Here is a 72,089-nt window from a genome sequence, read left to right as displayed (position 1 = left end):
TGGTGCTTTGCGTTTGGGATGTCCGCGTAGTTGGTGGGGGTTCTCCCCCCTAGTCTGTTTGCAAACTCTGTACTTGGATGGAGGTTTTCTCTTTTCTTTTCTCTTAATAAAAGTTTAGTTTTTCTTTGGTTAAAAAAAAAAAAAAAGATAGATGATGATGTGATTGAAAAAATGACAAAATGCTAAAGACACAGACTAAATAGAGGATAAATTGTTAAAGTTTTAAAGATTCTTTGATTATAAGGCTTAGGCGTAGGGATGTAAATGAATAGCCGAAATCCGTTTTCGTATCCGTGTCTGTATCTGTTTAGCATTATCCGAATCCGTCTGGAAGTTAAACGGATACGGATACGGATAGGCTATAGCTATCCGAAAAGCTATATTTACATGTAAACGGATAAAATATACGATTCGTATCTGTGTCTGTATCCGTTTAGCACTATCCGAATCCGTTCGAAAGCTAATCGGATGCGGATGCGGATATAACACTATCTGAGTCGAATCCGATCTATTTACATCCCTACTTAGGCGCATGTAACTCTTTTCCCTCGTATGGGGCAATACTTTTTCTTTTGACCTTTTCAACTCTCTTTTTATGGTTGAGATTAAAGATTCCAATCTATTAGTTGAGTAAGGGAGCTAGCATACCTGATACCTAACCTGCTAGCATACCCACCATTTTCCCTGTCTAATAATAGTATTAAGGAATTTAAGGGAGAATCCGCCAAGACACATGGGGGTGGGCGAAATGACCACCCTGCCCCGCTAAATGGAGGCCCCATGTGTCTGGGTGCAGGCTGCACTGCGGCACAGAGAACATCAGCCCTAATATTAATATGGGAACAAGAACTCATGAGTTTATCTCTCTCCTCCCTATTTGAAAAGACAGTTCTGCCCCCTTGTTTGAAGGAGGAGAGAGATAGACACATGGGAGTGCTGGCGTAGGCCACACTCTCGGACAGAAATCTACTTCCCTATTAATATAATGAAAAAAGGTTAGGTATGCTAGCACCTTATGTGTCTATCTCTCTCTTCCTCCCTTCTAAGGGTAAGGGAATTATTTCAAAGTGGGGGAAGAGAGAGAGATTGACACATAGGGTGCTAACTGCAGCAATAGTAGCAGCTTTCGATTCAATACTCCATAACGGTGGTAATCCCTTCTGGAGAGAGAGGGAAAGACCGATGGATTCGATTCCCAGCATTTCCATGACTAATTCAGCGGCTGAAGTACTAGAATGATATTCCTTGAATGCTGCAACGCCATTAATGGCGCAATTGATCAGATTAGAGCCCGAGCCCTCGCTGGTACAAAGGATTTCATATAGGAGAATATTGGTTCCGGCTCAATTTTAAAGGCTATCAATGGCCGATCATAATAAGAATTGCATCTGAATGTCGTCGATAGCAGAGAAGACTGATTACATTTGAAACTAATAAGGGAAGGAGTAGTTTTTGGGTAGATAGTAGTGATGATGGGCTTTTGTGTTGTTGTTGTTGTTGTTGGAGAAGAGGTAGGAGGGATCTCGATGATGGACTTCAAACTGATGAACGCCATTAATTCCCCCCGACTTTCTTCAAATGGAGGTACCGTCGTGTTGCAGAGTCGACGGTGATTTGGTGTTTAGGGATTTTTGGCGGGAGGGGGAGGGAGGGAGGGAGGTTTGCATTAAGGAATGCAATTAGATTTAAGACTTTAATTCCCTTAACTAATTATTGAATGAGTATCACTTACTTAGAACCAAAACAATGAGATATCGAAGTAGGTTGATAGGTCCCTAACACTTAATTGATCATGTCATGAACATGTCCATGGCATGAATCCAGACTTCCCTTAACAAAATTACTTGGACCAATGGATACCTAATAAGGCAAAAAAAGAAAGGGTTTTCTTTTCCCAAGTGAACAAAGTTCTATTCCCTGCGCAGCTGGCTTGGAGGGGACATGAGATTCCGCCTCAGAAAGCGAGGTCTCGTGATCAAAACTTCGTTGCTGCATAAGTTCTTGGGGCCACCTGCCCGTGGCTGACTAGGGCTCAGAAGCTCCCGGTTCGTGCATGGCGCGGGGGCCATGTACGACAATTATAAAAAAAAATAATAATAAAAAAAAAAAAGAAGTTCTATTCCCTAGGCTCCGTTTGTTTCGGCTTGAAAAATTTTACTTCAAAAAATTTGGATTGATCGAATACTCTGACCAATAGATAATCGACCGTTTACAATGCTACTACCCGATTAAGCCCATTCAGCCCAATTATAGATAACTTAAGGACTGCTTGTAGTCTAATTAGCCTGATTAAAGCTTGATTATAATCCGATTAGCTAAATTACCCTGAGTCCGATTATAAATTAGTAACCAATTGACCGAATAGAAATGTATCTATTCCCTGGCTTGATTATGGATTAGAAACCAACCGACCGAATAGAAATGTATCTATGCCCTGGCCTATGAGGCTCGCGATTTCCTAAATAGATAAAAATTGTACAAACCTTAAATTGGTGATGACCAATTAGCACTATTGAAATCGTTTGGATCCGACCAGTTGACACTTGACACCCTTATATATGTGCCATATGTGCCCTATTTTCCCCACCCCCTCTGTAACCCCAAATACCCTCTGATGTGGGTGGACCAAAAAAGACAACCTGTTCCATCACCCAAAAAAAAAAAAAAAAAAAAAAAAAAAAAAAATTTTGTGAGTGAAAATTTTGGCTGCATTTGGTGTGCATTCTTGGAATGCTTTCCAGTGCGATTTTGTATTAAAAAACAACTATTTTTATCATCCAAGAATGCAAAATTGACCTGGAATGTATACCAAACATAGATCATGTACTTAATTTAACAAACTCGTTTGGATCCGACCAGTTGACACTTGACACCCTTATATATGTGCCATATGTGCCCTATTTTCCCCACCCCTCTGTAACCCCAAATACCCTCTGATGTGGGTGGACCAAAAAAGACAACCTGTTCCATCACCCAAAAAAAAAAAAAAAAAAAAAAAATTTTGTGAGTGAAAATTTTGGCTGCATTTGTGCATTCTTGGAATGCTTTCCAGTGCGATTTTGTATTAAAAACAACTATTTTTATCATCCAAGAATCAAAATGACCGGAATGTATACCAAACATAGATCATGACTTAATTTAACAAATGTTTACACCTTATTTTTGGTCTATTTCGGTCAATAGAGAAATAGACCGAAATATATTTCGTCAAGACACATGTTAATTAGTGACCGAAAAATGATCAATGATTGAAAATGGTTAGAAAACGGTCAGTAATCGAAAATGGTCAGAAAATGATCAGTGACCGAAAACGGTCAGAAAACGATTAGTGACCAAAAACGGTCAATGACCGATAAAAAGAAAATTTCAAAACAAAGGAAGGGACCCACAAATAAATCAAACAAGTCTTATCTTTTATATGTTATTGTCTTTTATCTTAAAAGTAGTGTAATGTAGATTTCATCCATCAACATGTCTTTTGGCTTGTTTCAAAAGACATCCATTATCATCAAGTTGTAAGCTTCATCAGTTTCGGATTTAGGAAAGTTGTAATGACTTCGACAAATATGTTCTGTGAAATAAGTAATTTGATTTCTTCTTCTTCTTCTTGGCATTACAATCCTTGTATTTTTAAAGAAAAGTCCTTAGATTACCAAGGCACTGGTGGAACCCACTCTTTGATTCAATTCATTTCGTTGCATCTTCAATTCACGTCGTCGATGCTGAATTTAGTGGAAACACAAACAAAAATTCAATTTATGTATTTAATTGAATCAACAATTCCCAGATGAGGATTGGAATAGTTTTAATTCTACTTAGTTTCTGTGTCTGTTGATTGGCTTTTTCTTTTCACAACAAACCATAATGGGCAAGAGAACGTTGCTTGGTTGTGTAGCCTTCATCAGCTTGAGGCTAATAAGAGGGCACAGGGCCATCAATATATATGAGATTCTTTATTTTATGAGCATGGAATGGTACTTTTGCACCTTCTTGTGTCTAACCGAAGCCTTCATGCAGCTTGGCAACATTTTTCTGGTCAATAATAAAATAGAATGTTGTTTTGTTTTGTTATTTCAAGATTAGTATGAGCATGGTTCATAATCTCGGATTGGATAAGTCAATTTTGGCCGGATTTGATCAGTATCGATCAAGATCGATCCGATCCACCTATACGATAAAGATAAAACGATAAAAAATTAGATTTTTTTTTAACAAAAAAAAAACAGGGGTAAAAGTATCATATTTGCCTACATGCTTAGGCAATCATATTGTTGAAACCAAATATCAAAAGTGGTGCATTCATTCTGATATGAAGCCTAGGTGAAGGTTGAAATAAAGTACGAAGAAGATTAAATCCCAAAAAAGAATGTGTGGACCACATTCAAACCGTGTTAATATATTCTACTGATAGAAAATGAGCAGAGGAAGGCCACGTGCATATGCAACTGTTCAGAATTCCTTCTTTATCTCTTAACTTCTAAAAACAAGCTCACCCTGTTGAATGAACCTAACCTCTATTAATGGGAGATGATATATTTGTGGATCTTTTTGAATTCTGGAATATGGAGTTTTGCTGTGTGGGGTTGGGGTTCGGAATTCATAGACCACAAATACAATTATTTAATTTTGAGGTCTCTCTCTCTCTCTCTCTCTCTCAATATGGAAAATCTCTGACTTCACCACGTTACTTTGATGAACCTCTTCCCCCTAAAATTTTGAATCTATTTATTTAGGTTCTCATCTAAATCATGTAAGAGTAAATTACTCCCCCCTCCCCTCGATTATGCTCTAATGACAAACCCCTCCCCTAGCTATTGAGTAATAATTCGTCCCTCCCCTACATTAACAAGAATCTATCAATCGTATTTATTCCATTAAAAATGGCTATTAAGTGATGACTTCATCTTAAATACATTTATTTAAACCCCAAACTATCCTTATATTTGTATTATTACAATAATACCCTTGAGCGAGAGGACAGGCTCACAGCACCATCATCTTTTTCCCCATTTCTCGATTCTTCTTCTATTGTCTTCGTTTAGTTTTCTTCCAAAAAACACAGAAAGAGGGAGGGAGAGAAAGAAACAGAGATGAATACAAAGGGGTTTGAGATCAGTTTTTCTGGTTTTCAAAAGCAAGAAAGGTTTTCAGACTTTGCCCAAAAACAAAAAGGGTTTTCAGACAGCAGGTTTCTTCTTCGTTTGAAGAAGAGAACGAAACAGTGAGAGCATAAGAGATTCCAAACTCAGAGGCTTTGGGATTTGTGATTCAGGATTTCTCCCATATCCTCATTGAATCCTTCTCAAAACCACAATCACTGCTCATTCCTCCGTTTTATTGGTAATTTCTTTCCTTCTTAGGGTTTCAAACCCAATTCGGTGAAGAGGAATTTGGATTCAGTAACCTCTTGCATGTTTTGACTTGAGATTCCTATGTTGATAGAGGTTAAAGCCATGATTCCCTCCTTTTGAATCTCAAAAAATTGTAAATTTTTTTGTCATTTTTCAACAGCCAGTCTGGGTCAGTACTCTGTTTATGAATGTGGTTTCATTTTTTGATTAATGTCTTTGCTTCCCTTACAAGAGTTTTTCCTTTACATTTTGGACACTTTGCCTCTATCTGATGAAAACCTTCTTGGGTTTTCAACTATTGTGGACGATTTCAACAATGGGGTTTGATTCGTTTGAAGCGGCTTATGGTGCGCAAATGCTTGAAGTTGAGTGGGATGATTCTTCTTTGAATCCATCAAAGAACATGGAAATAGCCTCACGACACAAGTTCTCTAAGAGGTAGTTGATTCCATCAGAATTTTTTCACTTTATCTCTTCTTTTTGTATTTAATTTTGGAAGTATTTCGTTTTGGGTTTGCAGGTTTTGGGGAAACGATTTGGGGAAGGTGAGGTCTAGCTCTGTTGGTTGCTTCGGTTGTGATCTTGATTGGGGTTGGTGGGTGTATGATATTTAAGATTTGGAGGAGGAAGGAGGAAGGGCATGGGATATTCAAGAAGAAGGAATAGGGGCTGTTTCAGCTCCTCATCTTCACTCTCTCTTGTCTGAAGGTTGGAGACGATAGAGCAAGGAGAGAGAAGTTAGAATGTTTTAAGACAAACTGTGAAAGGGTAATATAGTCTTTTTCCATCACTTAACCGCCATTTTTAACGAAATGGGTACAGTTGATAGAATCTGGTTAATGCAGGGGAGGGGAGAGTTATTACTCAATACCCAGGGGAGGGGTTTGTCATTAGAGCATAATCGAGGGGAGGGGGGAGTAATTTACTCATCATATAAGCTCCATTTATTTTATATGGGAAATTCAAATATTTTCTTGAAAAGTGAAAATATATTTGGGAAAAGTTTTCATACACGGTCGTGTAAACCGTATATATGAGAGGGTGGGAGTTTCAAGGTATTAATTAATGGGTGGGGATTTATGACTTTTCCAACTCTTTGTGAGAGGCCCTCTCACATACACGGCTTACACAGCCGTGTCAGCCGTGTATGAAAACTTTCCCCTTCATATAATGTTGAGTTTTTGTGTTTTTTACCATAAGCTTTATAACTCCATAAGTAGACGGATGCCCACGGTAACCTATTTCATTTTGGAAAACATAAAAAAAAAAAAACTAAAGCGAAAAAGAACTCTACAGGAGAGTGTGGCTCATGCCCCAAATACGGAAGGGAAACGAAATGATTTGGTGCAAATGCCTCTCCTAGTGATGCTTCCTCACACACTCTGTTTGGCCTAGGAGTACTCATGCTCTAGATCTTTATCCCTTTCAGTTCCCCAATGCCTCTAATAAGGGGGCGCAATGACCACCCTACTTCTGCCCGAACACTCTGCTGGATAGTGTCCACCTTCCTTATTTGAGGTATTGGGAACTGGGCCGAGCAAGGAACAGGAGGAGATAATTTTTCGTCTTGCTCTTCCACAGAGAACTCTTCCCCTTAGAAAAAATTCAACGGCAAGGGCTTAACCACATGACACATCAGCCAAAAACCCCAACCATGTCATTGATTGTACCTCAAAATAAGAAAAAGAAAAATACAGGTCTCTTTTTTTTTTCGGGTAAGTAGGTCTCGTGAAGTCTTGCTAATTGAAGAGCGTGTGAGTGTGTGACACGCCTGAAACTATAGCTGAAATAGCAAGACACAAAAGAGAGGAAAAAAGTAAGGAGAGAGAGAGGATCACGAAGGGTACAACGAGGTTTCTTCTCTTTGTTATTCTTCTATATAAACCAGCTTCAACAGGCCTTAAGTTTCCACCAAATCATCAAAGCAATAAAGATGCAGATCAAGAAGAAGGTGGTTGTTGTTTTTGCTCAATCGCTTCCATTGGAGTGCCAAAGCTAGGTGCCATTAACCCTCTCAAGAACCAAGGCAAGTGTGGTAAGAATTTGATTCTAAAGATACCCAATAGGTTAAATTGAGATTACAATTACTGGTTCTTGTGGGTTTGATTTAAGTTGCTAGATTATTGATGGATCGATGTTGAGATCTCTTATTTCATGTTATGTTACAGGTAATTGCTGGGATTTTTCAAGTATTGCTGGAGTTGAGGGCATAAACCAAATCAAGACCAACAAGCTCCTCTCCCTATTTGAGCAGATTCAGGTTGTAATGGAGGCATGTCTCACCATAGCAGAGAACTATGGCTGGGTCTTCTGATGCATCAAAGGTAGATTAATCTCTACAATCTTGACTCTACTCTTGGGATTCCAGATTAATAAGTTGGTTCACTTGGCTGGTTTGGCTCAAATCTTCGTGGTTTTGCAGGGGATTAATGCTCCTATGGTGGATCAGGATCGTCTCAAGGGAGCCCAGCGCCCAGGGTGCTGCCAGGGGGCATCCAGCGGCTGAGCTGTGCCGCACACATTTTGGTGCATGCCTAGGGATGTGTGCCGCACAGCTCAACGGCTGGCAGCAACCTGGGCGTGCTGGGCTCCCTGGAGACGAGCTAAATTCTAATTGGATGGACTTCAAGACAGTGTCTGCCAACAACGAGGTTGCGCTTGGGAGAAATTAATATTGTACGAGTGGGTGCATATCACTGTGCGAGAGCATGGACAGTGTGAGAAACTGGTCTTGGTCTAGAATTGTTAGTTGCTAGAGCTCGACGCATTGGGAACCAGACATATGAAGAAGTACGGATCTTTTATCCCCTCCAGTTCCCTGCCCGGTACAATTCTTGCAATTCCTCACATAGGGGGCTGAAAATGACCACCTTTCCCCCTGCCTTGGTGAGGTCTACCCTCCTCTTATTAGAAGCACTTGAAAACTGTACCAAACAGAGAATATAGGAGATACTTGATGATTATACAGAAAATCTTATTCTTGGGTCCAAATAACTATTGTCCTTATTCAATCAATGGCCCCAGCTATGGCTACCGGTGTTACTGCAAGGATGGTTTTGAAGGCAACCATCTTTCTAGTAACACCGATAATCATAGCTGGGACCATTGAATCAGAACAATAGCTATTTGGACCTCAAGTATAAGATTTTTTTTATAATCATCAAGTATTTCTTTACATTTCTGTTTCCCAATTGGTTGAGTTCTAGCAACAACCAATTCCAGAGCAAGACCACCCGTCCAAAAATTGAATCAAAATGTAGGCCATGGTGTTGTATCCAATGGCTATGAAACTAATGACAAAAGGCTAAGCAATATCAGAAGATTCAGATCCATGGCTAGATTTAGATTAGATGTATAATTTTATATTTTAATCTGTAACCTGAATCCGGGTATGTCCCTCCCTCTTTGTGTTCCTTATTTGGTTTGATTCATATTAAGAAAATCGAACGGGTCGGCCCGAGTTCCAGATAATATCTGAGTTTTTAAAAAAAAAAATAAATCTGTAACCTGAATTTATAAAAAAAATAATATGATTTTACCATACATGTGATTGAACTGTGACATCACAACTTTATGTTAAAATGACATTTTTATTTTGTTTTCTCTGTAATTAAAATGACATTAGCAATACCTACAATAATGGCTATTTGCAAACTAATGTTTTTGGTACAGCGAGTGCCATTTCCTGCCCTAACTTTTTTTTTTGGTAGAAATTTCCTTCCCTAACCGTGGTTAAACATATTTCACCCAAAAAAAGGGCCCCGAAAAATAGAATAATTATATTTCACGGCTATTTGTAAAACCACCGGCCGTTACATAAATTATTTACATAATAAAAAAATAAGTTTTTTATTAATTAAAAATAAAACTATACCATTTAGGAGTAGTTTATAGAGAATTCCCTTATGTATTAAATTATGGTAATTTTAAACCGTCGAAAAAGATATACCCAATGGCTGTGGTTTTAAAACGGATAAATTACATGTCACCCCCTGGTTTTCAATCGAAACTCAAATCAATTCCTTATTTCTTAAAAAACTCAAATCACCCTTCTAGTCTACTGTTAGTTATTGGTGTAAAAGGACTATTTTATTCTTGTACTAAAACACTAGAATTAAATTTATAATACTACTCTTCCTTCATCTTCAATCTATACCCCTTTCCTGCAACTCAGCTTGCAGCACCGCCACCGCCGCCCCCGTCGACGCACTTCATGGGGAAAGGTGAAGATTCAATGAACCAGCTTAAAGGGAAAAACCTCTACAGCCAAATCTCTTTATTTTTTAATCTCGTTTCTTCCCTTCTTCTAGGAGGATGGAGTTGAGCTATATGAACCAGCTTGTCTCGGGCGGTATAACCGTGGACGACAACGACTATACCCAAGATGTCATTGGTTGAGAGAGGGATCCAGGATTGGGTGAAGAGCTTCATGCCTCTGGCGTTGGCTTAGAGGAGTGAGAGACGAAGTTTGATATGGAAGAAAGAGGGATAAAAATCAGTTTAATTAAACCCCACGCAAACAATGATCTCTCTCTCTGTCTCTCTTGCTTCTATGGTATTGCGTCATACAATGGAATAAAGAATCAAGTCCATATTGTTGACGCCTACAACCTTCGCACCGCAACTACTCAACAGAGCAGAGATGTTGGAGGCCGCATCACTGGCGGTGGCGCCACCGCTCTTAGGGAGGAGGTTGTGGTTGCCGTTAGGGTTGGAAGGAGGGTGGTAGTACATCTTTGCCGTCTGAGGACAGTGAGAGTGGAAGCAAGCAACGATCCTCACCCCTGCATCCAGTATCTCTACATACTTCCCCATCTCTACTCTCCCTTTTCTCTGTCTCTGATGCTTCAATTTCTCCTCTCTGCTGAAAAATTAAAATATGTGGAGAAGATTGAAGAAGGGAAGAGAAAGAAAAAGGAACAAAAATAAAAGAAAGATGTTAAAACTTAGAGCAGATCCCATATATCAGAGTCCATGAGAGTTCAGGTGGAGAAAGTAAACCTCTTAAGTATTTCCGGTGAACTTTGCTTGAGATTGAGTTGCAGGTCTGAGGAATTGGATGAATTTGGGGTTTTTTAGTTACAAGGGTAAAATAGTAAATCAACACTAGTCAAGGGTAGTTTATGGATTTAAATTTATTTAACTGGCTGACATCATCACTTAACAGCATAAAACTAATGTTAGGGACTAATTTATCATATTGGGGTCTAAACCTGGGGGTGATTAGAGTTTTTTCAAAAACTAGAGGGTGATTTAAGTTTCGATTGAAAATCAGGGGGTGATGTGTAATTTACCCTTTTAAAAAATCACCGTGAAAGATAAGATACACAATTGGATTTTTTTTTTCTTACGAAAAACTTAAAAATATTAACTAAACCAAAAGAAAATCACAAACATTGTCCTTAACACAAGTAAAGTTAAGGGTGTTAATCGGTTCGGTTCGGTTCAAACCATTTAATTAAATGGTCTCAACTTTGAAGCCATAACCGAACCATTTATTAAACGGTTCGATTTGGTTCGGTAAACGGTTTATATTTGCTTTTGCCACATTTATGTACATTTAAGAATGTTAAACGGTTCGGTTCAAACCGTTTAACTAAATGGTCTCAACTTTGAAACCATAACCGAACCATTTATTAAACGGTTTCAATTTTAAACGATTTGGTTCGGTAAACGGTTTCTATTTGCTTTTGCCACATTTATGTTCATTTAAGAGTGTTAAATGGTTCGATTCAGTTCAATTCAAACATGTTGCGTATGAAAACCTCCGTCACTCGATTCACCCATGAATGAGCCTGTAAAAATCGAGTTAGCACAAGAAAGCTGGTGTAACTCCGGCCAAGGACTTTCAGATGCTTAAGTTAGGTCTCCAAAGCAACAGCAATTCAACTTAGTGAAAAGTGAGCCGAGCGTTTGAGCTCTATACGTGAGTAATTATAGGATGAGAATAGGACGATAGAGAAGAGTCCTCGTATGACAAGAGTCTTATTTTTGGTAGGAGTCTGTCAAGCGGAGTCGTATTTGGATGTGGACTCTTTACTTGGTAAGAGTCCTTAACCGAGTGTGATACGATTCCATCTTTGGATGGCAATCCGGTTGGATGGGCATATCCCGCGAATGTCGGGGCGCCTGACGTGGCTCCGTGATCCACATTACCCGAGCTCGGCTCGGGGCTTCTACCCAATGGTCGACGCCCTAGTGGTCGGCCAGGCCGACGGTTCTAGCAACTTGGTTGAGCTGTCAACCATGGAGATCTCGATAGCCGAACCAAGGACGCATGTCTCGACTGGTGGGTCACAGATGGAGATATCAGCTTTATCGTCCGACCATGAGAGACTCGGCCACGTTGTCGACAATGAGGACTCAACCATATTACCGATCACGGGGGACTCGGTCACATTGCCGACCCTGGAGGGCTCGACCATATTATCGGCCACAGAGGACTCGGCCACGTTGCCGACCTCTTGAGGCTCGACCATGTTTATCGGCCATGGAGGACTCGGCCACGTTGCCGACCTCATAGGGCTCGACCATGTTATCGACCATGGAGGACTCGGCCACGTTGCCAGTTGGCTGGCTTTTGTTTCTCACCTGGCCAAATCGGTTCGGTTCGGCTCGGCCTCGGACAGACCACGCGTGTCACACTCCTATCCCGACAAGGGATAAAGTACAATATCAGGGTATGATTGGGGTGACACACGTCATCCCACCTCACCGCCAGGATCTCGATGCAGTGGTCAACTCACAGTCATAAACCAATATTAAAATACAATAATATCAGAGTGCGAAAGACAAAGGAATATTACATTCCAAGATAGGTCAAAGTTTGCGGAAGCGTAAATGAAATAATTATAAGATGTTCATTGGCTAATGATAATAAGTAACATAGTTACAACATTCCTATGACCATAAAGTAGCTACCAAAAAGGTAAAACATAAAATGTTATACAAAGCACAATGCTCTAAAAAAATAATAAAAAGGGAACGATCCCAAGTAATAGTACAGCCCGTAGGCACAATCATCATGGGCAACCATCGTCATGATCCTTAGTCACGGTCTCTGGCTCCACAGTAATCATCTGCATCCAAATCTAAAAAGAATGTGTACACGGGAGTTAGTTCCACCAAGCTAGTGAGAGAGAAAAGGGGATGCACAATCACACAATCACAAATAGTCCATGGTGTATACCATTATTAATTCATTTACCACCTAACACACAATGCTAAGTCAATGGGTATATGCTACTACAATAACTCGGGAAGACACTGTGGATCCTTCCATTCTCACCACAATGCAACCTCAATTATTACTATGGAGCCCCCGCCGATCGTAGTCATCACCACCCAGAGGCAGACCCCGATAACCATTACTACCCCTAGCCTAGCCTATCTAACTCTCCACAAGCGGCAGGTGCTCTGGCTACCCAACACCTAAACCCCTGTTGGTAAGGGTCGTAGCATAGGGAACTAAGCCTAACCACAGATATACTACATGAATCCTATCGTGTTGAGAGGTACATCCGGATGTGTCAACGTTCCATTCCATCTAACCCCCGGGTACCAGCACAACACGGCGCATACAGGCAAGAATGAGATGCAATATACAATTCCACGTAATCCAGGGGTTCCGGTGCCAGTACTTCCCGGCACCGTAACCCAACACAAATTCATATCATCCAAATCATCATCATCGAATAAGAATAATTGCAAATATGCAATCATGCTTGAATGATAATGTCACAATATAATTCATAAATGCATGAATAAGCAATAGTAAACAAGCTCAAACAGTCACCCAAACCCACTCACCAATTACTTCAAATAGAATTTGTATAAGAGCAACGATTCCCGCTCAAAATCACTCCATTGCACATATGTTGGCGCCTATGGAAGTGAATAAGAGTGTGAGAGAGAGTAGGGGAGGCCTCATAGAGAAACCCCACAGTTTACATAAGTTATAAGCCTTAAAAACTGCGTCGGAGGCAACGTCGGACTCAGCAGAGATCTGCCTCCGACCTTGAGTCCGACCTTCACTGCAAGCTCTGGCCACATCGGAGGCAATGTCGGACTCAGCAGGCTTGCCTCCGACCTTGAGTCCGACCTTCCTTGCAGGCTCAGGCCACATCGGAGGCAACATCGGACTCAGCAGGCTTGCCTCCGACCTTGAGTCTGACCTTCCCTACAGGCTCAGGCCACATCGGAGGCAACATCGGACTCACGTAGTCTTGCCTTCGACCTTGAGTCCGACCTTCCCTGCAGGCTTAGGACACATTGGAGGCAACATCGGACTCACGCAGACTCTGCCTCCGATGCAACCCAGGTGTGATTTCAAGGTCTTTAAAAGCCCAGAGTTGTCCCATTTGGTTCTCTAAGCCTTAAGGGACTAGGGAGGGGGTGTCTTGGAGTCTATTTGGGTCTTAGAAACACCCAACATCCAAAGATTTAAAGGGGTTTAAAGGATCAAAAGCTCAAAAATCCAGATTTGGGATTTTCTTTGGTGGTTGAAGCTTTAGAATCAAATAGATTCAGCAAGAGGTCAAATAGAGGTCTTTATAGGATTATAATACATTAATGGAGTCCCAAAAACATAGCTTAAAGTAAACCATTCGGTTTCAAGAGGAAACCCAAACTCAAGACTGAAAACAGGTGAGCCATCTAAGCTCAAAAAGAAGGACATGGGGGGCCTTCCAAGCTCAACCGAAAAGAGAAAAGAGAAGGGAGAGAGGCAAGAGGGTTCTTGGCCTACTTGATTTGACGTACACAGGAGGTCCTCCTTGTAGATCCAAGCTCAAGCAGCCGATCCCACCTTCTTCTCCTTCTTCTCCTCCTTCTTCTCCTTCTTCTCCTCCTTGCTGCCTCCTCTCTTCAAAGCTCTCCTCTCCTTTAACGATTAGGTTAGGAAAGAAAAAAAAGAGAAAGACTAAGGAATAGTCTTACCCATCTCTTTCATATAGAAAATCACCTTTATTGGCCTATTTGGATAAGGCCCCATAAGTGTAACCTAGGGTCTGTTTGGATAGGGTCAAACAACCATCCAACCCTACACAAGCTTTAAAAAATCCTCACTTGGGCCCCAAGGCCCACATAAGGTCAAGTTAATAAAAAGGGGTAAGGGTAGGGTCAAATATGGCAGGACACCAATAGCACCTTAGCCACAGGGTCTCACCCATAAGAGTCCTTGTCAGTAGCATTGGATGCAGGGTCGGAGGCAGCCAGTAACCTTGCATCCAATGCGAGTAGGAAGGTGGTTCCCACCATAAGAGGTCAGGGCCTTTGGACCATACTTCGACTGCTTTAAGAGGGCAGTAAGCACACAATAAAATTTGGTCAACTACTTACCCCTGACACGTCAAGGTGCAACCTCCGTGATCCTGACTAGTTTTCACAGGCAAACTCGTACTGTGGTCAATAATTTTGTAGCTGGGTTTGACCACCAGTGAGAACAACTCACCAGCATACGTGGCAGTGATAACTACACGTCACGGGAAAGAATTAATAATTAATTATACTCCCGGGGTGTGGGTATAACAACGCGTCACCCGCTGATTAGCCATCATTTTGGTGGCTCATCAAAACTGTTTAACTAATCGGCCTTAATTTTGAAACCATAATCGAACCATTTATTAAACAATTTCATGGTTTCGGTTTAAACGGTTCAGTACAGCTTCGGTAAACGTTTTCGATTTGATTTTGACACCATTTATCAAGCTTATCAGTTCTAGCTCTACCTGCTTAGTTCTGGGCTATTGAAATTCTATCCTGATTTTGTTTTTGGAGAACACTTACTCAAATCCCTTATATCTCACAAAATGGCAAATATCTCTCATGACCATTCCTCATTTCCTTCTGTCAACCAATCTAAAAGTTTTTTGCAATCAGTCTAGACATCGATGACTGAGGCACCTAGTTTTTTTGCTCTTTGCAATCCACTGAGGTTGACTCTTGCCTCAGACTCCTGTGCACACCCTACAAAACTAAAATTCATCATTGTAGTAATAATACAATTATCACGAACAAAGTTGAATATCCGGCTTAATTAGACGCTCGAACAAAACTTCCAACACAAATGATTGTAAACAATTTTGGTTTAAACAAAGAGGACTAATCACAAAGGTTCGGAGTATAAGGGTATTTATGTAATATCCCTTCATATGTTCTAATATAATCCTACTTGTATTAATACTCAAGCTGTGAGGGGCAATCTCATAATTAGTCCATCTGATCTAAACCCTAGTTTCCTATAAATACTAGCTGGAGGCAGCAATATGGGTATTCCAAACTAGATACTCAGGGTATAATGCTTTAAGCAACCTTGTGCTTAAACCCTAAACCCTAACAATCTTAAAGCATTAGGTATTTTCTCTCAATTGACTTTGGAGATCGAATTACATTGAGAGATCGGTTTTGCAATCTTAGTTTTATTGACGTTTATCATTCACGGCAAGGTGACCTCTGTGATCGATTTTGGATTTCTGGATCTACAATTCTGGTTTTGATCATTTTTTACGCGAGCATATCATTCACGAAGCATTCGTGTCAGGTGTTAACTGCGAAGTGGAAGCCACAGTTGATTCTTGAAATTGAAATTACGTTTGCGCCTTTCAAAGCTTTGGTTATCGTGCTTCTGTGTTTGTCAGAGAGAACATCCAAAGCTTCTTTATTCGGAAGTTTGCCCTTTTGTTTTCTGATTTCAGAGATAAGCTTTGTTCCTTTAATCTATCAAAAGAGGTTGAAGACAAAAAGTACTTTGATTTGATTGATTATTGAAAAAAAAAAAAAGGAAGTCAAAGCAATCAATGCTTTGAGTTGAAAAGCAATTGATTTTATTCTGATTTGCATTTAAAAAAAAAGAGGCATATCAGAGTACGTTGGAAAAGCAAAGCTTTGGCTGTTTTAAAAAAACAAAAACAAAAACAAAAGGCTTTAGCTTTTGATTCGTTTTTGAGATCGGTCACAACCTACGGGCTACGACCAGTGCCACCCGTCACTGAACAGCAGCCAGTGATCCGTGCCTGCCAGCACTAGGGTGCACACCATGACTGTCGACGCCGCTGCACTGCCACCATCCTTTCCTCCGTCATCTGAATCCAGGGTTCTCCATCTCAGGTGTGATTGTTCCTTGAAGTATTTATTTTTATTTGAATTTTTACTTGGGCATTTAAACAAATCACATACTGTTCCAATTGAGATGATCAAATTGGAAAGCCTTAGTGGCTCTGAGTTCAGTTCTTCGAAAAGGAGGACTCAGTTTCGACTGAAGTACCTCAATATTTTTTACACTGTAGTAAATAAAATTGTTTATTACATGGACCTAACTGAAGCCCAATGGATAAGTGATGAGGACTTTTGCAAAGACTACCTATTGAACTGCCTGTCAGATAGGCTGGCAGAGACCTATAGTAAATCTGAGACTGCAAAAGAGATTTGGGAAAACTTAGAAGTCCAATTCGAAAAGGAGGAGGACCTATCAAAAACTCACTTGGTTGACAAGTTTATGGATTTCAAGTTTCAAGAAGACAAGGAAATACTTCCTCAAGTAACAGACTTTGACAACTTGAGAACAAAACTGAACCAAGAAAATATCCCTGTTGTTGATGCATTCTTAGTGGGTGCAATTATTTTTAAGTTACCCTCTACCTGACAATCCTTTAAAACTGAGATGCATAGGAAGAAAACACAAGTGGGGTTGGATGATCTCAAACGGTTAATTAGAATCGAAGATGAGAACAGAACTAGGAATAACTTGGAGATGATGAAACAACAACAGGCATCTGCCAATTTATTTTCACAATCCAAGAAAAATTCTAGACAGTCTAAGCCACCTAAGAAAGAACCCTAACAGTTGGAGGCCAAAAAGACTAACTTTAAAAAGAAGGATAAGTGCCGCATCTGTGAAAAGTGGGGTCACTATGCATCTGAGTGTAGGGGTCCAAAGAAAGGGAACACTGACACGCCACAGAAAGAAGTTCACATGTTGGTGGACAAGACTAAGCCTACTAATTTTGTTGCCATGGTTGGCAAGGGTAAGGGGTTGACCAGTACATCTTCAGATTGGTGGTTAGACTCTAGAGCGACTTGTCATGTTTGTAATAGCAAGAACCTACTCACTGATGTTGTTCAAGTAGCAGAGACTGTCACTGTTGCAAATAGAGACGTCATGGAAATGATTCAACATGGGACAGTGAACCTGGTTCTATCATCAGGTAAAATATTAACTTTGAAAAATGTTAAAATCTTTCCTGATTTTGAAAAGAATTTAATTTCAATTGAAATTTTGCTTGATGTTGACATATCTATTACTTTTAGTAGTGGTAGAGTAACACTGTCTGTTAACTCTTTTTATTTTGGATGTGCTTATAATTTGAATGGTATGTTTAGGTTGAGTTTAGCTAATGAGACAATAAACCATGTTAACCATATTTCACTTGATCCCAAAATACTACACTGTAGATTAGGACATGTGAACTATAGAAAAATGCTCAAACTAGCTAAAACTCATAATTTATCATTAGACACTTCAATTAGATTTAACAGATGTGAAGTGTGTGCTCAAACCAAAATAACTAGAAAATCTTTCAGACCGATTTCTAGGAGCACTCAACTTCTTGAACTTATACATTCTGACATTTGTGACTTTAAAAGCTACACAACTAGAGGAGGTCGAAAGTATTTGATAACATTTATCGATGATTTTTCTACATATTGTCATTTATACCTGTTAAAATCTAAAGATGAAGCATTTGAAAATTTTAAAATTTTCAAGAATATGATAGAAAATCAGTTAAACTTGAAAATTAAAAGATTTAGAAGTAATAGGGGAGGAGAATACAAATTAACAGAGTTCAAGGAATTCTGTGTCTCTGCAGGCATAATCCTTGAAACTACTGCTCCTTACTCACCTCAATCAAATGGCATAGCTGAAAGAAAGAACAGGACGTTAACAGAGATGTTAAACTCCATGTTATTGATAGCTGGCGTGCCCTCTTGCTATTGGGGAGAAGCAGCGTTGACTGCAAATCACAGTCTAAATAGACTACCACATTCAAAACTGACTTCTACACCTTATGAACTATGACATAACCATCCATATAGATATGACACTCTTAAGGTTTGGGGATGTATAGCTTATGTTAGGATATAAGATCCTAGGAGACCAAAGGTGGAGACTAGAACAAACACTTGCGTGTATCTAGGTTGTGCAGAAGATAATGCTGCAGGCCAATTTTTGGATCTATCCACCAATGTGGTGATAGAATCTAGGGATGCTATATTCTTTGAAGATAAATTCCTCAGAGATAAAGGCTTGACCTTGCCTGGTCTGACAGAAATGGTTATAGAATCACCCATGGATACTGAACCAATTATTTTTGACACTCAACCCATAATGGTTACTGAATCAGAATCTAGAAAAGTATCTACTAGAGATAGAGTACCCAAGAATTTTGGTGAGGATTTTGTGACCTACCATTTGTTGGGTAACCTAGAGGGGGGTGAATAGGTTACCACTAGTGGATTTTGCCTCTTTTTCGATTGGTTGCACACTTATGTTAAATATAAAAAGCAAGAGTAAATGAGGCACAAGATTTATAGTGGTTCGGCTAACTTAGCCTACATCCACTCCTCTCAACCTTGAGAGAATTCCACTAGTATTTCTCTTTCAATACAATAGGTGGAAAAACGACACATTTATAACTCTTTTTAACAGGATAAGAGGATCCTTACAATCTTAGTTCCAGGACAAGAGTATCCTTTCAATCTCTTAAGGATGAGAGGGTCCTTGTACTAATCTAAGTACGGTCTAGATTAATACAACAATGCTTTATCAAGTCAAAAGCATAAACAAGTAAATACAATAGAAGTTTGGTATAAATACCTATCAAAGAGTAGTGACACTTTTACCCTTTGAGTGATGGTGCTCAATGATATAAATGAGAGTTATGCACCTTGAGTCTCCTAGATGATTCTCCTTGATGGCATGAGTTGGAGAGAGTGGAGAGTTAAGAGCTTGGTAAGATCTCTTTGAAGAACTTGAATTGAATAATTTAGCTCAATGACAAATTTTCACTTTTGTACTTTTGCAAATGTACTATGCACTTTTTCTATTAAAAGATGTGTTTTGTTTCTTGTTTGGATGTGTTTTATAAAGCCAAAAGTTGGAGTTTGTTTATTTTCCAACGGTTATAAAATAGTCATATTTTTAGACTGTCGTTCGACCTATAAAGGTTGTCGGTCGACCATAAAAAACTAACCGTTGAAAAACTAGCCGTTAAGGCCAAGTTTGGGGTTGTCGGTCGATTGTCGGTCGACCTATAAAGGTTGTCGGTCGACCATAAAAAACTAACCGTTGAAAAACTAGCCGTTAAGGCCAAGTTTGGGGTTGTCGGTCGATTGTCGGTCGACCTATAGTTCTGTCAGTTGCAACCGACAGGCTACTGGAAATAGGTGTGTGTTTTTTATATTTTGTAGGTCGATCGACAGAGTCTGTAGGTCGATCGACAGACAGTTGTCCTGTTTTTTATTATCTGTCAAGGGGATTTTTGGTCCAGCTTGCTTGGGACTTCATAGGTTTTTGTCCAACACTTTAATGGCCATGTTTCTTGAGTCTAGGGCATGGAAATGAGTTCCTCCTAGGGTCTCTTACATGTGAATGCAATGTGTGTGCAATGTGATATGCACATGTAAAAAAATGTGTTCTAATGCACTTGAATCTTCTTGGAGAGTCTTTGTCTTGTTAATTCTTGGCTTCCTTTAGAAGATGTTCTTCAATCTTCAAATTTCTTCTTTTTCTTAACTTTTCTATTGTGAGTTCATTGATCAAGTCTTTCCTGGATGCTTGATGCTTCCAACGTCTGACTATCAAGCTTGCTTAAAGATTGGAATATTAGTATTAATCTTAATGTTTGTTATCATCAAAATCAGTTTATGGAGGAATGTGTTTTTCAACAATCTTCCCCTTTTTGATGATGACAAACATGTGATTCAAAATATGCATTACTCATGTATGCATGCAATTCAAGATAAATATATGCATTACTCATGTAGGCATGTAACTCAAGATGAATATGCATAAATATATGCATTACTCATGTAGGCATGTAACTCAAGATGAATATGCATTATCATACATCATATGATTATTTGAATCATAATTCAAGGTAAAGATAAATATGCATATCATATATGCATTATCACATAATATGAATATTTGAATCATAATAACTTCTCCCCCTTTTGTCAACGCAAAAAGGAGGTGTAGAGCATGAGTAGCTCCCCCTGAGCCAGTGCTAGTAACTAAGAACAAGCAAAAACAATCTTAGGGTGGCTCCCCCTAAGAAAATGACTTCCTGCATGGTTAGAAGAACAGAGAGCAAATAATATGAAGCCCAATAAAGTATTAATTTTAAAAGCATCACATGCTTCAAAATAGAAGTTTCATCTTTTAAAAGTATGCCACAAAGTACATATCAAGAGTTCTAATATAAAGTCCGTGATGTCAACTATCTCTACTGTGGAGGAGGGGGAAAGAAATGCAGATTGAGACACTGCAAGATCACTTGGTTCTCCTTTTGGATGCGAAGAATCTCTTCTTGATCTTTATGGAGAGAGGTGAAGTGATCATCAAAGCCTTTCAAGCGGGTGTCAAGTTGTTGGCAAAAATTTGAAAATTCTCCTCTGGTGACATAGTCCCCTGAGGGTTCACCAACATAGTCTTCATCCTCACTGTCGTCCTCTTCTTGTGACTCTGCTTCTTCACCTGTGACATGTTGGATAGCTCGCTTCCTTCGGGCTTGGTGTGAAGGAGGAGCCACAACAAAACCCAGCTTCATCTTCTTGATGGTGGATGAGTCAATGTCAAGCATCTTGGGGTCAATGAATTCCCCAGAGAGATCCACCTCATGGAACTTAAGGATGGCAGTTATGAGTCTGCCATATGGAAGGTTTCCCCTGTAATGAGGTACTGCACAGTGTTCCATGGTCTTCATAATCAAGTATGGAAGATTGATAGGATTGGTAGTGACAAGACACCAAGTAATGTAGGCTTGAAAGGGATTGACTTGGTCTCTATGGCCTCCTTTGGGCAAGATGTTGTAGCTTACAATGAAACTGATCATCCTAGGTAGTTCATGAAGTTGGATAGCTTTAATAGTTGGTTCAAACCCAACATAGTCTTTCATGATGGCACCATAAATTTCATCTACATTCATAAAGGTCTTGGCATCTCCTTTGGGAGGAAGATATCTCATATCTCCTAAGGTGGGAATTCCTATGATCTCTCCTAGATCTTCATAAGTGAACATGATGGGAACACCCTTTACTAGGGATGTGATGGCAAGCCTATCATTCACTATTTGGGTTATAAGATTACAGTAAAAATGTCTGGCAAGGTTAGGATAGCAGGGATCAACATAAACTAAGGTATTTTTCCAACCCAAATATTTAAAATATTCTTCAATGTCATAGTCAAGGAATTGAAAAACTCTTACAGTTCTTTCCTTGTCAACCTTTCTCTTCTCAAATCTTCCCCAGAAAATGGAGGCTTCTTCTGAGATCAGAGCTCTCTCCAACTTTGGCTTTCTTCTTTGGTTGCTTGCCCTTGCTTTGCTTTGGAGCCATTTGAAACCTAGGGCTTTAGAGATTTTGAGAGAAATAGAGATTTTTGGGTTGGAAGTGGATAGATTGTGTAGGAAGAGTGATTTGGGGCTTGGATTTGGTGAAATCTCAAGGAATTTTGCAGGGTTTTGCCTTGGAGTTCAGAGAAAAAGGGTTTTGGAGAGGAGAGGTCTCGAACAAAAGAAGAGGGAAATGAAAAGAATCCTCTCGGTTCTTGTTTAAAAACGAATTTTTTCTTTGTCGGTCAACCTACACGAGTCTGTCGGTTGACCGACAGGTCAAAAATAGGGATTTTATGGGATTTTAGCCTAGAATTCTCTAACAGCCTGATTTTTGGGCTTTTTGAGGATTTCACTTTACTCAAAAGGGATGCAAATCCCGAGTTCTCTCCTCAAATAGCAGAATCTCTCTTCACTTAATGGCTTGGTGAGGATGTGTGCAAGTTGTTTTTCAGTTTCAATGTATTTTAGAACAATTTCCCCTTTTTGAACTGTGTCTCTAAGAAAGTGATGCCTAATATCAATATGTTTGGCTCTTGAATGGAGAATGGGATTTTTGCTTAAATTGATTGCACTTGTATTATCGCAATTAATTGGAGATGAACCAAAATGTATCCCATAGTCCTTGAGAGTTTGCCTTATCCAAAGGACTTGGGCACAACACCTACCGGCCGCAATGTACTCGGCTTCAGTAGTGGAAAGAGCAACAGAGTTTTGTTTCTTACTAAACCATGAAACCAAACAAGATCCTAAGAAGTGACATGTGCCACTTGTCACTACAAGAAATTGATGCAATGACGGCACTTTGGGTTGAGTTATTGCGGCATATTTTACAAACGTCGTCATATGTGAAGATATACCGACATTTTAATAAAAATGCCGTCATATATAAAGGTATAACGGCGCATGGGTTTAAATGCCGTCATATATAAATATATAACGGCGTTTTATCACAATCGCCATTAAATAAAGCAATTTTCGCGGCATTTTTTAACAAGCGCCACTGGAGTTTACTGTGTAATAATGGTTTAATATATTTTTTTAACGGCGTTTTCAAAGAAATGTCGTTGTATTTCAAAATACAACGGCGTTTATCTATAAACGCCGTATAAAGTAATAGTTTTCAGCAAACAAAAACCCCAAAATCTTTTCACTTCCCCCTTTCCATCTCCATCCATAAACATTTTCGTTTCCCCGCTCTTTCCATCTCTCTCTCAAAGTTCTCTCAAGTCTTTTTCCCCTCTCAACCGTCAAACTTCTCTGAAATCCCTTTCCAAAGACAGAGCAACGGTGAATCGCGACACCAATTCTGCAAGTCCCACAAGGTTCGATCCGTTAAACCCTTCTTCTCTTTTTCTTAGATGTTTTGATTTGTCGAGAAAGTGTTAGTTATTGTATTTGATCTGTTGTTAGTATTTCAAGTTTTTGTCCAAATTCTTTTGTTTAGGGTTTCTATTGTTAATTCATTGTTTTAAATTTATTTATTTTTAATCTTAAACTCTCCTTTCTCTATTGCTCTCGTGTTTTTAGCTTCGATTCATTCTGTGTTTGTCTTTGGATTTGCTTATGTTTATATATGTAATGTGATTTTGATCTTTAAGGGGGAGAGTATTTTCTACTTTTCTCTTTCGTCTTCGTTCATTCGATTCTTTTGCTTCGTTTAAGCACCAAAGAAGATGGGTTTGATTTCTAGAATTGTAATGGGGATTATCGTCGGCATCGCTTTGAGGGCATGAGCTTTATGGCCTGTGGGGTGTTGATATATCGACTACAGTACTAATACTCACTGGGTATGGTCATATGGACTATGGATAGAGTCGAGATCGACCGCCACTAACTTCTCTGTCAATGATTGAGTCAATTCACGAAAAAGGAGAGGAGGAGAAAGATGGAGAACCCAAGAGAAGATGTTGACATTTCAGCAAGCAATCAATATAAAATAGAGCAGTTAAAGAGATGGGTAAAACTTATAAAACATAAAAGGATGGTTAAAGGTGGAGGAGGGGAGAGGAGAAGAGTGGAGTGGAGAGATGCTATTCTAGTGAATAGGAGTCAACGTAGAAAGACAATAGGAGAAGTGTCAACCCAACCCAATCCCATAGAATTCAAATTCACCATTTTTATATTCTTTACTATTAGGTAACAGGTAGTAGGGATGTAAATGGATAACCGAAATCCGAATCCGAATTCGCATCCGTATTCGTTTAGGGGCATCCGTATTCGTTTAGAGATATCCGGAAAATAATCCGAATACTCCGATTAAAATCCGTCCGAAAAAAAATCCGAATACTTAATAATAAAAAATTAAGTAAATAATGATTTCAAGGGTTTTTGAAGATTAAATAAGTTCTAGAATATGATGAAAAGAGAATCATGATCTAAGAGATATGGATTGAGAGTGAATTGTATCCGCTAGGGGGACGAAGGTCCGGGTTACATCCGATCACATCTGATCCGTATCCGATCCGAATCCGATCCGTTTACATCCCTAACAGGTAGGACACTTTCTTTTTTTAAAGAGGAAATTGAAGAAACCACCCAAGATTTCTGTTTTTTTTTTTTTTTTTCTTTTCCACCTTTGAAGGTGCATGAAGGAATATCTCTCTCTCTCTCTCTATCTCGGTGTGCTGTAATGGGAGTGTCGAAGAAGATATAGAAAACAAATAATGGCATCCCTTGTATACAAACAATGGCGTACGACTAGAGATTAATACCCACCCACATTATGAAATTCCACAATAAGAGATTAAGAGTGCTTGAATAGCCCAACAAATGTGTATGATCAAGCCAAATTAATGAAGCTAACCGCATCTGCATTATATACTTGAGATGAACTCAACATGAAGGAAATTTCTATTTCTGTTGAGTTACTCTCCTTTCTAGGTTTAGCCAGAAAAAGAGAAGAACAAAAAGGATAGAGAAGAAAATAAAAGTAACTATTCTCAGTTCATCACCATCTATAATCAAAACAGCTACTCACAGAAAGAGGTATAAAGGGAAGAACTTATAAGCACATGTACTTTGAGAGTACTATTATTAAGCAAAAACATCACAGTTTCTCCCCTTCCCCAAAGCAAATTGACTACGTTTTTGAGTCACTTACCTAAATTTTTTTTTTTCTTTCTATCTGCCAAGATCATCTTTACTAAAGATGATTAGCGCCGCCTCCAAAGGATCGACCAGAAGCCGACTTCATTTCTGGATCCAGGGAACTGATATCAATACCATGTTGTTCTCTTTGTGATAACCCACCTCCCATGCTCCTTACCATCCCTCCAACACCTAAGAAGTCTCTTGTTAACCTATCAGATCCTCCAAGACTCACTGTAAGATTTTGATGCAACTTGGGTTCTTCCATGTTTCCAAAATTGGTATTCTGATGGTGTTGTTGTTCCAATGACATTCTGTTTGTATTGAATCCACCAAAATTGGTCTATTGTTCATGTCCACCACTATTACAATTCACTCTAAAGGTAGGGATTCCTCCTGAAGCACCTCCAAAAATGGAGGAGCCACCATTTGCTAGAGAATTCATTAGATTTTGGACATGATTTTCATTTTCCATCTGTGACAATGTTTCACCCCCACCACCTCCAAAATTAGCCCTAAAATTAGGCGTCAAGTGAGACTTCGATTTAGGACCACTTAATGAAGAACGCCAAAACCTCTAAGCAAAGAACCACTTCCACTGCTTTCTTTTGAACCCGTTTGAGCAGCTTTTTGAAGCAAAGCTATTGCGAGACATTTGAGGAATAACAACTTCAGTTTGTACTGAATTGTTGTAAAGAGAAGAGACACTTGACCCAATGTGATCATCCATTAGGTTAGAAGAAAAGAGGGAATTTCCTTCTCCACCGATTTCCATTGAACTGTCGGGAATTAGTAACCGAAGAGGACAATTGATCGTGTTATTGTTGACATTGTTGCTATTATTGATGCTGCTATTGAAAAAAAGCTGAGATTGAAGAGATTGGCGCGTACATTGCAGAAGAAGAGGAATTACTTGTCTTGCTTTGAAGTTCAAGTAGTTGCATTAGTCCTTGGAAGGTCTTATTTTGTAACGATCCATGGTGGGCGCTTCATGGTATTCTTGATTTGAAGCTCCTGGTAGGAAGAAGCGGATGAATGGGTTTCTTTGAGGTGATCGAAACGATGAAGAAGGATTCAATTGCGAGATGAAATGATTAAATTGTGCTCCTCCGCACCATCCCTTTTAGAGGAGTAGAACCTCCTTGACCTTACATATTTCCTGCATTAAAATTCTATACAATTGATTTGCTTCCGCCCACCATCCCTTTTCCTACAGATCTATGCCAAAGCTTACGATAAGATATTTTTTTAAGTTATAAATCATTTAAGTGTATCGGTTTTTGGGTAGACAGTTTGGTGCATTTGTATTTTTTGAAAAATGTCGAAATTGATGCTACCCACTAGGATATTTGGGTGTTTTGAATTAGTTTGTTGGCACAATAGCTTATCAATGTGTGGGATCTTTCATATTTATTGCAAAGCCTCTCCCTATCGAGACTAGTTCTTGAGTCTCCTCTCAATTAGAGGAACATGAAGGAAAAGAAAAAGAGACAAAAATGAAAAGGACAGTTATTGGATGTACGCTTCCGTAATGGAGAGCACCTTGATTTAAAAAATGAAAAAACAGGGCCCTGCTCTTACCGCCATTCATTGCTTCTTTTCTCATTAATTTCTTTGTCTTCCCTAATCCCAATCATTTGTATCTCCCTGTCATACCGACCTATATCATCCAATCAAGTCCTTCGGGTGAAGATCACATCTCATGATAAATATCTTATTAAAATCGACTGTTTCAAGTTGTAGAAACAGTCGGATATCCATCTTTGGATGTTATGAGATTGCGCCTGAGGGTAGATATCCATCTCCTCAGGGATGGTTTATTGGGTTTTATTAGGCATGGTAATGGGGTAGGGTTATGAGATTGCAGCCCTGAGGTTAGATATCCATCTCTAGATGTTATGCATAAGGTGAGTGGGGTCATTGCATTGGTTTTTAGCCAGTCATATGAAATAGCATGTAATGGAAAAGATAGATAAGAAGAATTTTTAATCCTCAATGGTGGTCTGGTTGGAGAAAAGCAAATTGGATAAAAGGTTCAGGAGGGAAGAGTCTCTTAGGTGCTCAGTTATAAGACATAGAGGTCCTGCTACCTAGAGTCTCTTTGAGAATGGGCAAGAGAGAAAACGATGTCACATTGTTTCCTATTCAAAGTTTTTTTTTGTTTTTTTTATGAGAAGAGAAATATTATAAAACAAAAGAAAAGATTACACAGTATTGAGAAGAGTGTCTACTCTCACCAACAAAACAGGAAGGGGAAATAAATAAATAGAGTTTATTGTAGCAAAAGTTACCTGAGAATTGAATGACTTAGAGTTTATTGCAGGTTTATTAGGTTTACATTGAGACTACGTAAGTAAGAACAGCTCCATCTACTATGATCTAGTCCTTATTCACTAGTCAAAAGCTTTAGCCCAAGTTTTAAAACCACCAAATTTGAGAATGCTTACAGAAATCTGGAAGCAATATATTGTATTATATTGTATAACAATTATAATGGATCACCAGTATATTCATGATGTCTTCACTCTCTCACTCTTTCACTCAAAATGCAAACCCACCCCAAGGCTGAAAAAGGCTAAACAGATCAACCCTCCCTTTTAAACTCATTTAAACATTATTAGGAAACTTAGGAAGAACAGACTAAGATTTAATTAGAAGAAGTAATCAACCAAAATCTGAAAAATAGGGCTGAATAGAGAAAACGTTTGATACCCACAGCAGAATAATAGAAGTAGCAGCAGTAGTGGGCAAAAGGAGCCAAGACTGAGTTTGAGCAGCCCTCTTAAAGGGTGGCATAAAACCCCAAAATCTTGTACAAAATAGAACTTAGGAGAGACACCAATAGAGGATCGATTTCTGCAGAAAAACCCCAGGTTATAGCGGGGCTCGAGTGGGTGAAAGTCGGAGTTCGAGCTTGAACTCAGCGGCACGAGATGGAGGTCTTCTTGCGTAATAGCAGTGGTTTGGCAGCGATTAACTTGATGGGGAAACAGCCTTCAATTAACAGAACAGAGAACACAACACAAGAAAGAACGCTAGCTTGAGAATTTATGCAATCAAATTTTCCCCAAAAATCTCTTGAAACAATCTCCACTCTCTACCATGAGTTCATTGAAAAAAAAAGAGGAAACCCATTCAAGCAATTTATGCAACCAAACTACATACGAAAGAGCACTTATCGTTTTCAGTTTCGAGATCCGAGATATAATATTAACCTAAGACAAAAGATGTATCAAAGGGTGTTGATCCATACCTTTTCGATTGTAGGGTGCTGATTAAAGGGTGCTGATCCACTTCCTGAGACAAAATGGGAAACAAATTGGATCAATCTTCAAAGAAATATCCACACAGAGACAGTGAGAGCTAGGGAGAATATGAGAGAGAGAGAGAGAGACAGAGAGACAGAGAGAGGGAAAGAGTACAACTAGCACATTTGATGGGCATATATGTAAAAAAAAAAAAATAGTGTTTATGCATATAGAAGCATGAAATAGTGATGCCAGAATGGACTCTTTTATGCAGTCTAGAGTGCAGGTGTTTAAGAAAACCCACCAAAGGAGAGATGGCAGTTACATAAATCAGGCGACAAGAGATATCATAGTAAGTATTTGTCAAGGTTAATAATGTTTATAAAATTTATGCATATTCTTGGGTATCTATTGGAATGTCCGTTGTTAACCTGTTATACATTGGTTTATAGGATAAGTTTGAAGAGAAATTGGAAGAACTACCCCGAAATGAGAGAGCAGTGTTGTCCAAAACGATCTTTTGTGGAAGCATTTGGCGTTGATCCTCCGGGCCGAGTGCGCGGTGCGGCCTAGGCGTAAAGCCGAGTACTCTTGGCCTTACACAAAGAAATATTGAGGAGAGACGGGAGAAAGAAGAAAGACAAAGAGAATTTGCAATGATGAAGGAAGAAATTGCTGATTTGAAACGTGTTGTAGCTGATCTATCCCAAATACTTCGGGGTAGAAGTAGTTCGGAAAGTTCTACTCACTTATGTAAGTAATAAAATTATGAAATTTTGTTGGTTTTTTATTTTAATTTTTATCCGAAGTACTATACATAGTGATTTTACTTACCCATTCATTTGAGCAATGATAATTGAGGCCATTGCATTAGTTGGCTTTTTTTGTCCGTCTATCTGTACAGGTATGCTTTCGATTACTTTCAAGATTTGAGTTTCATTTGAACTGTTGAATGGATTAGTTTTGAGTTTGATTTGGGTTCTTTTGACAGTCTTCTTCCTACTCTTTAATCTGCTTCCTACTCTTTAACAAACCCCAACTTTGAACAACAAGCGCATGTGAAAACAAACCCCAAACCCCGGCACGGCATAAGCCAATTTGCCTAAATAGTGAGCTAAATATGTTTTCACCTTGCATTCTTTTTCTCTTGTATGTTATACCTCAACACTTTCCACAATTTAAATCCTTGATAACATAGTATCCAAAGATCAATTCTTCCAAGAAACCTTAGACTAATGGCAATTCAGTATTCATATTCCTGCAACCATAAGTAATTGTATTGTAGTGAAAGCTCTATTTGATGATAGATTAGGTCTTTAATTTGGAACATTTCTTAGAAATAGTCAAACTTGCATGTGTTATTCTTTTTCTTGCTGTTCTTGAGGAATATTGTTGTCCTTTTTCTCTCTCTTCTTCCAAAGATATTAGTTGGGCCTAAATTATAAGTTACAATTGCTATTTCATTTTTTTTTTTTGCAATTGGCTATGCATTAATGCTGAATACTAAATTGATTAGATTAGGTACCAAAAATCAGCTTGTTTATATGAAATCCTGGAATCTGGTTCATCTCATAAGACTATCAGCTTCAGGCAAATTGAATTTTGAACCAGATGGTTACTATCATCTGATGAGATGTTTTTTTGTGTCTTCCTACTGATGCAGTAGTGTCTTTAAAATACAGATCTCACAGGTTCTGTAGTGATAATCTTTTGTAAAATCAAAGGTACTCTTCTCCAGCCAGACATCTTAAGGGGTATCTTCTTTGCATCGAAAAAATACAAGATATTTTTCAAAGAACTTCAAAAAAAACAGAAAGAAATACACTTGAAAGGGAAGCAGAGATAGAGTCTAACCAACTATGAAGTGATCGAGGCTTGCATTTGGCAAGAATTCATAGATCAGGAGCTTTTCTTCTCCTTTTAAGCTGAAGCCAAGGAGTCGTACAAGATTCTGTGCTGCAACTTGGCCACTAACACCACCTCATTCTTAAATTCTAGTTCACCTTGTCCAGAATCTCTAGATAGCCTATTCACAACAACTTCTTGTCCATTCAAAAGCTTACCTTGTATACTATTTGTGTTAGAGGATCCTCTCAAAAGAGTGGACTTGTATAGACTGATTTAAAACCACCTTTAAGAATTCAGAATGCAACTTTAAACTGTATATGTTAAGATTTTGTTGCATGCTTGTATCATAGTAATGGATCATTAGCTTGTAGACAGCACCGAATCCACCTTGTCCAAGCTTATTCATATCGGAGAAGTTGTCACGTGGCAGCTCTTATTGTATTAAAGTCAAATTGCAAGGATTATGCCACATTGATATCAGCCACACCTTAACAACCAACCCCGAAAAAAAAAAATCAACCAATACTTCCCAAATAGAAATGCTTTGATGAAAACATGCGGACAATTTTGTATAGTGAGCATAGCTGGCCAAAGCTTTCTTTCTTTGGATTCAAACTAGTTCTCTAGGGACTTGAAGACAATATGTTCCACCCAAGAGATTTTCCAAGGGAAATTAATGTTTGCCTAATAATTTGTTTTTCCCTACACGCTCCTCTTGATTCCTCGCACAATCAAAAGAATATAATGAAATCAATCCATTATAAATGTTTTAATTTCCTACATACAAAATTTCGTATACATTGACACCTAAATAAAATATAAAAGATAGAGAAAGATTTAAAATACGGTTGCTCACCATCAATTTCACTCTTTGGCTTCCTCATACAAAACCATATAAATAGGGTAGAAACAAGAATAAGCTGCCATATTGCCACAACGACAATAATAATGACAATAGTCGGCAATTTTTCCTTTCCCTATAAAAACCAAAATCTTTCTTTTAATGTGTGATCCAATTGATTGGTTTTAAAAGGATTAATAGCAAATGATGCATGAATACACATAAAAAATAGACAGTCTTGAAGTTCAATGGTGTGTGTTTGAGGGGAGGGGGTCAATCTTGCTTCTACTAGAAAAAAATTAGAAGTAAAAAATAAAATGAAACTTCAATCAGTATTAACTAGAGCTCCTAAAAGCATAACATACCCTGTGTTACTATACTGTTTGCCGGTGGAGGCGAGAAAAGAGGAGGAGGAGTTGAAGGAGGTGATGGAGGTGTTGGAGCAGCTATTGATTCATAGAAAGGATCATTGAGCCCAAACCTCAAATTACGAGTTGGGCATGAGAACTCTCCCACATTGCTTTGCATTGCAACAATTTGGGATATGAGCAACGACTTCAACTAAGCATCTATTGCGTCATTCGAGATATATCGGAGTACACTGAATTAACCCATGAGTCTTCTCAAAGTTGTTTGTATAATTCACGCCCAGCAAACATTCGAGTGGAAGAACCAAAGACAGACTTGGTTCACAAGGTCATTCATTAAATTTGCCAAAGTCTGATTAAATTGAACTGGGTTTGACACATTATTCACATTCCACAAATACCAAGTTGGATTTTCTTGCAGAGTTGAGAAGATGAACTGATCGAGTACCTTAACATGCATAAATCATACCATACTATTGCACTGTTTGATTGGGACAACGTTGTGTGATATCTTTACTTGCTATGTTAACACAATTTTGACATTCTTGGGAAGTAATATAAACCGCATGCATGAAGAGACCATAGGCGTGTTGGAATTCAGGTAATTGTTGTGTTGTAAAATCCAGATCTTGTTGATAGCATTAGAGGATCGAGAAGATAGAAGATGGTTGAAATTGTATGATCTGTGTTAGATTTGTTTTTTGGACCTCCGGTTCATCTTTCTCTGTGTATTTCAGTATTTGTGTGCATGTGTATGTAAATGCATTTATTTCCTTGATTTTCATTGAATCTAAAATCGCTAGGCATTTGGGTATTCTCACATTTTCCGATTGAAGCATGATTCTTGTCTCTATGTAAGCAATTCCAAGGTTTCGTAGGAAGTAATGCTACTTTTTAATGCTTACTTCTCCTTGAGACAAGCTTTAATTATCCGATTAAGAACATCTAGGAAAGTTGCACAATTCAAGGCTTTGAGTGTGGGCTTGAGTGTGAAGATCTGTGAAGAGGTTTTATTTATACAAGCCAGTGAAGGATGGTTGATTGGATTGTTTATCTGTCCCTATAATTTTTGTTTACTTTGTTATTGGTACTTGTGCATACCTCTTGTCACCTTGAGTCTTACTAATTAGTTTATATTGCTATTTGATGGTTTTGTGTAGGATGGAGATGGTGTTCGGTCTTGGAATTTCACTTTTGGGCTTGGTTTCCTCACTTTGGGAGTATAACTTTGGTGGCTTCAGAGATCCATGAACTAATATTATTTTACTTGCTAATTGGGTTATGAATTTTGTATAGAAGGGGTCTCTTTGTGGTCTTTTGCGATGTCGAACCTTAGTACTATGGATTTTGTGTAGGAGGGGATCTTTTATCTTTTTGTAGTATTGGAACCTTAGAACTATGGATTCGTGTAGGAGGGGATCTTGTCTTTTTGTAGTATCGGAACCTTAGTACTTTAGACTCTGTTTTTATTTTATGTTTAATGGATATTTTACATAGTTCAATATATCTTGGCATTAGTAAAATCATTATTTTGTGGGATTTATGTGTTCTATATGAAACAAGTGGTCGAAAAGATTAATATGGATGAATGCATTATATATGAAATAGGTGGCAAAATGAATCTATTATATTTGAAACAAATGCCTCAATATTATTGCCTACAGCGGCGCTTTTATAAACGTCGTTTTAGTGTTAAGCCCCGGCATTTGCTACAAACGTCGCAACAATTAGAAATTCAGTGCCTACCTCGGCACTTTTAAAACGTCGTTGTAGGAAATTTTCCACGGCGTTTATTAAACGCCGCGTAAAGGCACATACAGATCACTCTCAAAAACGCCGTTGTACAAAACGGCGGTACCTTCGCCGAGTTTCTACGGCACAAAGTAGAAACGTCGTTGAATGATACAGCGGCGTTTTTGGGATCTATAGCGGCGTTTAAAAACGCCATCGTAGACCCAATTTCTTGTAGTGTGTACTCTTGCGATCAAGATGGCACCCTACAAAGTCGGCATCCGAAAAGCTTATTAAATCAAAATTTTGGTTCATTGGGTACCATAATCCTACATTTGTAGTACCTTTAAGATATTTAAAGATCCTTTTAACGGCACTAAAGTGGGATTGCATTGGGTTGGCTTGGAATCTAGCACAAGCACACACACTAAACATGATGTCTGGCCTACTAGCGGTGAGATATAGAAGGCTACCAATCATGCCTCTATAGCGTGTAGGGTCTATGGGAGTACCTTTCTCATCTTTAGATAGCTTTAGAGAGGTACTCATGGGGGTGCTAGATGACTTTTGTCCATCAAAATCAAATTTCTTAAGAAGTTCTTTAGTGTATTTAGTTTGACATATAAAGATTCCATTTTTGGTTTGCTTAATTTGAAGTCCTAAGAAAAAATTTAGTTCACCCATCAAACTCATTTCAAATTCATCACTCATGCATTTGCTAAATTCAACACAAAGATTTTCATTGGTGGATCCAAATATAATATCATCAACATATATTTGCACAATAATAGAGTCTTTTCCTTTATGTTTCACAAATAAAGTTATATCAACCTTACCCATTTGAAATCCACTTTGGATTAGGAATTCACTCAATCTCTCATACCAAGCTCTAGGAGCTTGTTTGAGTCCATAGAGAGCTTTGTTAAGTTTGAAGACATGATCCGAATATTTTGTATCCTCAAATCCAGGAGGTTGTGTAACATATACTTTCTCCATGATAAAACCATTTAAAAAAACACTTTTGACATCCATTTGGTACAGCTTAAAATTTTTATGACATGCAAAAGCAAGTAGCATTCTAATAGATTCTAGTCTTGCTACCGGTGCATAGGTTCATCAAAATCTATCATTTCTTATTGATTATATCCTTTGGCAACTAATCTAACTTTGTTTCTAATAATTGATCCATCTTCATCAAGTTTGTTTCTAAACACCCATTTGACTCCTATAATAGAATGATTTTTGGGTTTTGGGACAAGCTCCCAAACATTGTTTCTTTCAAATTGATGGAGCTCTTCTTGCATAGCTATTATCCAATCACTATCTTCCAATGCTTCTTTTATGTTTTTAGGTTCAATTTTGGATATGAAGGCAATATTATTGCAAATGTCTTGAGTTTTAGATCTAGTTTGGATTTCTTTGTCTAAGTCTCCAATGACATGATCCAAGGGATGGTCTTTCCAAGGTCTAACCTCTTTGGATAGATTCTTTGGTTGGTCTTCGGGTTCTCTTAGAGAGAAATTTTCTATGCTCTCCCTAATCTCAACAAATGTATCATCATCGTCAACCAATGGTTTGTGTCTATCTTTAGGAAGAGATTCATCAAATTTTATATTCATTGATTCTTCAATAATCAAGCTTTTCTTATTGAAGACTCTATAGGCTCGACTATTTGAAGAGTATCCAAGAAAAATGCCATCATCAGCTTTAGCATCAAATTTTCCTAAGTTATCCTTAGTATTCAATATATAGCATATACACCTAAACACTTTAAAGTAATCAACTTTAGGTAGTTTATTATGATAGAGTTCATAGGGTGTTTTGAGTAATATAGGTCTAATTAACACACGATTTAACACATAGCAAGCCGTATTGACCGCTTCGGCCCAAAAATATTTTGGAAGAGAGTATTCATTTATCATTATTCTAGCGGTATCTTAGAGTGATCTATTCTTTCTTTCAACCACCCCATTGGATTGAGGTGTTCTAGGAGCGAAAAAGTTATGGGTTATGCCTTGTTCATTGCAATAACTCCCAAATTGGTTGAGATTGTCAAATTCTCCTCCATGATCACTTCTAATGGTTGTTATGAGATATCCCTTTTGGTTTTGTATTCTCTTACATAGAGATGCAAATTCATCAAAGGCTTCATCTTTATGTTTTAAAAATAGAGTCCATGTGAAGCGAGAGAAATCATCAACTATTACAAAAGTGTATCTTGAACCGCCTAGGCTAGGTGTAGTAATAGGTCCAAACAAATCCAAGTGTAGTAATTCTAAGGGTCTAGTGGTAGACACTTCATTTTTAGATTTATGAGATACCTTGGTTTGTTTTTCTCTTTGACAAACATCACATACATGGTCTTTTTCAAATTTGAGTTTGGGTAAGTTTCTAACTAAATTCTTAGATGCGATGGTCTTAATCACTTTTACATTAACATGTCGTAATTTACTATGCCATAGGTAGGGATCAACATCATTTGACATAAGACATGTATTACTAGAATTAGCTTCATCCAATAAGCAAATATAGATATTATTTTTCCTAATTCCTTTCAAGATAGTCTTATTATTTGAATTTTTCACTAAGCAATGAGAGGTTTTGAAAATGACACTATATCCTATCTTACATAGTTGACTCACACTAAGCAAATTATACTTTAAATTGTCAACTAGGCGTACATTGGATATGATTGTACCTTCAATGGTGATTTCACCGATGCCAATGATTTTTCCTTTGCTATTGTCCCCAAATATCACCATTCCTCCATTGTACTTGTTTAGCTTGGTGAATAGATTGGGGTTAGCCGTCATATGCTTGGAGCATCTACTATCAATATACCATTCAATTGCTTCCTTGCTCTTCAAGCATACCTACGAAAGCAATCAATTATATGTTAGTCCCCATAATCTCATAGGTCCATTGAGGTTAGGATTGATCATACCCTTAGGTATCCAAGCTCTTCTAGAATTTTGATTTTGTGTTATAGGTGTGATAGATGTAGGTTTTTTATGTCCAAATGATCTTTGGGTTCTTCTTGGTCCTTGAAATTCATAGTGTCTATATGGAACATAGTAATTTTACGATGTGTAAGACTTATTGTTGATATAGGCCCTTTGGTGATCATGGGGCCTAGTGTATGTGTTTGGTCTATAGTGATTTTGAGGTCTTTGGGGTGCATATGGCATATATGAAGTATTTTGCCTATATGGTTGAAATGGCTTAGGCTTGGGATATTGCTTTTGTGGCCTTTGGGGCACAAATTCTCTTTGAGGTTTGTCAGTCCTCTTTTGAGAAGTATAGTAGAATGCATGATGCTTTCTTTTTGTATCCGATTCTTTATATATCACCTTACCATCAATATAGGCACCGATGCAAGTTTCATGCCCGGGTAAATGATATTTTTCACATACAATGGGATGTAAGGTTTGGCCTTGGTTTGATTTTCTCTATTTTGGAGTTCTCATCTTTTCCTTTCCTTTGGCTTGATGTGATCTTTTACCATCATAGCCTAGACCTTCTTTATTTTGAGGTCCCTTTTGTGGGTTTCCTAATAATGTATCTAAGGTCTTTTGACCCTTAGTAAAGGTGTGCAATGTGGAGGTTAGATTCTTATTTTCTTCTTCTAGATTGTGTGCATGTGAAGTCAACTCATCAATTTTGTGTAGAAGATTGGCTACTTCTTTTTCTAAGGCCTTTTTAGAAGCTTCATCTTGGAGACTTACATTATAAAGTTCTTTAAAGGCCTCTTGAAGTTCTTCATATTCTAAATCATCATTGCAAACCGATAAGGAGCTATGATAGGGAGAGTTTACCTCGTCATCATCATTGTTGTGAGCCATTAGTGCTAAGTTGACGGTCTCTTCATCGGATTCATTATTTTCTTCTTCACTATCACTTGAATCCCATGATATCTCGGCGGTGCAAGCCTTTTTCTTTCTACTTTCCTTTCCTTTTAGCTTGGGGCACTCGGTTTTGAAGTGTCCGGGCTTTCTACATTTATAACACACAATGTCCTTGTTAGTATTGAAAGGTTTTTCCTTTGTGTATGTTTTACCTTTGATTTCTTTTGATGGTTGTCCTTTGTAGAATCTTCCTCCTCTCTTTCTTAGGAATTTTTGAAATTTCCTTGTGATTAGAGAGATTTCTTTCTCTACATCTTCTTCATCGCTTTCTTCTTCTTCGGATTCACAAGAGGTCTTGAGTGCGATGGACTTTCTCCTTGGTTCTTTTACTTCTATGACTTTATCATCTTCAAGGAGTTCAACTTCATGGGTTTGTAGAGTACCCATCAATTCATCCATGTGTAGGACCTCTAGATCTTTTGCTTGTTTGATGGCGGTCACCATTGGTCTCCATTTGAAGGGTAGTGATCTCAAGATCTTCCTTACATTCTCCGCTTTGGTGTATTCCTTTCCTAAGCTTTTCAACTTGTAAATAATATTAGTAAACCTAGTAAACATGTTAGAAATACTTTCATTATCAAACATTTTAAACAATTCATATTTATGAATAAGCTTGTCAATTTTGAGTTGTTTAACTTGTGATGTTTCTTCATAGGTAACCACAAGAGTATCAAACATCTCTTTAGCCGTGTTACACATACTAGTTCTATTGAATTTCTTTTCACTAAGAGCACATTGTAGGAATGCAATAGTTTTGTAGTTTTGTTGTATGTGTGTTTTATCCGATGGTGTCCATTCTGATTTCTCCTTAGGTATAATTTTTTTTCCAACTTCTTTTGTGATTTGGAAGGGACCTTCCTCAATCACAGTCCATACATCAATATCATGAGCACACACATAATTTTTAAATCTACACTTCCAATAGGCAAATCCTTCACCATCAAAGTATGGTGGCCTAGAAGTGTTGAGCCCCTCAATTTTGTGTGTAGAAGATGATGATGCCATGGATCATTTTTAGCACAATATAAAGATAAATATGGTCTTAGTTTTGAGCTCCCACTCTGATACCAATTGTTGGGTAACCTAGAGGGGGGTGAATAGGCTACCACTAGTAGATTTTGCCTCTTTTTCGATTAGTTGCACACTTATATTAAATATAAAAAGCAAGAGTAAATGAGGCACAAGATTTATAGTGGTTCGGCTAACTTAGCCTACGTCCACTCCTCTCAACCTTGAGAGAATTCCACTAGTATTTTTCTTTCAATACAATAGGTGGGGAAATGACACATTTACAACTCTTTTTAACAGGACAAGAGGATCCTTACAATCTTAGTTCCAGGATAAGAGTATCCTTTCAATCTCTTAAGGATGAGAGGGTCCTTGTACTAATCTAAGTACGGTCTAGATTAATACAACAATGCTTTATCAAGTCAAAAGCATAAACAAATAAATACAATAGAAGTTTGGTATAAATACCTATCAAAGAATAGTGATACTTTTACCCTTTGAGTGATGGTGCTCAATGATATGAATGAGAGTGATGCACCTTGAGTCTCCTAGATGATTCTCCTTGATGGCATGAGTTGGAGAGAGTGGAGAGTTAAGAGCTTTGTAAGATCTCTTTGAAGAGCTTGAATTGAATAATTTAGCTCAATGATAAATTTTCACTTTTGTACTTTTGCAAATATACTATGCACTTTTTCTATTAAAAGATGTGTTTTGTTTCTTGTTTGGATGTGTTTTATAAAGCCAAAAGTTGGAGTTTGTTTGTTCTCCAACGGTTATAAAACAGTCATATTTTTAGACTGTCGGTCGACCTATAAAGGTTGTCGATCGACCATAGAAAACTAGCCGTTGAAAAACTAGTCGTTAAGGCCAAGTTTGGGGCTGTCGGTCGATTGTCGGTCGACCTATGGATCGACCTACAAGTGTCGGTCGACCTATAGTTCTGTCGGTTGCAACCGACAGGCTACTGAAAATAGGTGTGTGTTTTTTATATTCTGTAGGTCGATCGACAGAGTCTGTAGGTCGACCGACAGACAGTTGTCCTATTTTTTATTATCTGTCAAGGGGATTTTTGGTCCAGCTTGCTTGGTACTTCATAGGTTTTTGTCCAACACTTTAATGGCCATGTTTCTTGAGTCTAGGGCATGGGAATGAGTTCCTCCTAGGGTCTCTTACATGTGAATGCAATGTGATATGCACATGTAAAGAAATGTGTTCTAATGCACTTGAATCTTCTTGGAGAGTCTTTGTCTTATTAATTCTTGGCTTCCTTTAGAAGATGTTCTTCAATCTTTAAATTTCTTCTTTTCCTTAACTCTTCTGTTGTGAGCTCCGTTGATCAAGTCTTTCCTGGATGCTTGATGCTTCCAACGTCTGACTATGAAGCTTGCTTAAAGAATAGAATATTAGTATTAATCTTAATGTTTGTTATCATCAAAATCAGTTTATGGAGAAATGTATTTTCCAACACCATTTAGAGGTTGATCCATCCACCTATAAGAAAGCGATGAGATCTAGGGACTCACTGCTATGAAAAGAAGCCATTGATGAGGAAATGAGCTCCTTAATGCAAAATGAGACCTGACACCTTGTTGATCTGCCTAAAGGGACTAAGACAATAGGGTGTAAGTGAGTATTGAAGAAGAAACTTAATCCAGATGGGTCTATAGCCAGGTATAAAGCACGGTTAGTAGCTAAGGGCTATACCCAGGTGAGAGGGATAGATTATTTTGACATCTACTCCCCGGTCTGCCATTTGGCAACGATAAGGATTCTTCTTGCCATAGCATCTATTAAGCACTATGTTGTGCATCAAATGGATGTAAAAATAGCTTTCCTTAATGGAGACCTAATAGAAGAAATCTACATGAACCAACCTGAAGGGTTTGTCATGGAAGGTTCTGAAAAAAGAGTTTGTAAATTAAAAAAATCTCTCTATGGTCTTAAACAAGCACCTAAATTGTGGCATGAGAAATTTGAAAAGATAGTAAAGAGCCTTGGTTTTTGGACTAGCGACTCGGATAAGTACCTTTACTTTTGGTTTGAGTCAAACAAAGTCGCGATTATTTGCTTGTATGTAGATGACATGTTGATTCTAGGTTCTGATCTCTCTGTAGTGAGTGACATTAAAAAAACATTGTCTAAAGAATTCGACATGAAAGATCTTGGTGTGGTAGACACCGTTCTTGGAATGAGAGTAAGCTTCGACGAGTAAGGGATCACCCTTAGTCAGTCTCATTACATTGAGAGGCTACTTTCTAGTTGGGGATACAGTGAGTGTAAACTGATTGAGACACCCTATGACTATAACAAACGGTTGAAACCTAACACAGGCGACACCGTGAATCAGTTAGAATATTCTAGACTGATTGGTAGTCTCATGTATGCAATGAATTACACTAGGCCAGATATAGCCTTTAAGGTAGGCATGCTGAGTCGTTTCACTAGTAATCTTAGAAAAGAGCATTGGGATGCCCTAACGAGGCTGATGACATACCTTAAGGGTACTCTAGGTTATGCTCTATGTTATACTGGACATCCTCCAACTTTGGAAGGATATTCTGATGCATCTTGGTGCTCAGATTTGGGAGACAGCAGATCCACTAGTGATTATGTATTTACATTAGGAGGAGCAGCTGTAGCATGGAAGTCCAAGAGACAGACTTGTATTGCTCTGTCATCTATGGAATCAAAACTTTATGCTCTAGCCTCTGCAGAAGATGAAGTAGAGTGGATGAAGGATCTGATCATGGATATTCCATTGAAGAGTTTTAAGTTAAACTCCATATCTATATTCTATGATAATCAAGCAACAAAGACGATTGTGAATAACTCACTCTTTAATGGTAAGAGGAGACACATCAGGCTGAAACAGGCCATGCTGAATTATAGAACAGAACAAGGGATTATCACTTTGATTGATGTGAGATCGAAGGATAATACGGCAGATACCCTTATAAAGGGATTGAACAAAGATCGAACATTCAAAACTACGGGGAAGATGGGGTTAAAGACTATTTAGTCAAGTCTTAACCTAATTCAGTATTATTTTGAATTATTCGAATCTCATCTAGCCTTGGAAAGCATTCGAGATAGTTTACATGTTTTAGATAACTTAGTTAGGTTACTAAGTATGAGGGTTTGTGAAACCATTCCAAATTTGATGGTGTAGCAAATTCTTCATGTGAACTTTTCTTACTTTGTTATTCCACAAAGGAATATGAAAAATGTCTGATATGTTTCAATGATATTGTGCAAGTCTGTATGTCATTCCAAATTTGATGACATGTCTTTCATAGTATGGTGTACCATTCCAAATTTGATGATACAATATAAATCTATGACTGATATGACGAACACAGTATTCCAAATGGAAATATGGTATGGTCCTTATGATAGAGACTATATATGATCGAGTTCTTGTAAAGAAACTTGATGATACTTATTATTTTTTATTTACCTTCAGCCATATATGGAATGTACTAAGTTCTTATTGTTGAACTAGATACTATTGTACAAATGATTGAATCATATTATCTTATGAAATTCATATTTGACAAATTACAGAGAATGACGAAGATGGAGGAGAACGGTTGAACTTGGATCTCGATGAGGATGACTTACTTGATGAGTAAAGTCACATGGATTGCAAGAACTTTTCTTTTTGATTATTTCTTTTGGTTTAGCCACTTGCATGTGGAACTTCAGATTTATTGTTGGGTTTAGTTTTGACCTAAAACTCTAGTTTTATTTCTTGAAATTTACTTATTACTTTTTTGATTTATTGGATTATTGATATTCAATTTATATTGATTCAATTATTGATTGAACAATGGTTTCTATATATGTGTGGTGGATATATGTAGAACATAAGAGGAGATTGTAAGGGTATTTATGTAATATCCTTTCATATGATCTAATATAATCATACTTGTATTAATACTCAGACTGTGAGGGGCAATCTTGTAATTAATCCATCTGACCTAAACCCTAGTTCCCTATAAATACTAGCTGGAGGCAGCAGTCTGGGTATTCCAAACTAGATACTGAGGGTGTAATGCTTTAAGCAACCTTGTGCTTAAACCCTAAACCCTAACACGGAGTATGTTATGCATCATTATTAGGAACCTCATTGCAACTCTGCCTAATATTCGATAGATTTAAAATCCGAGAACGCTCTCCCGTATGTAAATTTATGTTTTCCTATTTATAAATTGGCAGAAGTATCTTTATACGGTCTAACATAGATATGCTTATCTCCAAAGGACAAATTCACAAAATAAATTAGTTATAGCATCTCAGAATCATGGTTCTTAATCTTGGATCATTATACTGTCATGATCGATCCAACAAATGAGGGTAAATATGAAAAAACGCCTTCATTACGGTATTAGGGATGCCATATGGGCAAAATGGTAAGCTCACACCCTGAAAGGGGTATATTAGTCATTTGAGGACAAATTTAACCAAAACCGTAACACCTAACTAATGGAATGGGAACTCAGGAGGTGCAACTGTATAATTAGAAACACATGGGATCACTGAGAAGCGCAAAATTGTTTAGGGTTTGCAACTGAAAATCAAACCCTAAACCATTTGCGGAAGATGAACCCTAAAATCAAGATTTTCCAATGCCAGGTCCTCTGAGAAGCGCAAAATCACAGAGATTCTGTGTGTGGATTATGTTTTTGTTTTTTTAGTTGACAATTCTGGTGTTTTCTTGTGTTAGACAAATCAAGCAGAGGAAAGACCAATATGGAAGATAATAGTGGAGGAGGACAAAGGAAGCTCCAAAGAACCAGTAAGGATGTGGACTTCAGTGATCTACCAGATGCTATTTTGTGCCACCTTCTCTCATTTCTTCCTACCAAGGATGCTATGAGAACGAGCTTTTTAGGCAAGGGATGGAGATCTCTGTGGACCTCTCTGTGATTTTGCGCTTCTCAAAGGATCTAGCATTGGAAAATCTTGATTTTAGGGTTCATCTTCCCCAAATGGTTTAAGGTTTGATTTTCAGTTTCAAATCCTAAACGATTTGGGAAAGATGAGGGCGATTTGATCATTTTACTCTTTAATTTTTGTGGGTTTTTGTCACAAGGGCATTTTGGTCATTAGATTCCCTGAAACTAACATCTAACCTTCCAAACTAACGGATTGGACCAAAATGCTACACTATTTTGAAAGTAGGGGAAAATTTGCAATTAGAAAAGTTGTAAGGATGCATTTAGACAAATGAGTATTTTTAGGGAGACATTTGTAAAAAACCCTTAAAAAAAAAGAAGAAAGAACTTACCCCGGATCGTGTGTTTGGGTGTACTTGCATCCATACACAACCAAACATGAAATGTCCAGTACACCACTACAACATTGTTTTTCTATGGGGTTGGGTTGGTCATTTTGCGCCCATGTGTGTCTGACGCAGGTACACACCCAAACGCACAACCGGGTGGCGTTCCTTTTCCAAAAAATGAAAATAATACTTTGTTTCAATTAAAAATTAATTCCGTATTGACTTGAGGCTGCGGGTCAATGGGATCTGGATTTTCCGGATTTTTTGTGTGCTTTTCTCTCTTGATCTCTCTGCCCGAGAGGCCCTTTCAATTCATCCAAGCAATCTGAGCCGTTGATTTATTTTTCGCCTCTTTACATTTTCCTTGAAGAATTGAGACTTGAGGAACTTGATACCCTTCTGTGCTTGTATTGGTACAAAAACAAAAGTTCTTTTTATTGGTTGACGTTTAGGGAAAAAGATCTCTGTCCAGGAGTGTGGCCTACACCAGCACTCCCATGAGTCTATCTCTCTTCTCCCCCCATGTGACAAGACATCTCTACCCCTTTATTTTAAGGAAGAAAGAGATTGACACATGGGAATGCTGGCGTAAGCCACACTCTCGTACAGAAAACTGCTTCCCTGAAGTTTATTACAAAAAAGTACAATTGGGTGAAGAAAACGAAGGAAACAGCGACGAAGAAAACACTGTACGCAGTGTCCTTGCGGTTGCGTGAGTTTGCAGCGGAGAAAGGGAAGGCGAAGCCTCATCGTCTCGCGTCGTTACCTGCGAATAGCGGAGAGAGAGACAACGAGAGAGAGGGAGAGAGAATGTCGGCTGTAACGAACCAAGAGGAAGACAAGAAGCCCACCGATCAGTCGGTGGCTCACATCAATCTCAAGGTCAAGGGTCAGGTTTGATCCTCTTTCTCTTATGCTTTTCGCTTTACCTTCTCGATTCGTTCCACTAGGGTTCATCTTTGGCGCTGTTTTTTGATTCCTTGTTTCCGTTACTTCGATCCTCTGCGTTCTTCGACATGTATTTGGTTCCATTAACAGACCTTTTACTTAGATAGTTCAGTTTTAGGGTTTCTCGGTTTGACTGCACGTATTTCTGGAGTTTACTGGTGCTTCAGAACTCCTTGTGGTTATGTAATTTGGATATGTAGGCTCCGTTTTGCTCATAATTATCATTTGTCAAGAGTATTTCATCTACTTCTATGATCGGATTATGATCATTCACTTGTTTAGATTCTTCCTTTTTTTATTTTGCAAACTTCAAAGTTCTGTAATGTGCTAATTTTTTAACCTAATGCACTGTATGCTTGTGTTTTGAATGATGTTATGTTTTACTGTGAAGGGGAAAACCCAGTAACTGATGGTGTCATTCCTGCTTGATTTTTTTTTTACTTGAAATTGATTTGGCTTTTACTCGAGGATGTGAAGTTTCTGGGATTAATGCCAGTTATGTCCGAAAACTGTAAATCCTACATGACCTATTATATGCTCTCATGGCCTTCTAGTTGGAACACGTGATTTGAGTCTCTCAGTCTGAAACAGTGGTGGAGTATGCACTGATAATTTTCAAGGTGGAATATGATATAGGAGAAGAAAAGAGATAGAATAATGTCTATTGTTAAAGAGTTTGTGTGTGTATACTGCAGTACAAACGTTGTTAAAAATGGGAAACACGGAATCCAAAATCCTAATTAGCACATGCTGAGAGGATCTTTTTGTATAGTATTTGCAGATTAGATAAGTGATTAAGTTTCAGTCATGTTTTTTGGAGGGGGAACATTTGATTATTTTTCATCTTGGAGCATCCCTCACATGTGTTGTCATATTAGTAATGTGGTCTCCATTCCCATCATCATGGGGCGTTGGTAGTTTTGGAATCAAATTGATATTCCTAGAACCCCGTGGGTAACCATAGAAATGAGTGGGTAGGAGATGGTTTTAGGCCTTGAGATGCTAATAGATAAAACAATTTTGTGATTGAGGCTAAATTTTTTAAAGTTGGATAAGAAGTGTGGTTTTTCTTCCAATTATTTTCAGTATTTAAATTTTCTTTTAGTTCCTCACTTTTCTCTTTCTTTGAATAGTGATTTCAGACTTAAAAATGCATTCCAGGATATTGAGTGCTATTATTTTATATAAATAGCTCTTTGTTTGAGAGGATTTTGTCAGAGATTAGCTTTCCCTATGTGTTATTAAGTTGATTCTGAGGTGGGGAGTCACTGTTACATGTTCATCATAATCCAATATGAATATTGATTGTGTGTAGTGTGGTTGTGTAAACCATTACTCTAGTAAGTTATCATGGCACTGTATAGTGGTACTATATGTTATTCTGGTTATCTTTGTTAGGTTGCATTTGTAGACTGTGGATCTGATGCACAGGGGCTGTGGATTTTCCGGCTCTGTGATCAGTTGTCTGAAATATCCGATAGCCTGGCCCAAAGTTCAAATTTGAATATTCCACAAAAACTGGGGTTCATTCACCATTTCTGCTGGTTCTGTTGATCCTTGTGCACACTTGTTTGATATCATAGCTGTAATGCCAATGTACACTCATGCACACTTCTCCAATGATTTTTCATGCTTTTTGTTATTAAGATAGAGTCTGCAGCAAGTATTGTATTGCTGATAGAATAAATGAACATCTTTGTTCTTGTAAGCTGGTGAGTTCTGGCAATTAAGCACAGTAAAACATATATGGGTATTGGCAAATCTTGATTCAGCTTGACTACTCAGTTTGAATCTGTTCTGGTTTCATGTACACATCAACCGGTAACCAACTTAACCAGACCCTTCCTGGATGATATTCTCGATTGTTCTGCTTGACATTTTGATTTCAATTGCTATTTCATCAAGCCTTGAGTCAGCAGTGACTCTTCCTGCTTATTAGTACTAAGTCTATAATATGAAATGCTCCTGCCAGAATGTCCTTTATTCATAATCCTATTCTTGGTCATTAGAATTCTCACTATACTATTTTAGAACTCGGTTTTATTTCCAGTATTGTTACTGAGGGTTTTCAAATGGTTTGTTGTCACTGCTCTGCGACAGACACTGATGCAGTTTGGCAACACACTTAACATCTGTTGATTTTGCTGTTTCTGCTTTTAGGATGGAAATGAAGTGTTCTTTAGGATCAAGAGAAGCACTCAGCTGCGGAAGCTCATGAATGCATACTGTGATCGACAATCTGTGGAGCTCAACTCAATTGCATTTTTGTTTGATGGCCGTCGTCTCCGAGGAGAACAGACTCCTGATGAGGTCTCTCTATTGCTCCTGCATTCTTGCTTTGCTTTTTCTTGTTTCATCAATAGGGGGTTTAATGATCAGTCCATACATGTCAAAGACCAAAGCTCTAACTCTACCTTCTTCATTGCAGCTTGAGATGGAAGATGGGGATGAGATTGACGCAATGCTGCACCAGACAGGTGGTGCAACTGCCTAGATAAAGGGATGGGTAGATTTTTTCTGTAGAAGGAATTAAAATTCAGGTACTTCAATTTCCTGGAATTGTAGCATGGGCAATATCTTGTATTAAGTATCATCTGTTGGACTCTGGTGCTGCCTAATGTCTCAGACTAGAACCTGCTCATACTAGTAAGGAAATTTCTAAATCCCTACAGCATGATATGTGATGCCACCATATGGTGCAGCTTTTGTTTGCTGTTCTGTGGATACTCATATTTGTTGTCTGTGATTTTGTAACGACTGAGGTCCGAGTGAGTCCGGGTCTCTTGCTTTTATGTCTTCAATGATCTTTGGGCTTGAGAAAGCATCTCCATTCTCCTGTACTCATGTGGCATAGCAGATATCGTTGAGATGCTCTCTCTGCCCCGTAGCTATATGGAGGCAAGCGAGGATTTAAGAATCACTATAGATTGGAACATATGTGATACCATGTTTTCATGATGCCATGGTTTTAAGCCCCTTATGAGTTATGACTCGGAGGGATCATCTATTTGAAATGTCTCACATTAATTCCTTTACCTGGCTTTTGGGGATGATGCACCCTGACCTATGACCATGAGAAGGTTTTGGTTTATGAGTGAAAGATGAGAAGAGCTTATTATTGTTTCCTTCGGTTCATCCATGAATGGTTTAAATTTTAAAGGAAATTTCAGATTTGGTTGTATTATTTATTAGGGAGGGGGGATTTACATACTAGCACTGTGTAATAGAATTGTATAAGCTAACATTTTATTGATTGTTGGATCTCCATCTCTGCATTTTAGCCTTTAAATCTGTCAATTTGCAATCCCATTCTCTTTACCCCCACTACACCCCCCTCTTTCTTCCCTATCCCTACTGCTGGTCATCTCCTCCTCCCCCCCCCCCCTCTTCCCTCTTCACAGGAATTCAAGACCTGGCATCTGTGTAGTTCCTACTCATTAGCAGCCAGCGGATCAGTGGCATATTTGCATTTTTTGTTTAGCAGTTATGCTTATCTCATGGCAACGGTGATACTGGCTGACTATCTTAAATCCCCGAAATTCGAAACATTAAGAGAAATGTTAAAATTTTACATGAGAAATTGTTTGAAGGAAATTTTCAGGTTAAATTTAAAACCGAAACAAACAGAGCAGTAGAATCATTCAATTTTCTTTTCTTGGGACACAGGAAATCTCCAATTGGGATATATCTTTTCAAAGTCATATAAACATAAATGACAAGCAATTTCGAATATCTTTCCTGACAGAAAGCAGGCAGGAAAAGAATAGAAGAAACGACAACCTTTGGGAAGAAATGCTTTTGATTTTGTACTTTTTTCTTCTCCTCATCTCTTTAAAGATCAGGGGACTCTGACAAGATTAAATGTGGAATTTCTCAAATTGGAGTGTCAGTATGATAATGTCCACTTGCAGGCCGGGCCTCCGGAGTCTTTATATTGGAAAACGACGTTTCATGAAACAGGGGTGGGGTGGAGAAAAGAGATAGGGCGGCGAGGGAGGGGTTGGGGTAGGGTCGAGAGTGGACGGGTAAAGAGGGGGAGAAAGCGGAGAGGAGAGAGTGGAGATAGATGAAAAGCACTGGTGAGTTGCGACGAAGAGCAGCAAGAGAGAGGGGAGGAGATAATGGGGTCACAACAACATGGATTTAATGGCTGAAATGTAGAAAGCAGATCAATGATCAATAAAATAATCGTGTAAATTTTCATTATCTTAAGAAAAAAAATTGCAATATTTCATTATACAGTGGTAGTGTGTGCATACACATGTGCGTGTTGGCAAAGAATCTTATCATGTCGATTTTTGCATGTATTATTATCAGTTGTAGGTAAGGGATAGACATAATCACTGAACCCCTATACTTGATCGGGCTTGTCACTACAAAATATGAACGCGTACTTTAGTATATCAATGACGAAAGTCCTATGGTCCAAATTCTATATGTTGGCTGTGGGTAAGCGTTTTGTGAGTGAAAGAGTCGCTCAATAAGGTTTTCAGTGCCCGATTGGGGAACATCAAGAAAGAGAGATTGTCTATGAATAGTCAGCTGAGAATCGGGATCTTGTACTATTTTAGAAATGGTTTGCAAAATTTATTTACATAAAATTAAATTTTAATTATATATATGATTCAAAATATTTAAATCCAATTTTGCAATTCCAATCACGTACACAGACACTTTGATATAGACATGTACTATGGAATAGGATTTGGTAATATTGACATGTGTGCCCTAGATTCCATAATGATGATGTTGATTAGTGGAGGATTGGTATATAATTGTTATTATGTAATTATTCATTTTGAAAATGATTTGTTAATAAAATAATTAATTTATTTTATTTAATAGATATGATGTAACCAAGGTTTTAAAACTCGGGTTTCGAATAGGTTTCGATCAGCCAGAAATCGAGTTCGTCTCGATTTCGACCATATCTCGGTCGAAACCTAGGACTTTCTCCAGACTAACTCGAATCTTGGTTTCGAAGCCCAGAAATTGTTTTTTTGCCCTAATTCTTATTGTGTTGCCTATTTTTGACATTTTACATCCAATCCGTGCATTGGTTTCATATAGAGAACACTAAAAATATTTCTTGTGGTTTTGATCCAAGTTTGATACTGTATATTGTTCTTGGACATGGTATCGAAAAAGGTTTAACCGGTACATAACTCCTTCAATATGAATAGATTTAAACAACATTGGATTCGTTAGAAAGTCTTGTTTTGATAGCTTTTCAACAAGTCCAAGATTGCTTAAATCTGATTTATATTGAAGGAGTTATGTACCGGTCAAACTTAATTTGGTGTGCGCCAATGTTGTCAAAATTGCTTTGAATGAAAATATTTTTTTGGAATCAAAACAAATGAATATTTTACTGCACTTTTGGTTTTTAGCAATGTTTTACCATATTAAGATTTATGAAAATTTTAGATTTTAGAAAAAAAAACCCAATATTAGAAAGTTGAAAATTGCACTTATCGTCGAAAATCCAATTGTTGTTCTTGAACTGGGGGGTTGACTTTTTTTTCTTTTGAAATTTTATTTTTTAACTATTTTTATTGGATTCAAATTAGGGGTGTTAATTATTACCTATTCTACCCCCAACCCCAAGGCACAATCATGGTCAAACGGCCAAAAGAGAAAAGACCCAAACGCAAACGTTCCAACTTCCAACTCCCTAACGACCTAGGTAACCTAACCGTCCTAAATGACTAAGTAACCATTAACCTTAATTATTTACCAAAAAAAAACCATTAACCCTAATTAACCTTCCAAATTCCACCTCTTTTTTTCTTTTTTCTATTTAGTCTCGAAATCAAAATTTCAGTCTTTGAGTAATTGTTTGTGGATTCAATCTAACACGTTTCCTCATAGGGTTTGTTTTATGATGGGATCTTATAATCTAATAAGGATTACATTTGGAATTAAGGTGGCTTCTTTAATTAACTTCTACCATAATCTAACAAGTGAATGAACCCAGGCATTGGTATTTACGCTCGTGTTCAAGGCGCAGTTGTGCATTTTATTGCATTTGTAATATTTAAATTTGAGCAATGCTAGGAGGACATTATTTGCTTAGTACCGTTTAGTGCCCGTTTAGAGTTAAATAGGTCACTAGCCGACCGAGGCCCGTTTAAGACCTAAGGATGCCCGATTAAAGACCACACCGACCGACCAAAATTAAACATTGTCCGCCAATGCAAGCCCGAACACCTTAACACTGATGAGGCCGTCTAGGCCGAGAGACAACCGACGTTGACACCCTAATTCAAATAGAGGGTATTTGCTTATTTATGAATAATATCTTAAGTAAATGAAATACATTTTACTTAAATGATATTAGACATAACATGTCTGTCTAGTTTGCATAAATACTATTTGTCTTAGTTTGAGCCAAGTTTTCCCTAGTTTCGATGGGCATATGTGTCGAAACCACCGAAATATGGTCGAAACTAGTCGAAACCATCGAAGCCCAGTCGAATCGAGGGATTTTATAAAATCCCCCTTCAACTCGTCTCAGAAACCTGTGAAACCGAGTTAACTCGGTGGTTTCGACAGGTTTCAGTCGATTTTTTCTTCCATGGGTGCAACAACTTTAATTATCCATTGAAATTAAAATAAATAATTATTTTCCTTTAAGATTTTGCTTTTTCACCAATTAGACGTGCACTAGAATTGGACGTTGCGATTCAAGTCAAACATTTTGGAGGAGAGAGGGTCATAGACTTTCACAAGCAGTGGGGGACCACAATTAGTTCCCCACGTATAAAAGAAACGCCTATGCGAGGGAGCCACGAACGACTAAGCCTGGCTCCCCTCCCCTGGCCTAACTCTCCTGGCTCTCTTTCTCTCTCTTGTTTCTTCTTGCTCTCTTGCTTTTGAGAGTTAAGGTTTGTTCAAAACCCTAGTATTTTTTTAAGTTTTGAAGAGATTTTTGCATTGACTTGGAGAACTTAGGTTGCACCAAAAAAGGTTCATAAACATCCTTCTTTGTGTGCTTGTTGGAGGAAGAACCACTACCTGGAGGAAGAGCAACACTTGAAACTCTTTAGATTAGCAAATCTAACTAACTCTTTTGTGGTTAATCTTGTATGGTTTGGTATTCATGGGATATGAAAAAAAATCCGAATCGATTATTTCCACTACGCATTCAGATATAATAAAGTTTCTATTATTCCATGTGATTATGGAAAGAGATGGTTTTCTTACAATTTTTTATTCCTCCCACCAAAAATTGTATGTTTTCTTTTAATAATTGTAAGGTTATAGTTGTTTCCATGTGCTAATATTTTATTCAAAAGGTTTGAATGTCTCTTAATTTATTAATGGGATTTATTTATTCTTACCATGATTGTTTATTCTTAAACTGTTTAACATACGATTTAAATGGTTTACTTAAACTGTTCAACTAAATTGTCTCAAATTTGAAACCAAAAGCGAAACATATATTAAAAGGTTTCACGGTTTTGGTGTAAACAGTTCGATTCAATTTTTCAGTATAAAATAAGGAATACATTAGAGTTGGGTTGGAAATAGCTCCGATACATGAAAAACTTAGTTAGAGTCGTTTGAGGTGGTATGGTCATTGTAAGTACCGTGGTTCTCGGGACGAGGGTTCCTCAGCCTTATGGCGACAAAGATTAGCTTTGATGAATAACGGTGTATCGTTCCGACATATCATCATGGGGATTGGGATCATACTTCATAAAGAAATGGAGTCACCATCTAGGATTAGGGCCTAGGACCCAATGGGTGTAGCCCCATCCGGGGTTAGCGGAAAGGGCTACGAGATTTCATATGGTTTGGTCAGAGATTCAGGATAAGTAGTCAGGTTACGAGAGTGGGAAAGTGTTAGGCACCCACCTCGCTCGAATAAACCGGTCTTTTTACTAGATGCTTATTTTCGAATATTCTCCCTTAATAATATATCATATACTAACATGCAAGGCTAGGTTATGATGTACTAATCATGACAAATAAGAAATCATTTACTATGTACACTAAAGCAAATTATTTTAATTGTCTACATTACTCCAAAAATAATAAGAAGGAGAGAGACAGATACCTGTCAAGAAATACAAGAAATAAATGAAAATGCACCAAATACGAAATATGCGATGTCCCACGGCTCAGGTGGAGACAGACGATCGGCTTGCCTCTCTCTTGTCGGACAGAGTAAGGACTATATGAGATGGGTTTCGTCACTCACTTCTGGCAGAGCAACGGCTATATAAGGGATTCTCGTTATCTGTATGCAGACAGAATAACAACTGCGAAGGGGATTTTTCGTTATCCATACACTGACGGGATAACGAAGTTGCGGGACAAGAACCGCTCTTTACTCGAGTGGGTAATCGAAGAATCTACCCATGCCTTTGGAGTCTTGCTCCAACAGACGCTGAAGAGGGAGAGAATTGGGAAAAAAAAAGGGATAAAAAAATGAGCTGGGAGGGTCCCTTTGCCCGAAAAAACTGTGTTTTGGAGGGAGGGGGACCCTCCTATTTATAGGGGAGGGTGCCCCACAGCTTGGGCCAAAGAAGTCCTCCACGGCACCGTGGGGGACTTCTCCATGGCACTGTGGGTGACATCAGCAGATTGACGTTGAAAACCCCTGCGGCGCCATGGCTCCGTACACCCTTGTCGTGGGGGACCTCCACGAGGCCGTGGGACACTGTCTACGGCACCGTGGACAGTATGGTCCCCCTCATTTCACTTGTTAGGTCCAAATGGACCATTTTTTGGTCGAAACAGGACCACCGTGGTTGGGGAAGGTGAGCAGTACCTCCTTCAGCATTTGGTAAAAGGGTCTTATAAGTCATTTTAGGGATGTTAGGGTGATTTGATTTAGATGTAGGGACAAGAGTCCTTCTTGAGAGAGATACTGATGTTTGTCCGTGTCCTGTTGTCATCATCGCCGGGGGGTGACAAAATTCAATGTCTACAGTCATGCTCAACAAAGGCTTTCAGATACCCTAATTCAAAGGAGTGACCTAATCCTTATTGAAGGAATCAAAAGAACCAAAGACATGCCTAAGATAACATTAGAAGAACTGCTGCAGAAAGACAGGCTTAGCTTAGACCTTGTTCTTAGTATAACCTCAAATAGTATTAATTGAAGATCAAAGATCCAGGCGGTCAACCCCATTTAGTTGGATTGTGATGATGTGATGCTTTTTTTTTTTTTAAAATTTATTTTATTCATTCCATTTAGAGGCCTTCGAGGCCTAAAGCAAAATGTTGGGCAGTTATGAAGTGGTACATAGGCCCCCCCTACTTTATTATTCCTTTGTTGGATATATTTCGATTCTATAATCTGAGAGATATGGCTCAATTCTCAACTAACGATGACAAACCTTTCAACAACAGGACCTCTGAAGACCAACCAGCTGACAGAAAAATCACATTTGAAGATCAACATTACTATAATGGAAACTTACATAAGAATTTGATGGCTGACATAATTACAATGATGGGACTGCAGGAGGGAAGAAAAACAAAAAAAAAAGAGGATTGGGGGCACTTCACATGCTTTCTTATGAATATTTACATCAGGAAAGGCTGAGAAGAGTTGACTGTGAAAAGAATGGATAATGAATAGAAACTACAAACTGAATGGAGTTCTACCAAGATCTGTGGCTCAGATGAGAGGCAAATATGCAATTCTAATATCTGTCATTGACCTGTATGTCCCTCAGCGGTAGTCTCATCCGTGCTTTTTCTATTGTCTGCTGGGAGTGTCTGCAGTTCAAATAGATTCTTGGATTTCAACCACAGTTAAAAATTACTTCCTACTGGAACTCAAAACTGAGTTTTGGACTTACTTGACATGGCTGTTCCTTGCACCCAACTGTCAGTCAAAACCAAAGAAATCAACCAAAAGATAAATGAGACTCCAGATTCATAACATCAAATAATTGTAGCTAGCTAAGCACAAATAGATAATTATGTCTCCATATAATAGCTAGTACCAGAGGATACAACATGATGAATTTCTTTTGCTTGACAACAAATGTGAGAAAAATGGAAAGTGGGCATTCGAGGTTTGACATTTGTTTGTTTTTGTGGCAATGATTCAAGAACTTACCAAATCCTGAGCTCCAAATTTCTGTCTACAATGACTGGAGTCCTGGGTCCTTGATCTGTGGGATAGGCAAGATAATTGCCGGTGAAATTCCAGCATATGGTTATAGATACTGCACAAAAGCACATATAAGAATGTCGTTAGTGGTGTTCATTAAGATTTGGGGGGGGGGGGGGAGGTGAAGAAACGTGTCAGGACCAACAAATATCCAACTCCAAAACATTAGTAGAACAAAAAAAGGTAAAAGGAATGATAGGATATGAGATGTCTTGATGTTCATCATTTTGTAATTAAAAAATGGTTTTAAGTTTCAGAACATTTCCAATAAAATTCCAAATAACATTTCCAAAATTCTAGATCTTATCTTCTTTTTTTTTAAAGGAGAATCGATCAATGTGAAATGAATAAGAACCCTGTTAAATTGGAAATATTAGGTTCTGCCACCGGTTGATGCCCAGGTAGTGGTGGTCTCATATAAATGGAGAAGATTCCATGTCAGAACTCACACTTATAACTAAAGGCTGCCTCATTTAAAGAAACAGAATTCATTAGATGGGTAAATAACACCTAAGATTGCTTGCCTTTTGGGTATCTTAGGTCAGAGTTCCCAACATTATATACATTGTGTTTGGTGCCCCAAGCAACAATGGTGTTAGTCCAGCTTAACTATTGATGATATTTTACTAAAATTCCCTTCATTAGTATTGTGTTTGGGAAATGGGGTAGGCCACACAAATCCTGATATGCCATTCAACTCTATTTCTCGCTTCTCTCCAAAGTCATTTCTGGACTGGCCCTTGTTCTTCTAGCTCCTCTAAATCTGTACCATGTCACTTTTCCATAGGCCCTGGACGAAAGAAAAATATATATTTTCTCAATACAATTCCTTTCAGATCTTTCCATACTCTAATCCATTATTCTTCCCTCCGCCCCCCCCACCTCTCTCTCTCTCTCTCTTCAGGTTGGTGAGCAATAGCATTAGTAATGTATGCTGACACCCTCTTTGACATTCTTTGTAAAGCTTTAGCATAGGCAAGAGCAAAAGTTGTTTTGAATGTCAATTAGTTGAACCACAGAGGCTACAAAAGTGAAGCACTTCAATCCAGCTATCAAAGAGTCTAAGGACGTCAATGTCTTGCCAAATTTTCATTGATGTACTGGAAATACACTGTATAAAACTGTAAGGATGTGATTCATCCACCCCTATGAATTAGCACACAATCACTCCAATTGACATGGTTGACCTTCAGGCAACAATTGAACTCATCATGGTCTTCGAGGTCCAAGGTGAGCCAAGGTTCTGGCTGGGAGCCTTGGGGTCTACGGGCCAAAGGCACCACATAGGCAAGGCCTTATTGGTTAAGGCATGCATAAAGCAAGTTTAGTTTAGGACCTTTCAGGTTATCTCATTAGACTTATTGTTTACTTATATTCTAACCAAGTTATGTTAACATTTAGTATACTTAGAGCTAATATACACTATGAACAAAAGGGGAGACATTAAGCCTTCACCAATCATACAATGACAATACAACATTCTTTTGAAACATGCAATAAATGATCAAGACAGTGTGTGTTTTTCTAATTACCATGATTTTAGGACATAACTATATTAATTTGTTAATTTTAACCCCCCTTAAGACATCATAAGCTGCAATAAGGTGCACCATAAAAGCATAAAACCATACATGAGTTGAAAACAAAAAGAAAAAAAAAAAGAAGAAGAAACTAAAACCTAAAATAGCATTCGCCTAGGTCGAAACCTGGCATAGGTGACTAAGATGATGATGCCTAAAGCAAGGCCTTGGTAACCAAGGCTACAGCCAAGTTGTAGCCGAGGCCTAGGTGGGGCTTAGGGGAAGCCAAGACAACTATTATGAACTCATTGCCACTGTTCTCAGCGAGAGACTTGAGCTGTAAGCTGGTAGATATGTACAAACCATACAAATCTTACTAAAGCAGGTTATGTTGACAGCAATCCTTCCCTCGCATTTTTTAGGGAACACCTATTGGTGTGATTAACTCAACAATGTATCCTAGCTCTATTGTTAGAGATCTTAAATGTCTCACTGTAATGCTTCATTTGATTTTTATATAATACGTTTTCAGAAAATTTGATTGCAAGTGACAGCCAGGTACATCTATCAATCATTCTCCAAATACATATTTAGTTGATAACTGTCATATAAACCTGGTTTCAGTCCAAGTCCTTTACCTTAAAGTCGTAGAGCAGAATTCTTGCTTTTGTTATCTCATCTATATCTTATCCAGGTATGGCACATCAGGTGTAATATAACACCTTGTTTTATGGAAGATGTCATCAACATTTTACAAGAAAACATAGAGTAATATGGATAAGAAAGGGGGAAAAAAGGAAATATATACGGCTAGAACATACCTTAAGCGGTGCCTATTGCAGGTTGCAAAGAAGGCAACAAAGCCATTTACTATGCTTCGAAGAGCACGGAAAACCTGCAAGGAAGAAGAAAAGTTAATTTGATAAGTACAACTATGGAATGCAACTCAATAATATTAGTGCAAGGTCATATAGAATTCTTAAATACCTGGGAGAAAAGATCATTCCAAAGTGAACGCCACATGGAAACTTCATATGTGCTCATCGTTGCCTCAGAAGCCGATGCAAACTGAAATATACTACTGATGGACAGACAAATATCTTCCACAAAATCATATACAGCGGAATAGACAAAAGATACAGAACTTCCAATCGAAAGAACCAGGCGGATAGGTGTGTAAAGTACTTCCGAGATGACCCAAAATATTGGGTACAGAATGGAGGAGCCTGTGACAAAATAAAAATCAACAAATGATAGTGTCAATACAATACGACAATAAAAGTTTGGCTGGCAAATAAAACAAACTCAGCTGATTTCATACCTATGATCCATATGAAAGAAAGGATCGACTGCACTGGAAAGAATAAGATTTCCACAAGGTCCACCACTAAGCTGCAAGAAGACCTAATTGAAACCCACATAACCGAACAAAAGCTTCCTACTACTTGGAGACATAGATTCCAGATGGGGAGAAGGAAACCAAAAAGATCAACAAGAGGCCCAGCCATTGGTTGTGTCAGAACTGAAAGAAATGATCTAATAGCCCGAGTAATCATTAAAAACCATTTAATAGCTTTCTCAAAATTATGTAGGAATAGCATAGTCCCTAAGTACTTAATCCGTGAAATCATCTCCCAAGTTTCCATCCAGTCAACAAGGGGCCCACACAATCGTGATGCAGTAGCCTTCAGAAGCGGGACATTTTTATACAGGTCATAAAACCCTATAAGCACTGTGACAATTGAAATCAGCACATACAGAGCTCTTGCTAGAGGACACATCCATGGACGATAGAGATGGCAAAATACTGGATATGACTGAAGAAAAATAACCCAAGAGGGAAGCCTCGACTCCACCAACGTAAGTAATCGCAGATCAGACATTATGATGGGCCTCAATATAAATGGAAGATAAGGGTCATTGAACTTGAACAAAATCAAGACATTCCTGTACTGGGTAGCTTCAACTGCAATTTCACTATCACTACTGGCAGAAATTGAAGTACCCTTATGTTTTGGTGTGCTACCAATTTCAGAGTGAGTTTTCTCAGAAAATGCATCAACGTCCCCACAAGCACTATTGTAGTTTGTTATTTTTCTTCTCTTGTATAGGCCAGTAGGTGGCGGAGCTGTGTCATATGTGAGCATTCTGTATTCAGAATTTGCAGGGTATACGTTAAAATTGCCACCAAGGTCACCAGGGCATTCGTCTTCACCGCACCCAATGTCAATACAAATATTGTCACCACCATCAGTAGGGTCGATCATTGATAAATATTCTTGAGTATCATAAAACACCTCTCCTGTAAGGTTTCCAAACTGCATTAGTCAAAAGAAATCAATGATTAAACCAAGAATGACTAAGTCAGGTCAGGTGATGGAAACAGTACATCCTGCCCCTGCTCTTATGGGATACATGCAAGGGCCTAGAACTCACCATTTGACGGAGTGGACCGAAGAGGACTTTTAAGGAAATTATCTATAGCTAGCCCTCCAATATGAATACCTTAATATGGTAATAATGTCTTAACACTTATTAATTCTTCAGAGAAAATAATTAATACCCTCTAATATCTACTACCTATAAATATTGTTTGATGCTATAGTATATTGTGTCAATTACTAGTAAAAACTAATTAGCTGTTAGTATATGAATAAGGATTGTTCAATTGTCTACCAGGACAAAAATCATTGACATGTCATAAATAGACTTCTACTAAATTTCAAGACAAAATCTCGAAATCAAGCTTTCTAATTTTACATGCCCTTCAAAATAAAAATTGAAAAGCAACTATTTGGGCCCATGAATTCTTTGTGCTACATTGTCATTTGTGTTTTATATGACTGGTGGGGGTGGCAAGGGTGACAACCGATGCAGAGAAGGGTAGAAAGGACAATGACCCGACGAATTCATTTCCTGTTGTGCCTTCACTTTAACTAAATCAAGTAGTATGGGAGTACAAAGGAGTACCAATGATGGAACTGAGATATTCCTTCAAGAGGTTCTGTTCAGATTGTGTCCCAGAGAACCACGCAGAAACTGATGCTGTAGCTTTTTGTATACTATCAAACTCCCACCGTTTCATCAATTTAGCCTCTATTGCCATTGATGTATCTGTCTGCGATTGGATACAGAATCTATTATGGCCAACAGTAGCTACAGAAAAACAAAAAGAGAGGGTGCATTAAGCACACACACACATACAGTACCTGAAGCTCATTCAAATAGTTAATACCACGGACATCAGCCCATGCAACCTCAAATACAATAAATCCATGCAGGGTCCGACACAAGTCATGGCTTGAGAGCAAAGAATTCTTCAGTTTTTTCACAGGCAGCAAAGAGTTCTTCTGTGACAATGTTGCTGCCTCGATCAATTGGAACCATCTCTCAAATTTATTTGCTTTACTCGAGTAGGAACTGGAACCATTCTTCAAATCAACCGTCTTTCCAAGATCCTTTCTCTCTCGTCGCACTCTAGTGTTTGCAAATGGGGACAATCTGGACTGTAGAGAAATATATATTACACCACTTATAAGTCTTTTATACCACAAGAAAGAGAGGAAAAAAGTCATGTTTGTATCAACATAGAAGTCAACTGAAATTTCATACATGAAGGTATTTGTTCCAACCTTGGTAACCATCAATTGCCACAGGTGTGCAACCCGTGAATCCAAGTTTTTCCATGGTTGGTTGTCCACCAATATGTAGATTTTTTTTGTCTCAGGGGGAAGAAAAAGGCTAAGATGTGAAAGATAGGACTGTAAGTCCCTGTAGTACAAAAGCACAAAAGCAAGGTGTAATTGTTCATAGTGGAAGCATTAGTTCAGCTAAATATCAATGTAAAAAAAAAGCATTACGTGTGAGTAAATGAAGCTTAATTCATTCCCTTTTGTGACAGGCTACTGTGATTGAGAACAGAATAAGTTGCACAAATGAAATACACAATTCAGAAGATTATAATAGCTATTTCTAAGGGCATAATACAATCAATAATCTCAAAAACCACAGATATTACTCCAAAATTAAAATCTAGGGCCACTCAAAGACCAAAGTACTATGGTCTACCTTTGATATGTGTCAAACATATAGTGTATGGAGTCTTATATGAGAGAGAGAGAGAGATCATGCTTTGTTTTTTATGTGAGGCTAAGAAATTTTCCTTCTTTCGGGGGAGGGGATGCATTTGGAGTAAGAACCATGCTATAATTGCTGTATTCTTCCCAAATAACCATTATGGCTGTTAGATGATAAACTTGACAGTTTAAAGTGGATTTATAACAATGAACCATCTAAATAAATCTGTTTAGACCTGTTTATCGCTGGTGGAGATTGTTGTGTTCAGTTAAATCCCCTAAGATAATACCAACAACTACTAAGCCTTATCCCAACTAAATGGGGTTGGCTACATGATCCTTGTCCTCCAATCAGCTTTATCCCCTAAGAGAATACCAATAAACTTAAAATCATCCAACATTGTTATAATACATTTGTAAATGAACCCTGGTACATTAAGTGGCAATCAACCTGTAAAATGACAACTGCATTCCTTTTTTTTTTTCAAAATACTAACACCTTGTGATTTTCCTACTCATCAGTAATAACAAAGTATAAGGTATGAAAACTGATCCCAAAAAAAAGTAAAAAAAAAGGTATAAGGTATGAGAGAATCACCCACAACAGCAGCAAACTTCTTCCTAAGTTTCTTCAAGAAACATGTAGTCAAAATAAAAATTCAGTGAAAGTTGAGAAAATAGAATTCCACTACTCATCCATGTAAACCTTCAGCATACACTTTAGATTATGTGGATTGTGGACCAATACTACACTTCTGAGATTCTATCGTCAAAAGAACAGCTCTACACATTGTGGAACATTTGGTAGCAAATAACAAGGATATTTCTTTCTGAAAAGAAGGATATTCTTTAAGTAACATGGTTTGATTGATTGATCCAAGCGATGTGAGTTATTTTGAAATCAAAGAAATAGGTTCAACATCAATGTTGCCAAGGAATTAAGAATGGGGACACTTAGCCTAGAAAGAACAATTGACCTGTGTCACTCTCAAAGATCATGTATGGACAACAAACGAACACACGGGCAACATAGAACCTTGGGACATCCGTAATCATCAATCTTTCACATCCTTGTCTTGAGAAAGATAACCTTCCCCAGGAAAACCTTAAGATTCTACATGGTTCAGCTCTTATTGGAATTGGCACTCAGCAAAAACACACTCACCCAGCATATGATACTATATTAGTTCAGTAACAGTATCCAAACTCAATGTAGAGATATATAATTTCAAATCTATCTTAAGAATCTAATGCTTTGGGATGTCGTTGAGTTCAGTACAACTGTACAAGTTGAAAAGAGAAGAAGAAAAGGCATATAAAATCGATTTGAATGAAATCATATTAAACTGATTAATGTAGCTGCAGCATGAACGCACAAATTCAGACCCCCCGATGAATTGAAACAGTTTTGAATAGACAAAATCAATTGCTCGACAAATGCACCAAATGGAAGGAAGAAAGCCTACCCAATTTGTAAACTTGTTAGAGGGAAGGAACATTGGCCGTTTCCGTTTGTCCCCATCGGTGGTATCCTACTCTAAGCTCTGTTAGAAGAGCAGAGTACAAATGCGAAATCCAGAAACTGCTGCAAAGTCGACCCAAAACACAGCAATTAGAGAATTTCGAACACAAGCTGAATTTAAGAAGCAAATGAAACTGTAAGGGGAAGGAAGAAGAAATCGGGGGAGGGAGGGGGGGGGGGGAAGAGAACCTGAAACTTTGATCCATGAAATACCATGAGGGAGGAAGTGGAACAACCGAAGAAGGGGAGAAAGAGGTGGAGGAGCAATCACCATAAACGCGTTTGAGTGTGCAAAATGCTCGTGAGGAGTTCCCAAGGGAAACGTCCACGGCGGTGATGGGACGAGGAGCACAAAAGATGGATGACCTCGTTAGTCGTTACTGCACGCACGCAAATACCAATGCAGAAATCGAAATTCTGAAACCCCAGAGATAACAGAGAAGCAGTTGAGTCTTAAAGCTGAGAGAGAGAGAGAGAGAGAGAGAGCCGTTCTTTCGAGAGTTCATCCGTGTCCAGTTCGAAATTCGAAGATTATATAACTCACAGTTTAGGATCGTCCCTCTCTCTCTCTCTCTCTCTGTTTACTTTGCTTATTAGCATAATTGCATTACTGTATGAAAATTATGTTTTAGTTGAATTGGTGGAATGGTTTCCTTCGATTGTAAGGCTTACTAAGGCTTGATTACGTAATGCTTCTCGTTTAGGGACACGTTGACGACCACGTCATTAAATTCTTCTCGGGATCTGTAGATGTTTCCCGCCAGCATCCTCTCTCTCTCGGATTTTAATCTCCTCAAGTGAGGCGTTCTCTCTCTCTCTCTCTTCTTTCTATCGTTGTCACCAGTCACACACCGACCGATACTGATTTGAATTGATCCGTGTCGATCTGTATCGGTTTGAATTATCCCTGTTTTCTTTCTAAAAAATTCTAGAAGGGATGAAAATTGCACACCAGAGAAACAAGAGAAAGGTACCGAGGAACTAAGATCGAAAGAACAATAGAATGAATTCGCTTTTATGTCTTGGGGTTATTGCAGCCATATTTATATGTCCAAGGAGGATTGTTTTGAGTCCACGTAACTCTCAAGTCTAAGTGGTCTTGGCTTATGTCAAACGCACCCTTCGTGAATGGGAACCGTCTAACCATCTTGCAACTGGTGTCGTGAGGAGTTTCAAGTTGAGTGGCCATGTGGAGGACTTAGTTGTTGATTAATCCAGGGAATCCTGGCCTTAACGGTGTCCTTGCGTTCTTGAACTGATCACAAGTGGGATTGTTCATAGGGTTTTGAACTTGGGCTCCCAAAACGTGTCATTTGTCTATTGGAGAGTAATTCTTGTATATATTAGGGAGCACACACAGAAGCATCTGTATGGATATCATATTTGCAACTCATGGCGGTGGGTTGATCATTTGGCCCTCTCTTTGTTTGGGTGCAGCTGGTATCACCCCCATAGAGTTCTTCTTCCCTTTATTCTATTAAGAGAATCAGAAAAAGAAAAATAGTTTTGGTCGGGTAAATATAACTTGGGATCAGGGTTCTAGTAATTGGTATCGTCTTGGCCGATATTGATCTTGAACAACCCGTATCAAACAGTTTTATCTCGAAAGTTTCATAAAAATCAATTCAATTTACATTTTTATCCTTGGTTGGTTTTGTATTGATTAAGAATTGGTATCAATCTTTATCTGTATCAATAAAAATCAACCGATACAATCAATCCGATATCGATTCCTTGACCCGTGCAAGGGTTTGAAAGAAATATTTCTAAAAGAAGAACCCCTTTAAAGCGAATGTGAACACACTTTATCTTACAAGCAGTACTGTAGAATTGGAGACGCCCTTTAATAATATACTTTCAGATTGAAATGAAACTTTGGACGGGTTTGAAGGTGAGTAGGGTCCACTTTTCTTTTATTCGCTTTTTGGCAGTTGGCAAAATTAGGTTGGTTCTTTATTCGATAAGAGTTTTGGATGTGTCATTGTATCTAGTCTTTGACAGAGTTTTCAAGGTCCTATAGGAGACTAATCAAAATAAGTTTTTCTGATTCTGATTTTCATTTTTTTTTTTAAATTTAAAGAACAAAATTTTTTACTAAAGAAGAAAAATAATAAATATATATATATATATTAAAATTATTAATAATAAATATATATTATCAGTTGTTAGGTTTTTTGGTAAATGGGAGCTTTACATATATATTTGATAGAAAGGGGAGGGGAGAGGGGGAAGGGGGAATAAACCGAGGAAGGGATAAGATACCAGTCAAGAGACTCGAACTCGAGAACTCTTGGTGAGCATGGGCATGAAGCGCACCACGGGTCACCAACTGGGCTTTGCAGTTGCTGGTTTACCAGTTGTTAGTTGTTAAATGGATAAGGATCACAAGGGACATACGAAGCATAACATGCCAAATTCGCATGGAAGAGGAAAAGAAAGGGCTCCCAAGTACCCACTATGCCCATGCAGCCAACATGAGCCATGCCAACTTGCGCACAATTACGCACAACAAACATAAACATTGCGGATTTGCGGCCATACAAGGGACCCACAAAACAATCTTTATCCTCTCAATTTGCCTGTCCATACTTGACGTCAAGAACATCTAACAGAGGGGGTAGGAAATGACTATCCTACCCCTACCCGAGGTGGGGTCCACCTCCCTCTATTAGATGTACTTGATGTCAAGTACGGGCAGGCAAATTGAGAGGATAAAAATTTCTCACGGAAGGGCCTTAGAAAGGGGATCCCATCCAAGAGGGCCACACACTTCTTAGAAGTTAGTATTTATTGCGTGTAAGGCGTAAGTGGTGTGAAAGTTGGTATTTGATACCAGAAAATTCACTATCAATTTCATGCATGGTTCGAGGAATCATCAGAGTTTTTGGTCTATTCGAATTGGTTGATTCATACTGGATTTTTAAGGTTTAGATCGATTTCGATTGATTCCTGATCACTTTGGGTAGATCGGGATCAATATCGATGGAGATCAATTTCATTGTCAATTCTATTTAGGGGCAATTACTTTCACTACCCTATACTTAGCCTATATTTACTAAAACTACCCTATTTTAAACTTCTTTTCTAAAACTACCCTGCTTTTAAATTTCTACATTTCCTTCTACCCTCATGTTTTTAAATACCCAGATTGCCCTTCCTTTTCACCTAGTAACCTGCTAATCTATTTAACCTATCATTCTTCTTCTATTTTTTTACTATTTTTGTCATTAAAATAGTAAAAATTGGAAGCACTCACCCGCTTCTTCTCTCTCCCATTTTTTACTTCGTTTTTTTTCTTCAATTTTTCTTTTTAATTAATTATGTATTCAACATTTCAGCCTCATCGGTCTTCTTTGAACAAAATACGTACCAATTTTGCTAGTCATTGATACCGTATCACGGCACAAACAAGAGGTAAAATGGTCAGAAACTCATTTTTTATGGAGATTCAGGGGTAATTTTGTTCGACACAGTCGATCCAGGCCGATACCGTATCAGTATCGTATCGATTTTGCAAGTTACCGATACCCATTTCGATACCGTGCACTAAAACCATGGAATAGATCGACTCTCTTCAAAGCACCCGATACCATGCACTAAAACCATGGAACAGATTGACACTCTTTAAAAAATTAATTAAATAAAAAATTGAAGAAAAAAAAAATGGGGTAAAAAAAAGGAGAAAGAAGAAGCGGGTGGGTGCTTTCATTTTTTACCATTTTAATGACAAAAAATAGTAAAAAGTAGAAGAACAATGGTAGGTTAAATAGATTAGTAGGTTACTAAGAGTGTGTTTGGTAACGTTTAGAACAGCGTTCTGAACAATTCTTTTGTTTAAAAAGAACAAAAAAACATGAAAAAGTGTTTGGCTTTACGGTTCATTTTTTCGTTCTTTTAGAACGAACCGGAGGTTTTCATCACCTAAAGAACAAGAACGACAATTACATCACGATAACGTGAAATCCCGTGATTTCGAGAAAAGAAGCCAACAGCCTCCTTGGGGGAAGAGAAGGGAATAGAAGGAACAGAGGAAGAGAAGGTACATGCAACTACGCGGTCAAGGTAACCATGATCTCATCTCTCTCTCGCTTCCTCTCTCTGTCTCTCTCTCTCCCTCTCTCCCTCTCTCAATCTCTCTGTCTGGCTCTCTCTGTCTCTCTCTCTCCCTCTCTCAATCTCTCTCTCTCTCTCTCTCTCTCTCTCTCTCTCTCTCTCTGTGTCTAGGTCGTCCCTGTTGTGCGAAAATCAGCGGTTGATGGGGGTTTTTGTGTGTCATTGTGTCTCAGGAATTGGATCACCAACCCTATACTTGGAAGGATTCAGCCGAAAAGGTATAGGATTTTAGGAATTTTTTGGTGTGATTTGGGAATTTTGTATGATCTGTAATTTTAGGGATTTTTTGGTATGATTTGAGATTATGGAATATGAATTTTGAAGCCGTGCGCTTGTCGCCATGTGAATTTAGGAGGAGATCGCACCGAAGCTTCTTGATTATTATGAGAATCAAACATTATCTCCTATTGCATTCTGTGATTCTTAACCAACCACTTTACTGTCCACACGTCTTTCTTCTTACACGTATTCCCATCTTCCTTCCTTCCTTCTTTTCTCTCTTCTCAGTCTTTCTCTGCTTCTTTATTTCTTCACATCTTCGGAGTTTTTTTTTTTGTTCCCTCTTTCCATTCTTTTGGGTTTTCTCAGCCTTATATGAATCTTTTGAGACTCAACCATTTCATAGCTCAAAGAGTTGTCAAAACCCACTTCTCTATCTGTTCTCGCTTTACTCAAGTCTCTTTTTCCCCTTTCTGCAGAGTTTCTCGGGAACCTCTGTGTGTGTTTGAAAGATTATTGAAAATAGTCTATCTGGGTAGCTCCAAGAACTCTTCTACAGATTTTAAGAGTTGAGAAATAGAAGAAAAAATTATCAGAAAAAAAAAAAAGAAGACTAAAAGGAAGAGGATGAAAATCCAATGTGATGTGTGTGAGAAGGCACCGACAACTTTGACATTGAAGTTCATGAAGCAAACAAGCTTGCAAGCGAACATCAGAGGCTTCTTCTTCAGTGCCTCTCCAACAAGCTCCCTAAATGTGATAACTGCCAAGTAAATATTGCTTTACCTCCATATTTTTATTTTCTCTAATTTTCCTCACCATTTTTTTGTTTCCATGTATTGTTTGATTTGGTTAATTTGATATTTTTTTCTCCTTCTTTTGATTAACTTGCTTTGGGTATTGAAGTGAATATTCTGAAGATGGTGTTAGGCAACTAGGAACTACTTTCTAATCGTTTGAAGTGTTTTTATACCACTTTTATTCACTAAATGATAGAGATCAGAATGCTTCAAGGTACTAGATCGTAGTCAGAAGTGCGTAAAATGACAACTTTAGTAGTTCATTAGCTTAGGATCTATAGAGTTTCTGATAGATGGAGATGTTGGTTGTATTTACATTATTCTGTGAGTAGTTTATGATGTAATTGGTATTAAAAAAAAAAAAAAATGAAGGGGGAAAAAATGAGAGAGAGAGAGGGAAGAATGAATCGGGATTAGATATCAGAACTATATATGGTAAAAGGAATAACAAATAATGAGCCAATGAAGCACAGTTTGCTATGTTATTAAAGCTTCCATAATCTAGAGCAGAAGATAAAAGACAAAAGAGGGGGAGTCTTGTTAGAACTGAAAATTGTGGGTCATCCATGAGTCCATTTATGGGCCCAAAAGGGCTGGGCATTCAATGGAGCCTGTTAAAGATACATACATGGGAGGGTAGTCTTAGCTAAGTAATTTGGGATTTAATTGTTATATTGTTTCTCTTTCCTATCATAGTTATATTTCAGTTTCCTATTGTAATTAGGTTCTAGGCTTAGCTAGGTAAGAGGTGTTAGAGTCCTATTTCCTTTGTAACTCTTATTTGACTTTCTAAATATAAAAACATGAAGGCTGGTATGATATACACACCATCTATCATCCAACTCTCTTCCCATCTTCTCTTCTCAGTGATTGTACAGTGATTGTACAACTCAAGATAGATAAACAAGATTGAAATTCAAGCAAGAACTATTGAAACAAACAGTCGTATGGACAGTTTTTTGTCTATATGCAGGAGCTAAAGCAGGCCAACGGATTTGAACCTGAATGTAGGAAATAATATTATGACCTATAGAATCAATGAGAAGAACAAGATGCACTACAGGGGGCTGCGAAATCAATTCTAGTTGCAGAAACAATAAAAGGAAATTTGTAGGTGGGATGGGCTTCGTTTGGTTACTTTGGTATCATCGTAGGTACATCGTAGCATATAATTTATGGTTGAGTGTTGGTGTTTCACCTGATGGTATATTCTGCATGATGGAAAAATAGGTCTAAAGTTGAATGAAATCTATATAAAAGTGGTGTTACTGTCTGGTTAGGAAACAGTATGTTGATAAACAAAGTCCTTATCAACTTCCTTTTCTCTTTATGACTACAAAAACACCATGCAAGTTTTGGTCAAGGCAACCCTAAGGAAAGTTCAAATTCCAATCCAATAGGCAGAATCGCATATGGACACAACCAGCAAAGTAAACTGGTGATATCTCCCAAACAAGAAATCGATCGATTCCTATACTATTTACTTCAGATCGTCCATCGATTTGAGCCAAAATTTGGGAAACCATTCTTCTCCATATAATTGACCTTCGACCAGCTTTTGGACCATATCTCGAAACTTTGATTTGCCGTTATTAAATTTATTTTTAAATCTGGTTTCCAAATCACACTGTGAAAACCATCCAAGAGAATTTGAAACAGTCGATTTTAATTAGATATTGATCATGAGATGTGATCTTCAGCCGAGGACTTGATTGGATGATATTGATCTGGTATGACAGGGGAGAATGGTTCAAACTTGAACTTTGATTTCTAATCTTGGTACCCTAGGGGGACTATCATATGATTGCCCTTTAAATTATAAGTTGATTCAACTTTCATATCCATACCTTTTATTCCTTTACTTTTGCCACTCACATAGGAGAAAGGGGATTGGGAAGACAAAGAAATTACTGAGAAGGGAAGCAATGAATGGCAGGTAAGAGCAGGGCCCATCTATGTTATCGCTTAGGGACCAATTTCAAAAGGTTTTGGCATTGGCACCACCATTTTTCTGTTTGTACTAATTGCCTTTTCTTTGAAAAACAAAAAATTTCTTTACTTCTCATGTCCAAAATAGCCAAGTGCTTTAGTTAGTTAAGATCATTCAGTCTATGGAATCTCCTAGTTTTCTAGAATCCAAAAGAATGGAGAATATAATTTGGTTTAATCTGTTGTGTTAATTCATTGACAACTTGATGGGCCTTTAGCTCAAATTGGTAGCGCACTTGGAACATGAGCATGTTCCAAGGGATGATGGTTTGAGTCCACCAAGGCTCTCTTTATTCAACTGTTCATAGCATAGTTAGTTATGCCACTAATCCACTCAAGAACCTAATTTTAATGGCATCTTTGAAATTTGGCATCTTTTATACTTACTTTGGTTATGTTAATGAGATATTTTAATTTTATGCTAAGGTTGGTAAGAGAAAAAGATTTTACAAGTCTTTTTGTGGTATAATTGACAAAGAAATGACATTATTTTAATTAATATCAAATAGAAAAGAACAGATTTTACCAAACACCATTTTCGTTTTGAACAGCATTCTTGAGAACGTTACCAAACGATCATTTTCGGTCTAAGAACGCCGTTCTAGACTAAGAACGCAAAAGAACGTTTCTAATCAAGAATGGGCATTCTTTGTTTAGACCGTTACCAAACGCAGTCATTTCTAGTGAAAAAAAAAAGATAATTTGGGTATTTAAAAACATGAGGGTAGAAGGAGATGTAAAAGTTTAAAAGCAATGTAGCTTTAGAAAAGAAGGATAGTTTTAGTAAATATAGGTTAGGTGTAAGGTAGTTAACCTTCTATTTACTTTAACCTCACTTGCACGCAAATCAATACGATGACTCAAAAGTGTAGACGCTAGTAGCATTGATAAAATGATAACGGTTTAAAGTATCAATATCAAGTGTCAAAATGAAAGGATGATTTAGAGACATGTCATATCATATCATATCATAATTGATTATATATAAATGGTGAAGTTTTTTATATCTATTAATTATAACAATTTTTTAAGAATCGTATCAGTACTGTATCATATCGGTTAGTATCTATTGATGTGGAAGGATACTTAAAACCTACAAATTGATACCTTTTTTTAAAAAAAAAATTTAGTTTAATTATTCATGTGACAATAGAAAATGGTGTTTCTAAAAATCACAAGATAAATCTGAGTTGTTTTGTTTTATATTTTTTTAATTTAAATTGCTAGTTCCCACACAAAGTCAGGAGAGTGCATAGTAATGTTTATAGTATCGATATACATGCATAGACATACATAGGATGTATGAGAATATAAAAAGGGGTATTTGATTGAAATAGATTGAAATTTGATACATGACTAATTTACAATATGACCTCTCTATCCAATGGTCAGAATGGCATATCATCTGTCCACATGCTGGAATAGATGTCTTGTAGCATTTGGAAAAATAACAAATCTTTATGAGAATAATAATTCGCCTTAATATAAACATTTTTGGTATTTTATTGACTTAACCTTTTGGGCCATAGAATTGAATAAACTTGTGACAACGACCGTTCAATGAGCATAGTCATTGACACTGTTCTAAAAAATGACTAAGGTTGTATATGATATGCATTTTTAGAATAGATTCTAACTCTAAAACACATTCTGAAGCAAATAGAAAAAAAAGAGAAGAATCGAGTGGTATAATTTATTTTAGATCCAGAATCTATTATGAGAAGACATATCAAATATATCCTCAATTTTCCTTCAACCTTTGAGTAGACAAATCTCATTTTCACTGATGATGTGATTTTGTGATTGAACTTTTATGTTATTATTAAATTTCCATTTTCTATCGTAAGAATTGAAAATATCTTTTCCCATACTAATCTACAAAGGTCATATGTCCTTAGCTGTGAAGATTCCCTCTTCAATGTGGGTGTAGATATTAGTGAAACTCCGTAAAAAAACTACAAAAGATTTATTCCAATGGACAAATAAAATTAAATAAACAAAGGTCAAGCGTTACAGACTCCACATTTTTTTTGGCTGTGGTACCAATCAAGCAAGGGCCTTCATCCATTTGCCTTCCACCATTAATGACTTTTTTTTTTTTTTGGTAGAACACCATTAATGACTTAAATTAAGCTAGCAATGGCATTACTATTGGCATCTTTGATACTGTATATATAGAATGTCTAGTGGGATTTTTACAAAAAACAAATCTAGTGGCTTTAGGTAAACTTTCCATCCTTGTTTGGGTGGTGGTGCCCATCAGATCAGCCCATGGCAAAGTGGGATTTCTGTTACTCATATTCTCGTCTGCTCTTCAACCTGATGCCTTAAAATAATTATGGAACCCAACGCACGCTAGTAGAGAATATATATTATATAGATTAGACATAAATAGCAAAGAAGGAAGGATAGTTGGAACTGTGTCACATGCTTAAACACCTACCTTTGAATCCGATTCTCACCCCAGTTTGGTTGATGGGGCAAGTTTATCCTAATGAGCGAGTTAATCAAGTTTTCCTTCTAAGGATAATTCGAGTTTATACTTTATACATGAATAGGATGAGATTGGACTTGTTAGGTGCTTGACCATCCGAAGTCTTTACCATGCATTTGTCCACATCCAAGTATCCAACCACCTTCTTTTAGTCTCTAGAGACAGATTCAGGCACGACCTCAATTAGCCAAGGTCGGTTGCAAAAAGAATAGTAAAACTTGTTTGAATAGAGGAAACACCCTTTTCATTTCAGGTTAACTTCTTAATAACTCAGCCCACAAAAGGAAATGGATAGGCATTGACAAAAGCCGAAGCTTGGAAGCATCAAGCCTGAGTCTAGTCTGTGGGCAATTCCATGCTCAAAATTCAATGAATGATAAAAAGCAATGCAATATTGGAATAGGATGGGTCAGGGCCAACATGCAGGCCCATTTTCAGATAACAGCCCATGAGAGAGAGAACCAACATCAGTTTGTTTTGATCCTTTGTGCCCCTATAAATTTGAGGAGTTTTCTCTACTTAATGCCTTGAGGTTTTGGATTAGACCCTTCAACAAGAAACTAATATAATGTATCATGGCATAGTCAGTGTAGCCCTAGATGCTAACTGAGACTCTCTAAGGACTAATGGATTGTTTTTCCAAGAGGAAGTACTTATTTCATCATTCCAGTTGTATTGGGTTGATGAGAAATCCATGGGACAAGCTCATGCCAATTTTATTGGACCGGTTGACCTATTTCCATATGACCCATGTCGTGGTATATACTTATTTCTTCAATGGTTCAATTGTGAGTTAAGTTGTTGAACTATAGCTGATTTTTCTCAAACAATTTTCAAAGCATTATATTAAGGATTAAGTTTTCCTCCACCCATTGAGGGCGGCTCACCCACCATCCTAGGATTCACAAACCCCTCTTGATATTTTAGTATGTTTCAAAATACCCTTTTCCGCCCTCTCCCACCCCGATCCCATTCCCTGTGAGTGG

At 37.9% G+C, this 72,089-nt stretch overlaps 2 protein-coding genes and 1 pseudogene across 6 annotated transcripts; 1 reads left to right on the top strand and 2 right to left on the bottom strand.

The window, feature by feature from the left end:
- Positions 1-25,058: 25,058 nt before the first annotated feature.
- Positions 25,059-33,304, bottom strand: LOC122643635 (annotated as a pseudogene).
- Positions 33,305-43,924: 10,620 nt separating this feature from the next.
- LOC122641424 (small ubiquitin-related modifier 1-like) lies at positions 43,925-46,947 on the top strand. Its single transcript, XM_043834661.1, has 3 exons — positions 43,925-44,181; positions 46,396-46,545; positions 46,664-46,947. Exons 1-3 carry the CDS (start codon positions 44,098-44,100, stop codon positions 46,727-46,729), a joined length of 300 nt encoding a protein of 99 aa, XP_043690596.1. The 5' UTR covers positions 43,925-44,097; the 3' UTR covers positions 46,730-46,947.
- Positions 46,948-53,728: 6,781 nt separating this feature from the next.
- Positions 53,729-61,724, bottom strand: LOC122643888. 5 transcript variants are annotated; one of them, XR_006330185.1, is made up of 11 exons: positions 61,678-61,724; positions 61,433-61,551; positions 59,523-59,661; positions 59,100-59,396; positions 58,861-59,008; positions 57,212-58,192; positions 56,878-57,116; positions 56,712-56,785; positions 54,273-54,425; positions 54,054-54,230; positions 53,729-53,970 (listed from the first exon to the last, which is right to left on the bottom strand). XR_006330185.1 is itself a non-coding variant. In XM_043837458.1 (11 exons), the coding sequence occupies exons 2-11, from the start codon at positions 61,486-61,488 to the stop codon at positions 53,895-53,897; spliced, it is 2,145 nt and encodes a 714-aa protein (XP_043693393.1). In that variant the 5' UTR covers positions 61,489-61,551; positions 61,678-61,724; the 3' UTR covers positions 53,729-53,894. The 5 variants fall into 5 exon arrangements, 4 of the variants coding, with proteins under 4 accessions (XP_043693393.1, XP_043693394.1, XP_043693395.1 ...); XM_043837458.1 differs by having other exon boundaries at positions 54,054-54,079; positions 54,317-54,425; XM_043837459.1 differs by having other exon boundaries at positions 54,054-54,068; positions 54,317-54,425.
- Positions 61,725-72,089: the final 10,365 nt, after the last annotated feature.

The sequence above is a fragment of the Telopea speciosissima genome, chromosome 10 (genome assembly GCF_018873765.1).
Source record: "Telopea speciosissima isolate NSW1024214 ecotype Mountain lineage chromosome 10, Tspe_v1, whole genome shotgun sequence".
In the NCBI taxonomy this organism is placed as follows: domain Eukaryota; kingdom Viridiplantae; phylum Streptophyta; class Magnoliopsida; order Proteales; family Proteaceae; genus Telopea; species Telopea speciosissima.
The sequence above is the reverse complement of the archived record's forward strand: the minus strand, read 5'-3'. Positions and strand labels throughout refer to the sequence as shown.

Excerpts from the sequence above, each read along its gene's own strand:
- LOC122643888 (XM_043837458.1), bottom strand. The coding sequence starts at position 61,488 with ATGGGGACAAACGGAAACGGCCAATGTTCCTTCCCTCTAACAAGTTTA. Across the intron at positions 56,786-56,877 it reads GGAATGATCTTTTCTCCCAG|GTTTTCCGTGCTCTTCGAAG; the intron begins GTATTTAAGAAT and ends TCTTCCTTGCAG. Across the intron at positions 53,971-54,053 it reads GCAAGGAACAGCCATGTCAA|ACACTCCCAGCAGACAATAG; the intron begins GTAAGTCCAAAA and ends TTTGAACTGCAG.
- LOC122641424 (XM_043834661.1), top strand. The coding sequence starts at position 44,098 with ATGTCGGCTGTAACGAACCAAGAGGAAGACAAGAAGCCCACCGATCAG. Across the intron at positions 44,182-46,395 it reads ATCTCAAGGTCAAGGGTCAG|GATGGAAATGAAGTGTTCTT; the intron begins GTTTGATCCTCT and ends TTCTGCTTTTAG. Across the intron at positions 46,546-46,663 it reads GAGAACAGACTCCTGATGAG|CTTGAGATGGAAGATGGGGA; the intron begins GTCTCTCTATTG and ends TCTTCATTGCAG.